The sequence below is a fragment of the Pristis pectinata genome, chromosome 9 (assembly GCF_009764475.1).
Source record: "Pristis pectinata isolate sPriPec2 chromosome 9, sPriPec2.1.pri, whole genome shotgun sequence".
NCBI classification, from domain to species: Eukaryota; Metazoa; Chordata; class Chondrichthyes; order Rhinopristiformes; family Pristidae; genus Pristis; species Pristis pectinata.
The window spans coordinates 50,078,618-50,150,706 of record NC_067413.1 but is presented as its reverse complement, the minus strand read 5'-3'; the positions used below and the strand labels follow the sequence as shown (position 1 = coordinate 50,150,706).

Genomic DNA, 72,089 nt, shown 5'->3' with positions numbered 1-72,089 from the left:
TTATCTCCTGAAGGCTTGGAAATATTCCTTTCCAAGAGACCTCAAAGAGCAATTGATTGGACTGTGATAGTCCTGAAACATTAAAATCTTAAAGGTATTAAAGTCTGAACTGATCAATGACAAAAATGTTGGCAAACATATGATCAAAGCAGTTTTAATGAACCAGAACATAATGGTCTTCAGCTGGAATCTCTGTAAAGAATTCCAAGCTAACTGAGGGTTATTGGTCAGCTTGTCTTTGACTTCCATGCCTGCACATTGAAGTTCAGATATCAGGGATGAGCTGTAGGCCTGAAGGCAGTACATCTGACCTCCACTTTACATCCAGTAGCCAAATTAAAACTGTGTACATGTAAATGATGTGTTTAATTTCCTTTGGAACATAAGAAATAGAAGCAGAAATAGGCCATTTGGCCACTTTTGCCTACCCTGCCATACAATAAAATTATAGTCTATCTTTTATCTCAGCACCACTTTCTTTTCCATCACTAACTCTATATCCCTTGATCCCTTTAATGTTCAAAAATATATTGATCTCTGTCTTGAGTGTCCTCAACCCTCCTGATGCTACTTTGGTGGATGGAATGCTAAACACTGACTGCACTGTCCTGGGTAGTATTGAACTTTGTGGAATGATCATTTGCCTTTATTTTCCCATAGCATTCCTTTCACTGAGATTTGTACATCTGAATAATTGCTTTCTTGAATATCTGCCTAGAGATCAATATCCAAAGGCCTTTTCAGTGACAACAAACAAAATTTCAACTCCTTTGAGTACTCATGTCCAAACAATGTAGAATATTCCATTAAACTGTTGTACAGGGTAGGCAGAGGAGCAAATCAGGAGGTGAGCCATTCATTGTAGAACACCTGCTATCTGACTGAAGCTAGTATGGTATTTATTTGGCTGATTCACTTAAGTTTCTGAGACTGATGAAGTATTCAGAGATACTGAAGCTACTGAGTTTGTTGTGGTGTCATATTAACTTTAGTGGAACATTGTAGCGACTCACTGCACCTGCATTCGAACTGGCTCCCGACATCGCGACGTCGTCAGAGGCCCCGACCCAAGACGGCGCGGGGCCCTCCTTCTTCCCCAGCGTTGGGCTGGGAAAGCCCGCGCGGGAAGGTCAGGTGACCCGCGCGTGACGTCAGCGGGAACTGTAGCGCGGGAAGTTTTCAGCTATTAAAGGCGCACTGCGCCCCGGGTCTGCATTCGACCTCTGATTTTGAAACCAGCGACTCTGTGTCTTCATTTCACAGTGTGTAGCTAGCAGCTACAATATAAAAAAACAGTAATGCTTACATTAAAATAATGCTTTTCACATCCCTTTCAGGATGTCCCAGTATTTTACAGCTGACAAGGTGATTTTGAAGTGTAGTCCATGTTGTAATGTCAGAAAATAGGCTACCAGTTTTATACAACAAGTCCCGCATGTGACAATATAATACTGACCAGATAACATAATGACTAGGAATAAATGTTCCACTCCCTAAAATGGTTTCTTCTACCTGAGAGAGCAAACAGGGCTTTTGAGTTGACATTTCTTCTAAAGTACAGCAACGCTGACAGTGTAGGTCTCCCTCTGTATTGCTGTGGGCTGTCAGGATAGATCGTTCTGCATCTCTGGATTGGGACTTGAAACAGGAACCTGAAATTGATTAGCTAGACTGTTGTTTGGTTTAATACTTGAATACTTCCTTGATTTTACCTCTGTGAACTTGTTGAATTGAAGCTGAAATACTATATTTGGTCTACTCTACAGTTGATACTTTGCACTGTATACGAGTTTCGCAAAAGAAAGGGCAGTATGATGGAGGAGCTACGACTTATATTTTGTATTGCAGATGTGTTCATTGTGTGTTCAATTATGTAGTAATGGCAGGAAATTGTAAGCAGGGGCTCTGCGCTATGTGAAAATAATGCCAAGTAAGCACATTGTAAAATCACATTCTCGGTTTCCTTGTTACTGAATTCATTTGGGAAATTTATCCAAGTGATACTTGTCAGGGGGAGGGAGTGAAAGACTTTTCCAGTTATTTGCGTCAATGCTTATGTAAGTAGTACTATGTAGACCCTACACTATTCCATTCTATAATTTCCTTATATGCCAGTTCGAAGGAATATTGATTCAATGTGACACCTATTTGCAACACCATTCATCTCAATAGTGAATGGGGCCATTTAACTTTTACAGCAATGAAAATGAAAACTGGGAGAGAAGTATTCAGAGACAACATGTGGCTTAATCAGTAGCACCCATTTTGCACTGTTTCTGTAGATAAAAATGAGCACTGATGTGTACACAATCATTGAAAATTTGAGAGTGAGAAATTTCCAAGCTGAGTTCAGTTAAGATGGTTGTAAATGCCAAATGTGGGACTTGTATCCAACTGCTTGGCTTTGATTTTATATGCAGTGTTGGTTATAAAGCAGTTCCAAATGGCTAAGATAGCAGAGTAGGTCGTTCTTCTGATGGAATTTGAAATTCCTGAACAACCATGATGTCTCAATCAAGCTGCGACTCCAGATCCAAGCTTCAGAAGAAAGTTTTTTATTTCTCTCTGTGTAATGTAGTTTTTGCTAATTGGGTCACTAATTCCAAATAGAGTTTCTAATAAAGGGCTTTGGATTTTAATTGAACTGCATTTAAACCAAGACAGCTGTTGTTGAATAGTTAAAAAGAATTATTGATAGGAGGAGGAATATACCCTCTTTTCATTTTGTTCAGTATTTGGGCTTTGCTGGCAAGACCAGAATTTATTGCCCATCCCTATTTGCTGAAAAAGGTGGTGGTGAGTGACCTTCTTGAACTGTTACCTTCCTCCTGGCGAAGGTGCTCCTGTAGTGCTGTTGGATAGAGTTCCAGAAGGATCAACAGTACATTTTCAAATCAGGATGCTATGGAACTTGGAAGGGTATATGCAAGTGTTGGTGTCCCCATGTGCCTGAAACCTTCATCCCTCTGGACTCTGCCCGTGAAACTGCAATTGAAAATGTGCACAAGATTTAATGCTTTCTTCAGCCATTGGCACTGTTACTTGAACAAAGCTTTGCCTTTCTGATGAATAATTAAATTTTCATCCTGAACAACCTACTCTGGTCTACCTCCAACAGCAGCATTCCCCTACAATAACTCAGGATCAAGTTCCCCTACTTTTAGATTCAATTGATTGTCCACAATATTTTTCTGCACATAATACTGGCAGAGGCAAGTTTTCAACATTCTGGTAACAATCTTGCATCAACAGGAAAAGTTTAAAATGCTCATCTTCTCTTTGGGAGTGATTTATATGCCTGTTGAAGTGTTTGGTTTTTAGTCCATAATACTGTATATTGTCTCCTAGATATTTTAAACCAGGAAACTGAAAGCTGTTCTTTAAAATATGGACTACTAATGCACCATACAAAAGGCACCCAACTGGACACCAAAATGGCTTATACATTTAATCAAAAACAGTGGAGAAGTTGTTCAAATATCAGCCTGAAGGCTGTTGATGAGATGAAGTGTATTTTAGTTTAATGATTTCATTGAACGCAGCTGCTATTGTGATAGATTCTTAAAGACTATTTTGAAGTTTGCTGCAGATGGTGACTGAGAATATTTATACTTTTACATGTCAAAACTAAGATATATTAAACCATTTTGATTGGAAACATTACATTAAGTTAGGATTACTCAACAATCTGGATTTTTCCAGATGAGGGATTTTGGAGAGGGGAACTACTGTGTGTTAACTTTTCTTTCCTTTTTTTTCTCATCCTACCATTCTTTCTTCTCCCCTCTTCTGAAATTTTTGAGATTCTATGCATCTAAAGAGTGGATGCCTTCATTCTATGGAGTTCCCCGGTTTAATGTCCAGCAGTAGCAGCAGACAAGTATATTGGATAAATTTCATCCTGTGCCTATTGATAACTTCAAAAGGGACAGCTAAGTAGCAGGAAAGGGCTTCCAGACATAAACATTAGATGGCAAGAGGTTACTCTGTGAAACAAATCCTGGTTGGTCAAGGAATGGGGAAGGCCCGATGTTTCCTACAAGGAACAGAGAGGCAAACTTGCATCATCTGTTCCACAAGGAACCTTATAAAAAAAACCCTTACCTCACGAGACCAATTTACGACCCGGCTCCTGATCCCGGCAGGTTTTGAGGTGGGAAGCCATCACTGACTGTCCATCACAGATTTCATGTTAAAATTGAAAATCTCAATGGCATCATCAATGTGATATGTAAAAAAGACCCAGTCACCTTGGACCTGGGGGTCCAATTCCACTGCCTCTCACAAAAAGCTATGGGAACTCAGTGGGTCAGGCAGCATCTATGGAGGGAAATGGACAGTCTTGACCCGAAACGTCAACCATCCATTTCCCTCTAAAGGTGCTGCCTGACCCACTGAATCCTATAGCTTTTGGTGTGTTGCTCCAGATTACTAGCATCTGCAGTCTTTTGTGTCTCCATTTCACAGCCACTCAACTGGTTTCTTACAAGTAGGGGAATTAAAACCACCCCCATTATCTTTCTGCATGCCTGTATAGGTTTGTTGGAAAAGCGCAATAACTACTTGATATTTTTGATCTTCCTTCATCACATTTAAAAAATTGGGTTTGTATTAATTTTAGTTATACTGCATTCAGTACAAAGCAAAATTAGTGTGAGAGTCTGCTTCAGGTGATCTGAAAAAACTAAAGAGTATGGGATTCATCTGCTGCTATTATGGTGACGTTTGTAACAACAGGAGGTGGGAAGGTTGGAATCTACGTTAAAGGTATATTTACAGGACTGTTTGCAGGCTAGAAGAAGCACAAGAGTTTCCTCCAGGGCCAACAAAGAAAGTTCTTTTCAAATCTTGAGATTACTGACTTTTTCCCAATCTGAACTCTGACTTCCCCCACCATCACAATCTCCTCACAACCTTTGTAATCTCCCACTGACCTTCTCCCTAAGATATACTTCATATTCCACACTCTCTCTCAAACTCCAATCTCTTCTCTTCCACATGATATCCCCCTGACCTTTGTGAAGTCCCATAAATTGATATGTTTCTTTCCAGCCTCAGCAATCCACCCATTACCTCAATAATCTCTCCCGACCTCGACAATTACTGGATAATCTCCAATTCTCCTCCAATTCTTCTAATCTTTACTATATCCCTTCATCCACTTAAGCTTCAAAAAGTCCCTCTCCCCCTGACCGAATCTCCTCAGCCCTACCAGTGATCTCTCATTAACCTCCAATATCCTATTAAGCACCATCATAGCCCTCCCTTCATGACCCTATGATCTCCCACCTTCATCTGACTCCTACAATCAGTCACAAAACTACACAATCTCCTACCAACTTGCATGATATTCCTTTAAACCTTTTGGTTTCCCTTCACCTTTCACCCAAAATCACCGCTCTGTAACATCCTTCCATCCATCTCCACTGGCAAAATCCCAATGGCATTAATCAGTACATGAAAATTGTGCGTTATCCAGATTTTCAAACTAGAGCACTGCAACCAGTTGGTGATCATTTTCACTATTTTGCCAAAATAATCCTATAATCTTGATACCTTGACCTTTCTTCTTGGTTCTGTTGATTCCCAGCTTTCAAGCCGACTCTGTGACTTCCTTCTACTGTTGCAGGATTTATCATTGGCATAGATCTCTAATATTACATGTAGCAACTTTGCTCTTTTCCATTCCTGCTGAAAACTGGTTCAGTAAATGAAGCTGAGACATAAATGCTGGATTAAATGAATTGTCTTAGAGAAAGCACTCAGCAGATAGATACCTGTTATCATAAAAGCAAAACAAATATTATCCATAAACATGACTCTCGATTCACTTACCTAGTTAATTTTAATCGTATTTGTTTCAGCACAAAGACAAAGATGTTTACAGCAATTCTGCAATTTTGACAATATAATCTCAGCTCAAGTGCAGCTCATGTTGAGCAAAAAAAAACAATTTGAAGTGAGTATATAGTGATGTGAATCTACTGGTGCACAACAGACAGTATAGCAAGCTTTACAAATGGATTAGTGATAAAGTGTTCCCTCCAGCACTGGAACTGCACACTTGCATACCCATTAATTAGTTCCTTCCATTCTTTCATCACTGTACTCAGATCTTCCTTTTAATAGCATGTCATTGAATCCTTTTAAATCTATCACAAAGTATTCTTGCTGCATTTTTAAACACTTTTGTTTATTAGAAGACTCCAAAAGGGCATTTTCACCCTTTCATTCTGTTATTCTTATCTCTTTGTATTTTTATTTCTTCTTCTTAGTTCTGAATTAATGTTAACAGCAAATCTAAATAATTCTTGTAATATTTCTCAGTTATTGTAAGTTTAAAATGAATACATTGTATCTCAACATGGCCCTGTTTAAATGTTTCTCAGTTTTTATGTTATTGACTCTGGTTTGTTTGCTCACGGGCAGGTGCACTGAGGCATAATTCACTAATTTATTTCACATCAGAGTGCAAGGTCATTTGGCCCATTAAGTTTGTGCTTGCTCTCACAGCGTTCCCATTGGGCCCATTCCTCATTTATTTCCCTGCAATTTATACTGTCTCACATTTCCATCAACACCCTGATTCTCCTTCCATTCACCTATACTAGGGGTAATTTACAGTATGCAATTAATCCACAAGCATGTTTCTTTGGCATATTCAAAGAAACCAGAGGAGCCAGGGGAAACACCTGCTGTCAAAGGGAGAATGTGCAGACTCCATACAGACAGCACCAAAGTTCAGGATTGAACTGAGTCTCTTGAGCTGTGATGCAGAAACTCTATTTGCCAAATAACTGTGCCACACTTAAGAGAAATAATGAATGATAATAAATAGTTCTCATTAGAAAATTTAAAGAGCACAATACAATCAATTATAGCGATGGTTTTACCTTTTTTTTGTCTTCTGCTTTTCCTGTAACAAGATATGTTAAAATAGACAAGGCAAATGCTGAGAGGACAGTTTCAGCTTTGGAAGTAGCCTCACCTAATCTAATCTCTCAGTTGGGTTTGCTATAGAGTTATGGACAGAAAACCTACGAATCTGGGTGTCCCTGTCATCCTGTCGTGTTTAAACAGGTTTTAGTATTTTTTTCTGTAAGTTTCCCAGCTGACAGCCAGCAATATAAAGTTGCAAAAGAGAGTGAAGATTTGTTTACTGGGAACGGCTGCTGGATAGATTTTGGGGGTTATCTGATTGCACTGAATGACACAGAAGTAAGCTTACTGGGCCTGAAGCCTCACTTGGCTGACATCAGCTCAGCAAAGGCACTTACATTTTGGAACCTACTCTGTTTCCTGAAAACACCTCGGACAACATTAATTTAAAACTGTTAAAGCAAAGGTATGTGGCGTCCTTAAAGGCTTCCAATGACTTCCTGTAACTTCCAAGTGGTATCTGAACCTTTCCGCTTTTCCTGGGGTTAAAATTGCCGCGAATGAGAGGGGTATACAGAGAGCTGTGTCGAGATATAGAAATGTTTTAAATTAATTGCAACTATGAAACACTATGAAAATTATTAAGATATTCCATTCATATCAAAGCAGAGTTAACAATCAATAAATAAAAGGTTCAATGGATCATGGAGTTAGAAGCTATAGGGATAAAAGAAAGAAATTGCAGGGGAAATGATTCACATTGGTAGGGCAGACTTGGTTTTCCTCTGTACCTATCAATATTAGATGCATGTTTTATATTCGCTGAATATGGTTTCATTTTCAGGAGAACATCCTTTTAACCAAGGGAGATGGTTGGATAGTTGTTTATTAGGTTCCAAAAGGTAATTGTATTGAGAAAGCCACATAGTGGCCATGAATGGTGTAATCTAGACAAGTTAGTGAAGCTGTCCTCAGTGATATTAGCACGTTTCTCAATAAAGTCTGATTTTATTGTGCGTGTGGTTCTGCTTCAATAAGAAACCACATACTTGATCAAAACTTATTTGGATCAGACTAGTGGGTGATATCAACTTCTGCACCAATATAACCAGAATACTGGTTTTATTTCAACTTAACATAGCACAGTTTAAACATTTGGTTTGGTATACTTCATTCAATAGTAGTGCTTTAATTTACTCCAAAATTACAGTATATTTATTGAAAACTGTATAGTGAAGATGTGGAATCTGCTTACTTTAAATCCTAAAGAAAATGATTCCCATGATTCAGATCAGTCTAGGACATTTTTGGCTTTTCTCTGTGCCTTGCATTATTGAGTGCATGTGTTACATTCATTGGATACAATTTCACCCTCAAGGAAGCATACTTTTAACCACTGAGATGGTTGGATAAATGTTTACTAAATCAAACTTCAAAGGGCAATTATTAATGAGAAAACCACCTAGTGCATTAAACAGAATCTGCTTTTTACTTTAATTTCATTTCGACAACATTGGAATGTGTTAAATGTCAAATCATACACTTTTTATTGCATAAGTTCAGTGCAGGTAGCAGGCTCATATGGAAGTATTCTATTGCAGTATAGTAAAACACAATGACTGATGCATAAGGGCAGTTCAAAACAAAGAAGACCCAGTGCAATTCCCAAATAACAATAACATCAAAGAAGGCCCTTTGTTCTGTAATGTGTAACCATCACTGTCTTACTGCTATGTATTTCACCATGTGGTTGGTACAACCCTTCAACTCATAGTTTTGACCATGTAGATCTTTCAAAGCTATAATAACGAAACAGTTTTGAACAAGTAAAGAACGAAGATTGTTGTCTTCTCCATTCTACTTCTCACCTTGACATGATAAAAACTGGTAACCAGAACTCACCACCAATGCTATTATAAAAAGAAAATGAAGTTCTAAGATGAAGCAGGCCAACATAAAAGCAAACAGGTGTATTTTACTTTGCTACTATGACATGGAACAGGAACATTTCAAAGTAAGAGCATAATAAACAAATCAGGCACAGTCCAATCTGCCCCTGGAGCCTTTTCCAACATTCAGTAAGATCATGGCTCCTCCAACGACTTTATCATCACTTTCCCATTCTCTCCCCATTCCCCTTGACTCCTTTATGGTTCCAATGTCTATCACTCTTCAGCTTGAAGTATATATGCAATGCCTTTACTGCCATAGCTCCCCGTAAAAATGTTAAAATTCAAGACCATCTGAGAGAAGAATTTCTCCTCATCTCCATCATAAATGGCTGACCCATTATTCTGAAACTGTTCCCCATAGGGGAAACATCTCAGCATCCACCCTGTCAATACCCCTTCAAATCTTACATGTTTCAATAAGATTGGCCCTCATTCTTCTAAACTACAGTGAACATAGGCCCAACTTAGTCAACCTTCCTTCAATTGTCAATCCTTCATTCCAGAATTCAACCTATTGAACTTTATTTGCACTACCTCAAATATAAATGCATCTGTAAATATGGAAACCAAAACTCTATACAAGATTCCAACTGTGAGCTCACCAGCACACGGTAAAGGTGCATCCAAACTTTCCTACTTTATACTTCATTTCCTCTGTAATGAAGTCAATCGTCCATTAGCCTTCTAATTACCAGCTGTACCTGCACACCAACCTTGTGAGTTTCATGCACCAGGGTTCACAAATGCTTTTTACCACATTTTATAGCCTCACTTCATTTAGATAATTTTTTTCATTGTTCCTTCCAAAGTGGATAACCTCAAATTTTCCCACATTATATTCCTTTTTGCCAAGTTGTTGCCCATTCACTTAACTTATCTGCATTCCTTTGCAGGCTTTTTGTATCCTCCTCACACCTTGCTACCTACAACAAATTTGGCTATAATAAAGTCAGTTCTCTCAATCTTTTCATTAACATAGGTTGTAAATAGCTGAGGCTGTAGAACTGATCCTTGTGGTAACCCACGATTTACAGATTGCCAATCTAAAAATAACCCATTTATCCTGACTCGCTGCTTTTAGTTAGTTAGCCAATCACTTGTACATATCAGTGCATTACCCCCCAACCCCATGTGTGCTTATCTTTTGCATGGCATCTTTTTTTAGGAAACCAGTAACTGGCTGATGCATTCTTACAAAATTTATCTATCATTTAACAAAGGAAAAGCTACATAAACAGGTTAAAACTACCAATAAAAGAATGGGGAGGAGCAAAGTTATGATTCTATTAAAGCATTTGTATTAATACTGATCAGCATGATTTTAATTGCACAGGCATATTAAACCATAAATTGTGATTTTTTGTGTGAAGTAAATTAGTGAAGTAATGGACTGATGCATCATTGATATAAATTGGTAACTATCAGAAAAGTGGTAAAGATACAACTCATCATTGATAATCTGCATACCTAGGAAACCTTCATCATCTGAAATTTAAGTTATAAAAGAAGAAAATAATAACTTAATTTAAATACTCTTGTCTAATATTTATGGTGCAAGTACAATCAGGTTTGGCACAAAACAAGCTCTAGTAAATAGTTATAATAAAGATAATTTTATATTTTGTTTTATTGTATAATCATTTTAACATTATCCATTGCTTTCCATTTACTAAACAGGTTCAGTGTTTCTAAGCTGTACCTGAATATATTCATTAGAAGCTGAGGCTTGTATTTATACATCTCATCAATTTCTGGTTTGGATACTACAAGGAAAAATAATCAATACAGAAAAGAAGATAACAGGCTTGAGTACAATTGTGTTTCAATTCTCCTTTTTTGCATTCAAATATAAAGGCACAATATTTACCTAGAACATTTTCACCAACTGAATAGCGTCCAGGATCCCTTAGGGAAAGCTGTGGAGAAAGCACAATGGGCTAGTTTTGCCTTTGACTTGAATGGAAAATGAGAAACAGGACAAATGTATGATGGACAATTGATCCAATGTATTCAATTTAATTGCTCAAAGATAAAGTTACCCATGATGTGTTTTTATTCTATAGCCTCAGTGGCTACTTGGCAATAGAGAAACTGCTATTTTACATTGGAACATTCACAACTCATGCTCAGAATCTGATCACATGAAAAGGAACTTCAGAATGATGCTTGTGAATGCTGCTGGGTGCTGTCATTAGCATAGGACCAGATGATTTTATCTGCCAGGCTTCATGCTCATATGATTGGCATGGCTAGTATATCCTATCAGCAATGGATCACCAATTTTTCACTACTGTCAATAGTCACCTAGGACAGCATATTTACATGCGAATTCACCTCTTGAATGAAGATTGTTTTTACTGAATTTAAACACTCTGTTATGCCCACTATGAAGTTGTTGGATATTTCTGATAGCTAGAAGGATGGGGAAAGATTAACCCACATTCCCCTTCATCACCCTGGTGCTGATGTTACCAGAGGTCAGAGTCAGGAAGGAGAAAATGCTCAATGGTTTTACAGGTAGTCTGGAGAGAGGTGGGAATTGAAAGGACTTGCAGGAACATCACCCATGGACTAGGTTACTGGGCAAGAAGAGGTTCAGTGTCTTCAGAGGATCAGCTAAGCCCCATCCTTCATAATGCATTTTCCATGCACTTGATCACAGTCCTCCTCCTTCCCCCTTCACCGTTCAGTGTTATTATATCCTCAGCACACTGTACCTCTTTGGATTCTCGCTTCTAAACAATAGGCATGTGCTGGGTGCTCATTACACTGCACCCGCTGTTGGGCCCATTCTCACCTGGTACAGAACAAAAATCCTGCAGTTCCTACATGATTCCTCCTCAATTCACAATCAGGTCAAATACTACCTATTCAACACCACCTTGTTCTTTCAGTGTCCTGCTCCTGCACCTTTTCCACAGCTGCAGAAAATGCAATGCACAGAATTGCTTTTCCAGTGGCCGGTCAAACACTCTCCTTATTCTACAGGATAATGTAAGAGCCAACACCATGGGAAGAGACTAAGGAGGATCACCCAAGATCAAGCTTCCTGACTCACATGGATTATAAGCATAGTGGGGCATCAAGAGCTAGTGTTTTGGAGATGGCAAAATTGGTAGATTTTCTGGGAAGATAATTGCTTTAAATTAATTTTCAACCTGTATAGTCAAGAAGATCACGGGGGACTATGCAGTTTGTCATTATCATCCTGCCTCTTGTCTCACCTCTATATAACACCAAGAATCTTCTTCAGAAACTGCCAAAGAAGACCCTTAGGGAGAGCATATTCTCCACAGGAAGCACTGTGAGGTGTTCCATCCCTTCTAAACACCAGTGAAGAGACTGACACCCAGGGATTAGATAACCTGTGAACCTCACAGCACATGTCACCAGGGCAAAACACTGATGCCAATGACACCCATTTACTGGAAGTGGATGTGCTATCCCAGCTCTGCTGAATGGGTCAGAGTTGAAGACCTACAGAGCCCATTACATAGTAAAATATAAAGCACTGTAAGACCGATGACTTGGAGCATGGTCTCTAAGCGAATGGAAAGTTTGCTTCTAGCTTTTCCGAGTTACTATTAAATCTACACTGCAGCTGGGGCCTCAACAAAAATTTGTGTCACCTACCTTTGCAAGTTTCATGGTGCTGGATATGAATATTGCTCAGATTCTGGGCACAATCAACATCTAAGTCGGGAGAGGCCAGTAGAAGTGATGAGTAGAGAGGAGAAGTGATGATGTGAAGCTTTCTCCCATGGCCTGGTCATTATTTATCATTGACTAAAATAAGTGAAACGGATGATCTGATCATTCTCATTAACGTTTGCCACAATTTAGAGATTAGATTTCAGAAATGTTTCACTGGATGCAAAGCTTTTGGTGGGATCATGAAAGCTGAGAGATCTTTTATGCTTTCTGGAAAATGTCCACAGCATGCTACCACTTTACTTGAGGGAAGCCACTGCAACAGAATCAGATGAAATAGTAAATCGTTTTTTTTCAAAGAGATGGGGGATTAACGTTTATTGTTTAATGATTTAAACGAAACTCAGTTGGCTGTTCATTAAAAACCTTACTACTTCTGCATGTTGATTTGCAGTATGTTGTGTAGAGCACTTTCTGAGTCAGTAAATCATTGTTGTACAAATCAGCTTAATGGTTTCAATACAGATTAAATAAGCGGTGAGCAAGGATTCGTACAGCAGGGGTTGGTTTCAGGAAGTGGAATTGAGAAGCTCACTTACAGCTATGGCCTATTAATTTATCCCCTCCCATCTCTAGTTACAAGCCTTGTGACTGTTTTGCTTTCCTCTTCACCCTTGCCTTTGAAGAATGACACATAAGTTCAGGCTGGGAAATATGGCAGTGGACACCCATTGACACTGCAATGGACCATTAGCTATAAGATGTAAGATGCCTGAGGTGCCCTCTAATAGTCTGCAAGGTAAAGAAATACATGCATAATATTCTGGTGCAGCAAGGAATAAGTCTTCTTTATGAAGCTGAAGAATAGCAGCACATTCTTTTGACGCCAGTCAGCTCTTGCTTATCACCCTGCTGCATTCCCTCAACACATGAACTGGTACACCTCTATGTTGAAGACCACTTGCATGGAAGGACAGACAGTAGCAATGCCACTGAGTGCACTCTAAGTGGGAAAGAAGCAGGGTTGAGGGGAAAATGGAAGTTCTGCGGGGACTTCCATTCCAAATAAGGTAAGTAACTTTACTTCTAGCTAAGCTGTTGTGGTCCAGTTTAACAAAGGCTTTAACCCAACAATGTGGAAAGTTGCCATAAAAACAGGACAAAATTCTAGATGGTTCTATTTCAAGAGGACCATAAAAATAACAAGAACTGTTGGTGCATATGCACAAATCTTTGAAGGTAACAGAATATAAAAAACATAAATATTTAGCATATATAATTAGATACATAAACCACAAAAGCTAGGAAGTTAAGCTAAACTTGAAGAAACTCCTAGTTTGATCCCAGTTAAATATTTTATCCAAATCCAGGCATCACCGTTCAGAAAAGTTATGAAGGGTATAAAGGATAAACAGCTCCATGTATGACGGATTATAGTTATGTGAATCGAAATTGGGTTGTTCTTCTTAAAGCATCAATAATTGCCATTATGATTGATATGGGTGTTTAAACTTATGAATGGATTGGACAGAGAAAATATCTGAAAGCCTTGATAAACCAGAGGTACAGGTTGAATGCTGGTGACTCCCACATCCCAAATATAGATTAAAAACAAATCCAAAGTTAAAAATTCCTTCAATTGCAAACAGTTCACCAGTGCACATTGTTTTCAGACCTAACTACTGAATCCTGCAGTATGTGAAATCATTCCCAATAGTTTTCAGCAAGTAGGTTAGGTGAAAGTTAGGTTTTTGGATTTCTGACTTCAGTTCTATGTTGGGTCTCAATGTCAACACAAGACTACTTTACATTCCATTCTCTAGGCTTCTGCCAGCCTCAGTGACAGAGTTGCCAGCACTGTATTCCAATAATGAGGGAGAGTTTGTGGATGAGGGTTGTTATGGATGGGGTTTATGGGCAGGGTGGAAATGTACTTCATGGCATAACACAAGATTCAATGGGCCAAATGGTCTTCTATAACTGTTAGCACTCTGTGACATATTATTAAGTGAAAGAGGAAAAAGAAAATATACTATACAGTAGGATCTACCATTACCTGTTCCTGAAATCTGACGATATATTGAAAACACTGCAGCCCTCAGAATTCCCCAAAGCAGGACATAATTGCTCCATGTTCTTTCTCAGTAGCTGTTGTGGAATCCCTTAAGTTCATGTACATGTGCCTGTTCCTAACAAGATGAAGTACAGAGCAAGAGAGAGGGGAAGGAATGGTAATTCAAAGGACCATACACCCACCATGCCTATATCAGCTCTTCAAAAGAGCTCTTTGGAATTGAAATTAGTGGCAGTGGGAAACCCGTCTCCACCAGTATTGTGGACATTTGTAGTGACAGACCTGTGTCCACTAGTGTGGTATCCCTGGATATGGTCCGGGATCTAGACCCAAGTCTAGAAGTTCGAATTCAGCCAGACATGGTCCCTGACTCTCTTGATCCCTGACCTTAGATCCTATCAGTTCTCTGGTGCTGGGCGCAGCCCATTCCCTGAGTCAGAGCATTGTTTTGCCTGTGACCCAGGTCCTGACTGCTCCATGGTGCCAGGTCCAGTCACTCCCTGTGACTGCACACTAGGACCTTCCAGCCCGACTTATCTGCATCAGATCAGCCACGGGGACCCAGGCTGGCATTAGGTCAGCCCCAAAGACACAGCCTGGATTGGGAGGGTGATAGGTGATAGGGAGGAGTTGAGTCTTACCCCAGGGCTGTATTCACAGCCCCCTCCACAGTGGTCCTTCCAGTCACCACGCACTTCTAACTGTGCAATGGCTTCATCAGGTTAGGGGTTAAGGCTAGACTGGGAATTCCCTGCCACAAACCCACATCCTCTTTACTGGTTCCACTGACATCCCATGTCAACGTCAGACAGAGAAGCCAATTATCCTTTCCAATATAGGAGTGCTGCTCCATCCAGGATTAGGGCACTTCAGGTGTCTCAGCTGCCTGCAATGTTCATGTTGTCAAACTGGTGATGGATGAAAAGAAATGGACAAAGATCAGCTAAGATGACAAAGGAATTATTTTTCAGCCTTCATATTCTCGCATGCTGGTTAAAACTGTCCCTGTTGTTCCAGTTGTAAACACCAAATTTGTACAATAGTCACGATAGTTAGATCTGATCACCTGTAAAGCGAACACAGTGGCTTGTTGTGGAGGTCCCTTGGATGCCAATGTAGATGAACAATGTGATGGAGGCTACTCTTTAACTATTTGGGTAGTCAGTTAGTTGCTTTTATTTCATTGTTCTCTCTGACCAGCCTTAAACAAATTGTACAGTTCAGAGAATGTGCCCTCCGTCGTCTTCTTATCCACAGTCCCATGGTTGGAAAGCTCAGCACACCTCTGTACTGCTTTATACAGCTGGGATTGCAATGGATGGTACACCCTGAGTTCACTCAGCTGTGGTGAGAATAAAGGACGGAATATTTTATCACAAATGACCTGCAAGAAACAAATAAATATATTAGGTGAGCATTTTGGGTCCAGTCACCATAATGTCATTAGTTTCAAATTAATTAGGGATAAGGACAGGTTTGGTCCTTGAGTTGAGGTTCTAAATTGGACAGAGGCCAATTTTGTGGAAATGAGAAAGGATCTAGGAAGAGTGGATTGGGATAAGTTGTTTTCTGGCAAGGATGTGCTCAGTAAGTGGAAGGCCTTCAAAGGCGAAATTTTGAGAGTGCAGTCTGCATGTTCCTGCCAGGATTAAAGGCAAAGTTAAAAAGCATAGGGGACCTTGGTTTTCAAGGGATATTGGCGATCTGCTTAAGAAAAAGAGAGAGGTATATAGCAGGTATAGGCAACTAGGAACAAATGAGGTACTTGAAGAGTATAGGAAATGTAAGAAAATACTGAAAAAGGAAACCAGGAATGCAAAAAGAAGACATGAGGCTGCTTTGGCTGATAATGTGAAGGTAAACCCAAAGGGTTTCTACAAGTATATAAAGAGTAAAAGGATAGTAAGGGACAAAATTGGTCCCCTAGAAGATCAGAGTGGTCATCTATGTGTGGACCCTCAGGAAATGGGGAAGACCTTAAGCAGTTTTTTTGCATCAGTATTTACTCAGGAAACTGCCATAGTGGATATGGAAGGAAGGAAGACAAGCAGTAGTGTCATGGAACATATAGAGATTAAAGAGGAGGAGGTGCTTGCTGCCTTACAGTGAATAAAGGTAGATAAATCCCCCGGGCCTGATAAGATATTTCCTTGGACATTGAGAGAAACTAGTTTAGAAATTGCAGGGGCCCTGGCAGATATACTTAAAATGTCCTTAGCCATGGGTGGGGTGCCGGAGGACTGGAGGGTAGCTCATGTTGTTCCCTTGTTTAAAAAAGGATCTAAAAGTAAACCAGGTAATTACAGGCCAGTGACCCTGACATCAGTAGTGGGTAAATTATTGGAAAGCTGTTCAAAGAGATCAAATATACAAGTATTTGGACAGCCAAGAGTTGATTAAGGAAAGTCAGAATGGTTTTGTACGTGGTAGATCGTCTTTAACGAATCTTGTAGAATTTTTCGAGTAGGTTACCAAGAAAGTAGATGAAGGAGAATATGTTGTTGTTGTCTACATGGACTTTAGTAAGGCCTTTGACAAAGTCCCACATGGGAGGTTAGTTCATAAGGTTCAGTCACTAGGTATCCATGGAAAGGCTGTAAACTGGATTCGAAATTGGCTGTGTGGGAGAAGAGACTGAGAGTGGTAGTGGATGATTGTTTCTCAGACTGGAGGCCTGTGACTGGTGGTGTGCCTCAGGGATCTGTGCTGGGGCCATTGTCGTTTGTTGTCTATATCAATGATCTAGATGATAATGTGGTAAATTGGATCAGCAAGTTTGCTGATGACACTAAGATTGGAGGCATAGTGGACAGCAAGAAAGGCTTTCAAAGCTTGCAGAGGGATCTGAACCAACTGGAAGAATGGGCCAGAAAATGGCAGATGGAATTTAATGCAAACAAGTGTGAGGTGTTGCATTTTGGAAGGACAAATCAAAGGAGGACATACACAGTAAATGGTAGGGCACTGAGGAGTGCAGAGGAACAAAGGGATCTGGGAGTGCAGATATCATTAAGCCTAGCCAGCTCCTTGTAGAACAATCTACTCAGTCCCATTCATCTATTCTTTTCCTGTAGCCCTGCAAATTATTTTCCCTTAGATCTGTAGCCAGTACCTGCTGAAAGCCTTGACTGAGTCCATTTCTATTATCCTTACAGGCAGTGAGTTTCAGTTGATAACCACTCTTTGCATTAAAAAAAAACTTTTTCTTCACTCTTTCTCTCTCTCTTACCCATCACTTTTACATCTGCTTCTCCTGGTTTATCAATGATATGTTGAATGGGAACAATTGTTTTCTTCTATCCTTCCTATCCAAACCTAATATGATCTTGTTCACTTCTCTTAAATCTCCCTCATCCTTTTTTGCTCCAGGGAGAAAAACTTCAACTTCTCCAGATGAAATCCCTCATCCTTGACACTGTTTTACTAAATTACTTTTACTTTCCCTAAGACATTCTCTCTGGGCAAGTGATTGATGTGTCATTGGGGGAACACTTTGGGACCAGTGACAATAATTTTATTACTTTCAAGAGTGTTATGGAAAAAGATAGGGACTGGTCCTCAAGTTAAAGTTGTAAATTGGGGTAAGGCTAATGTTGATGGCATTAGACAGGAACTTGCAAAGGTTGATTGGGAGAGGGTGATAGTAGGTAAGGAGATATCTGGCAAGTGGGAGGCTTTTAAAAGTGAGATGGGGAGAGTTCAGGGCCAATATCTTCCTGTTAGAGTGAAGAGCAAAGCTGGCAAGATTAGGGAACCCTGGTTGACAAGTGATATTGAGGCTCAGGTCAGGAAAAGAAGGATTTGTCAGGTATAGGAAGCTGGGATCAAGCAAGTCCTTGAGGAGTGAAAAGGGTGTAAGAGTACGCTTAAGAAGGAAACCAGGAGGGAAATAGGGGGACGTGAGTTATCCCTGGCAGATAAGGTAATGGAGAATCCTAAACAATTCTTTAAGTATATTAAGGACGAAAGGCTGAGGAGAGAGTAGGCCCCCCTAAGGAACAGTGTGATAACTTATGTGTGGAACCATAGGATATGGGCAAGGTCTTAAATGAATACTTCTCATCCGTATTTACAGTGGAAGCTAGTGAGTTCAAGGAAGAGAACAGTGATATTCTGATGCATGTGGACATTATGAAGGAGGAAGCTTTGGTGGTCTTGAAAACACTTAAAGGTGGACCTAGGGACGTTGTCAGAAGCAAGAGAGGAGATTGCTGGGGGCATGGCAGAGATTTTTGTATCTTCGTTAGCAATGGGTAAGGCACTGAAAGACTGGAAGCTGGGTAATGTTGTGCCTTTACTTAAGAAAGACAATAACGACAAGCCAGGGAACTGAAGGCTGGTGAGCCTAACCTCAGTAGTGGGAAAGTTACTGGAAGGGATTCTGAGAGACAGAGTTTATTTGCATTTGGAAAAGCAGGGCTGATTAGAGATAGTCAGCATGGTTTTGTGGGAGATCGTTGTCTCACAAATTTGATTGAATCATTTAAGGAGGTGACCAAGAGGACTGACAAGGGCAGGGCAATAGATGTTATCTACATGAACTTTAGCAAGGTCTTTGACAAGGTCCCACGTGGTAGACTGGTCCAGAAGGTTAGAAAACATGGGATCTAGGGTGAGATTGCAAACTACATACAAAATTGGCTTGGTGTGTAGGGGGCACAGAGTGGTAGTGGAGGTTTGCTTTTCAGATTGGAGACCTGTAACAGTGGTGTGTGCACGAACCAGTGCTGGGTCCCTTATTAATGATTTGGAAGAGAATGTAGGTGGCAGGAATAGCAAGTTTGCAGATGACACCAAAATTAGTGGTATAGTGGACAATGAAGTAGGTTGTCTAAGATCATAGGTCAATTGGGAAAGTGGGCGAGGGAATAGCAGATGAAATTTAACTCAGACAAGTGTGAAGTGATGCACTTTGGGAAGTTAAACCTGCACAATTAATAGTAGGGGGCACTTGGGAACATTATTTAAACCGCAAGACCTTGGGGTACAAGTATATAGTTCCCTGAAAGTGGTGACACAGGTAGACAGCGTGGTGAAGAAGTTTATAGTATACTTGCCCTTATCGGCTGAGGCATTGAGTATAGGAGTTAGGACGTTATGTTATGGTTGTACAAATCATTGTTTAGGCCATAGGGCAGTCTGGTCACCATACTGTATGAAGGAAGTGATTAAGCTAGAGAGGGTGCAGAGAAGATTCACAGGAAGGTTGCCTGGACTGGAGGGCTTGAGTTATAAAGAGAGATTGGATAGGCTGGGGCTGTTTTCCGTGGAGTGAAGGAGGCTGAGGGGTGACATCATAAAGGTTTACAAAATTATGAGGACATACAGCAGATAGGGTAGATAGGCACAGTCTTTTTTCCAGGGTAGGAGAGTCCAAAATTAGAGGACATAGGTTTAAGGTGTTACAGACTCGGTGGATGTCCCTTTAAGATAGAGCTAGTAAGTGTGTGTGTGTGTGTGTGTGTGTGTGTGTGTGTGTGTGTGTGTGTGTGTGTGTGTGGCGTGCTTACGTAAACAGAAGATAAAGGATGTAATGACATTGTTGAAGAAGGCAGTCGAAGTCAGTCAGAGAAGAGAGAGAGAGAAAAGGGAGAGAGACACCAGCCTGCTAGTTTTCTCTATCGATGAATGAGAAACAATAACTGTGTCTGTTACTACAATCCACGTATGGAAATTGGGAGTAATCCGGTGGAGTTCACTTTGTTGCTGACCTGTAGAGGGAAACAGGTATTTGTGTGGACGACCACGATTCGGATGCTTTTCAGGGTGAGGAAGTCACTACCGAGTAAAACACTGAGGTGTGGTTTGGGTTCCATTGTGGAACATTTGGATTTCATAATTACTCTCTCTATGGTCTCTACAGCTACGTCTTATCTTCAGACAACAGTGGTTGTTGAAGACGCCTTTGCTCATGTTTCACCTTACGGCTTGCTGAACTGAACTTTAAGAACCATTCCTGGACTTGGAGTTTGGGACTTTGCCACACACACACACGACGAGTTTAGTTTTGGGGTTAATGTTTAAGATCTAACATTTTTACTTCTAACATTCTAACATTTTTACTTTTATTTTTCTTATTATCATAAGTAGTTATTAATAAGTAGTTTTTTAACTGAATCATGACTCAGTGTGGTTTCTTTTGTTGCTGGTTCGTAACAAAGGTGAGAGGGAAAATATTTAAAGGGGATCTGAGGAGCAAGTTTCTCCCACAGAGGGTGGTGGATATATGGAATGAGCTACCAGAGGAAGTGGTAGACGTGATAACAATTACATCATTTAAAAGACATTTGGGCAGGTACATGGATAGGAAAGTTTTAGAGGGATATGGTCCAAATGCAGACAAATAGGATTAAATTCTATCCCACAGACATATATTCAAGTTATATATCTGAAAAGCAATGATCCCAGCACTGACCATCACCAACTGCCATACTCCAGTGTGATAAAGAATGCTTACTACGACTCTCTGTTCTCTGTCCGGACTATTTTCTTATCTATACTGACACAGACACTTTTATTTCATTTGCCTCAAATCTACTAACCTTCTGTTGACTTGTGACTTTGTCAAATGTCATCTGAATATCATGTATTTTCTTATAACATAGAAGGAGGCTATTCAATCCATCAAGTCCATGGCAGCTCTCAGAAAATTCCCATGTCCCATTCCCCCATTTATTTCACTGTGGCCTATTCCCTCTCGCATGCCCGTCAACTTCCCTTGATTCTCTTACCACTCACCAAGGGGCAATTTACAGCACCCAGTGGACCAATTAACCACCACATTTTTGGGATGTGGGAGGAAACCAAAGTACCAGGGAGAAATCCTGCAGTCACAAACTCCACACAGACAGCACCCTAGGTCAGGTTCGAGCCTGTATCCCAGAGATGTGCAGCAGTAGCACTCATTGGTTTCTCTCCTTTGGTACCAATGATATGTGTGTCTGCCACACAATGTAGAATTAGAACAAATGATGCTCAACTAAGGTGCCCAGCTCTTCAGATCAGTTAGCTTATCGATAATTAATGCTGAAGGTCGTACATAAGCAGCACCTACTGTATGAAGTACCCAATGAGCACTGCAACTTTTACCGCATTCCCCTTTATTAACCTTCTCTGTTGTCTCATCAAAAAATTCAACCGCAGTACAATAAGTCTGAATGAGAATTATAATTCAGAATCCACACCAGCTTCTGAAAGGCCAGCTTAATGAAAATAATTCATTGTCTTTCAAAGATGAGTGTGAAAATGTATTTATAGAACGTAGAACAGTACAGCACAGGAACAGGCCCTTTAGCCCATCATGTCTGTGCTGACCATGATGCCATCTGCCTGCAAATGGTCTACATCCTCTATGCTCTACCTGTTCATTGTGTCTGTCTAAATGTCTCTTAAATGCTGCTCTCCTATCTGTTTCTACCACCACCCTTGGCAATGTGTACCAGGCACCTACCACTCTCTGTGAAGAGACCTTTAATTGGATGTTCTTACAAGTTTCCGTAAACCTGTTAAATAACAACATTGCCAGAGGTCAGGAGAGATGAAATTGTTTACTCAAAGGAATAATAGATATTTCTGTGAGTTTTCTTCCCTTCATCAGCAGTACCCAGCGGGAACCTCATGCACCAGGTGCTCCTTGCGTATGAGCCTTGACATTAATTGTTGATCTGGAGGATTGGGCACTTCAGCTGAGCATCCCTTGTTCTCAGTGCCAGACCTTAATGGCCCATCCCCAAAGCAGGCATGGACAAGCTGCATAAAAGACTGCTAAAAATGTAAAGGGAAATGCAGGGGTGAGGAGATAGGGTGATATTCTATGTGTGTGGCCAGTTCCACAAAGAAATCCACTGTCCTGATAGGCTTCCATGCCACAAGCAGCTCCCAAATTCCACCAAGGGATGAGATGATCAGTGAGGTAGGGACCAAAGTAAAGTGCATAAAATCAAAAGTCTACAAACAATAGGGGAGCAAGGAAAATTGACTGCAAAAATATTTTGATCAGTGGGATACAAATCGGGCAGATGTTTTGGTCGATATATTGACATCAGATTGGAATACATTTAATCCATGTTTTATTGCCAATTTCAGTGTTCTTGTGACCAAAGAAGGTCATTTATTGTAGGTTTGGGCTCCACTTTATGCTGGTAAGGATGGAAATAGGAGTTGTGAAAACTGTGGTGTTGTTAGATATGTGCTTGATGCCGGGAAAACCTTAGGCAGACAGTGAATAACACACGTATGCACTTAATTGGTGGTTTTTGTATAATTAGGTGAATTAGTATGATTAATAGATATTTGAAATATTCTGATGCAAATGTTACTTGGTATGTAATGTATGATGCACACATCCATGCACTATAGGGAGATACTATTGCGCTATTGATCTATATACTGGGTCATTTTATTCATCAGTGAATTTCTATTATTCTTTCTATTTTGTCAGCACTAAATTCAACACTTTTATTTTTGTGAAGTCCAGATGCATACCAGGCACAGAGATCAAAGAATTCCATAATCAAAATGTAGAGAGTTATCCATTCATCTCCCAAGTCCCTCTTTGCCCAATATATAGTGTGCAGCCAGTCGCACCAAGCAATTCAATGCCCTGAGCGAAAAATCCCAGACACCAACATCAGAGCTATTGCTCCACCTTTTAATAATCAAAGTTGACTGATCAATCTCAAGGAGTGATTAACTTGTGCTGTAGACTTGTCTGGTTCATATATCAGACTACAAAGTCTGGCGCAGAAAATTGTCTTAGTTCCAAACTTCTTTCACTAAACTTACTAAATGCCCCAAGGGATCCTGGGTTCTTTCTCCTCTAAGGGAAGGTTTCTTTAGTAAACCACTGATCAGCACAGGTTTCAGCCCTTGCTAATTCTGGAAGTGAGTGCTAGGAAATCCTTGTGAAATACGGTCAAAACAAATGCAGGAAAAGAAAAAACAAGCAGGGAGAATGACTGGATTTGGAGAGAGAGAAAGAGAGAAGTAAAGAGATATATGAGACATACAGCAAAAGTAAGAAAAAAATAATGTAAATAAAAAAATAATTTAGCCAGAGGGTGGTGAATTTGTGGAATTCCTTGCCAGGTACAGCAGTGGAGGCTAGATCATTGGAGGCGTTTAAGGAAGAGATAGATAGATATCTAAATAGTCGGGGTATCAAGGGATATGGGGATAAGGCCGGAAATTGGGATTAGAATAGTTTTTAGAATAGTTGGGATTAGAATAGTTTTTTTTCCCCCAATTTTTCTTTTCTTTTTCTTTTTTCCCTTTTCCTTGGAGCAGACTCGATGGGCCAAATGGCCTACTTCTGCTCCCTTGTCTTGTGATCTTGTAAACGTCTAAGGCCCATTATCCACCCAAAGAAAAGAATTAACAATAAAGTCAACAGTTTAAAGTGTTCTTTTTTATAATCAGACAAGTTAATTCGCCTTTTATCAAGCGTGCACCTTCTTATTTGCCTGACTTAACTTTCTGTGGCAAGTTTAAAAGACAAGGCACAAGTCCAACAAGTTCTTCATGGTAATTGAGTGTAGGCAAATTGTGCAAAGCAAAATGAGTAGCAGAAATTTACCAGCAAATTTCTGAGAATATAATTCATGGCCTACTTCTTAAATATTGAAATTTGCACACCAATTTGTATATTAGTAACAGGGTGCATTATTAGCGCACCTATTTCTGCAGTTAGATCCTAGTTCAATGATTTTCTTGCTTGGCAGTAAACTCTGACAGAGATGGCAATAGTTTCTATGCTTGTAACATTAGCATCTGCTTCAATTTCAGTTTACAGTTCATTAATAATGCAACACTACAAAGTTTATGATGCTGATTACAAAGCACCCTAAGGAATTTCATAAGCATACATGCGAATTCTCCACTTAGACTGCCTGCAATCTATACTGTTTAATATCAATTTTACGGGTTATATAAAGTTCTCAAGATTTATTAGCTTTTAACTCCAGTTCTTTTGAACATTGTGATTATTCTATATTTATAATAATTTGTAAACCACTAACAGGTGTGAGCTGGAGCAGTAAGTTCATAGAAACAATGGAATGTGTAGCATTTATGATCAATTTATTTCCCATTTTTTTTCACCATTCCAATATATTACTTTGTACCACATGTGAAACGAATTTATTTTTAAAGGAAGAATCGTTCCCTTTTAAATTAAAGATGGGGTAATAAATAGAAAATTTCTTCTTGGGAAGAATGATTAATTCTTTTATGTCAAAAGTTTCATGAAATATTGAGTGAGAAAGTTTTAGACATACATACAAATGCATTTGTGAATCTGACCTGGCATTGTAGATGAATTGATCCAGGCCTTTGTGGTTTCAATCCCTGTGTGCATTAAAATCTAAGGATTAAAATTTCCCATTACTCACCACGGTTGCCCAGAGAGAAAAGTATTGCCTAAGAAGCCCATGTAACAAGTTTGCTGTGATCAAGATAGTCACATCAGTTTAGGGGTCATGGAAAATGTTTGCTATAAGTTGGCATCTATGATAGGCAGTAAGTGCAAGTGAACATGTGGGTGCAGAAGGGTGGGCTTAGGATTGTTGAGGCTATGGGACCAGTGCTGGGAAGGCTGGAATCTACACAGGCTGGCTGGATGCACCCCAACAGGCCCAAAACCAGTGACATCACAGGTAGTTTGCTGGTGGTCTTCGAGTGGGTTTACATTGAGTATGGCAGAGAGAAAGGAACCTACCAGCATTTTTAAAAGGGAGAGAGCAAATTGGATGTGGAAAGCAGGAGTTTGGTGAATGAGTCTATTAGATAGAGAAATTAGTTTGGAAAGCAGAGAGAAAAAGGCTGGGAAAAAGTTTTTTTACATATTTGTATATATATATTAACTGAAGGAGTCTCGGGAAGAAAGGTGATAAACTGAGGACACAGATAGAGGTGTGGGAGTATGACATGGTGATCTTTACTGAAACATGGCTTGATGATGGTCAGCAGAGGCAGCAATAAATTCCTGGAGACAGATTTTCAGGTGAGATGTATGAGACATAAATTAGCATCCATGTAGCAATACCGTTTTAGGAAATAATTTCAGTCTTGAGGGTGGGTGATATACTAATAAGATCCAGAAGTGAGTGCAATTGAGGAATGAAGAAGAGCCAGTCACATGAAAGTATAATTTAGGTCTCTTATCTAATTTGGCAAAAGTGGATGGCAACAGTTACTTGAAGATAAATCAGTCCCAGAGCAATGTGAGGCATTCAAGGTGGAGGCAATAAAGGTTCGGAAAGAATGTGTGCTGAATAAAAGAAAAATGGGGAGCTTCCAATTCTAGACCAGTTGATGTCGAGGAACATCCAGGGAAGAATAAGGCGGCAATAAGAGTAAGAGTAAGAATAAGAAAGAGGCGACACAAAAAATATTGGCAGGTAACATCAAGGAAAACCTTATGATTTTCTATGAATTTGTAAAGGGAAAGAGAATTAGAAAATGGCAACTTGAATGTGGAGATGGAAGATATGTGCAAAGTTCTAGATGGATATTTTGCATCTGTCTCATTGAAGAAGGGGATGAAATAGCCATTGACTGTAAGGAGGAAAAATATGCAGCATTCAAAGTTTAAGCACAGGGAAGAGAGGATGTATTCAGGGTTCTACATCTTCAAAGGGGGATGAATTTCCACACCCAGGTAAAATGCACCTCAGGCTCTTATGGGAGGTAGGGAAGAAAATTGCACAAGTTTTGAAATGTATTTTCCAATTCTCATTGACTAAGTGACAGAGGAATGGAAGGACTGATGTGCTATCATTGTTTAAAAGAGAAGAATGGAACAGAATGAATAACTAAAGGCTGGTCACGTCTGACATTAATGTGGGAAAGTTATTGGAAAAAAATCTGAAGGACGTCATTAATTAGCATTTAGGGAGACCACTGGTTAAACAAGAACAGTTAGCATGGATTGTTAAGGGAATAATATGTTCAGTTGATTTCATTAAACATTTGAGGAGTTAGTAAGGAGTGTTGATGAGGGTAGAGCATTTGATGTAATAGTGTTGATTTTTGCAAGGCTTTTGTGTCAGATTGATTAAGAAATTATGGGATCCCAAATAAAAGTAGCAGATTGCAAGAAAAATAGTCTCAGTGACAGAAAGCATAGGGTAATTTGAGGTAATGCTCAAAGATACAGGTAATGCATTTCATAGGTAATGCATTTGTGTCGCTACTACTGACTGGATCTACACAGTGAATGGCAGTGACCTTATGAATGTTGATGTACAGAGGGAGCTTGAGGTGCAAGTTCATAAAAATAGTGACACAGTTGAATAGGGTAGAGAAGAAGGTGTTCAGCTTGCTTGCCTTCATAGGCAGGAGCATTGAATATGAGAGCTGCGACATCATATTGCAACTGTACAAGAGATTAGATAGGCCACACTTGGAATACTGTGTGCAGTTTTGGTCACCGCACTATAGAAAGCATGTGATAGCACTAGAAAGAGTGCAGAAGAGATTCACCAGGGTGTTCTCTGGACTGGAGGACTTAGTTACAAGGAGAGATTGGATAGGCTGGGATTGTTCTCACTAGAGCACAGGAGGATGAGGGGTGACCTTATAGAGGTTTATACAATTAAGAGGGGCATAAATAGGGTAGATAGTCACAGTCTTTTTTCAAGGCTAGGAAAGTCTCAAACTAGAGGACATAGCAGGCACGGTAGTGCAGTGGTTAGCGTAACGTTTTGCAGCGCCAGCAACCCAGGTTCAAATCCGGCCACTGTCTGTAAGGAGTTTGTACATTCTCCCCCGTGTCTGCGTGGGTTTCCTCTGGGTGCTCCAGTTTCCTTCCACATTCCAAAGACAGACAGGTTAGGAAGTTGTGGGCATACCATGTTGGCGACAGAAGCGTGGTGGCACTTGTAAGCTGCCCCCAGAACACTACGCAAAAAGATGTATTTCACTGTGTGTCTCGATTTACATGTGACTAATAAAGATATCTTATCTTTAAGGTAAAAGGGGAAATACTTAAAGGAGGTCTGAGGGTCAAGTTTTTTCACACAGGGTGTGGTGGGTATATGGTGTAACACTATGTCTAATGAAGTTGTCCTACTTCTATGAGCCCTTTGACAATCATTACTTACTGAAAGCAAAAAATCTGCAAACAGTAAGACAAACAGCAATTTAAGGAGAGAAATATGTTGCTGTAGTTGGGGGAATTGATGGAGAAAATGGCTTGTTTATTTTATTTTAAAGTCTGGGCACATTTCTGTTAAAGAGGCCAAAATGTTGCTGTGAGGAGTGAATTAATATTGTAATATCAAAGTATCTGTATGCATGCAAAGGAGAGTCCACAAATAGAGGGCAAGGGTTAAGGTGAGAGGGAAGGATTTAAAGGGGATCTGAGGGGCAAGTTTTTCACACAGAAGGTGGTGGGTATATGGCACAAGCTGCCAGAGGAGGTGGTAGAGACAGGTACAATTACAATGTTTAAGAGACATTTGGACAGGTTCATGGATGGGAAAGGTTTGGAGTGATATGGGCCAAGTGTGGGCAAATGTGGTTGGCGTAGAAAGGTATCTTGGTCAGCACAAATGAGTTGGAGCAAAGGGCCTTTTTCCATGCAATAAAACTCTATGAATCTAAACCTTTCACATACTTCGTGAAGGAACACAAATTGGACACAATACTCCATTTGTTGCTGATCTAGTCTTTTAAGGAGATTCAACATATGTTCTTTTTACTCTGTTACCTCTATTTATGAATTCCAGGATCCAGTGCTGCCTCTACATCTCCTGCCATTTTTGAAGATGTATGCACATACTGTACATCCCTCCGTTTCTGCACAACCTTTGGAACTGTGCAATTTAATCCAATTTGTCTCTTCTTGTTCTTTCTGTCAAAATATATCACTTAACACTTTTGATTATTAAATTTGATTTGCCGTTCGTTTGCCAATTGTACCAGACTATCCTCTGGCAGTCTCTTCTCATCCACCTCGCTGCTTTAGCTCATTGGCAGAACTAAAAGGAAGTTGACAAAACAGCCCCACAGAAATCCTCACCATATTTAAAAAGTGAGCACTCGAAGAGCCTTGCAACGGGCCAACAGCTGCAAAGTGGAATTAAACAAAACTTTTTTTGGCAGCAAGGACATGATGGGCCAAATGGCCTCCTTCAGGGCTGCAAATCTCTATGATTCTATGAGGGTACTATGGCAGCCTCAGGATGTAGTCAGTAGGCAAATGTGATGTTGAATTCATACCAGTGAGGGGAATAAAAAGATTACAGGAAACATTAGTGGGGGACAGGGATTGAACTGAGGGTCAGCATATACATTATGGGTTGAATGGTTGAATAAGATGTTGAAATATGGAAGCAGAGCACCATAGCCAACGATAAAGAGGACAAATGGAAGGCGGGAAACAAATGTCAGGAGTCAGAGTTAGTGTTTGGATGGTAATGAGCCACAGAGTTACAGATGGAGTTAGGATTTAGGAACTGATGAGCTCATTTAGGTATTAATGGTGAGCACTAGTCACAGACCACAACCAATAATCCCCCATGCATCATTATATAAGAGGTATGGACATTAAATTTAAAGGATTGATGAAAATACATTCAGTTAACTCAGAGTAATGTTTGAACTAACCTGCAGGTTGTTATTTGAACGCTCTGCTCTGCATCTTTTAGTCTTTAAATTACACTGAGAGAAACAGTCAAAAAAGTTGCAGTCTTCGTCATTTGTACAATTTTGTTCAAGGATGTCACGCATTTTGGGTTCAAAAAATGCCATATCTACATCTATCGCAACAACCTAAAACAGAAAAATGGAGATCAGCTAATGTTTCCAAATTCATATCAATAGTACCTCACTAATGGTTCTCTTTGCAGTCACCTTAATAAAATGAATTTACTTAAACAAATCCCGAAAGGACTGACAATGCTATTAGCAATCATAAATGTAAAACTCTTCAGTGACACTCCCGTTCTCAACTTTAATGGGAACATTAACCCAACCTGTTAGTGGCAAGCCTCCCATGCTTGTCTCTGACTTACACAACAGCTCCAGGTTTACCTTTGGTGGATTCCCCCGATGTCATTCTCACCTGCTACACAATGGCAATGCCCTGTGGTCTAGCAGGGCCCAAGTATACCAAAGCCATCACCTGGACGAGGCATCAAAGGCCTCATCCATAAAACTAAAGAAACAAATTTTGGTAGTCAGCTAAGCTGCACCACCTGATACAGCTGTCAAACCTGTCACAATTTTTTCTGAATGCTAACGACTTTTGTTTAATTATCAAAATTGGAAAAAAAACATGAAGATAACACACAAGTATACTTACATATTTTCTTATGACATACGAGGCCATTCAAACCATCACATCAATGCTTAAAACGCATGTTAATATTATTAAAGAAAATTTAATAAAGCAAAATGATTATGTAAATTAACTCAAACATATCTTTGCATTTTGTAACCATCCATTCCTCTCCAATCAAATGAGTGGTTACACCATTTTTTTCTAATATTTCCTGATGACATAGAACAAGGTTATTTGGAACATTAACTCAATGCTGGGTCTCAAAGCAATCCCATTCCTTCTCTTATTTTCACTATCTTACAAGGTCATCAACTCCTCACCCACTACACAAGGGGCAATTTACAGTGGCCAATTAACTTGCCAGTCAACCTACCTACTTGATTAAGGTGTGGGAGAAAGCAAGAACACCCAAGAAAAATCCTCACAGTTGCAGGGAGAATGTGCAAACTCTACACAGACAGCACCTGAAGTCAGGATCGAACCCATGTCATTGGAGTTGTGAGGCAGCAGTACCGCTTGCTGTGCCTCTAAGTCACCCTACTCCTGCATCAGGTCTAACTTTGCACAAGTTTGGGGAGATTATCCAGCTTAAATGCTGGTGAATTATCATTCATTGACACTTCACCACTGGACTTCATGAGGACTGCAACACTGGAGCTCATTCTTGAAAAATGCCATCAACAGTTTACAGTAACTTTCTGTCATCAGTGTTCCTGCAGATAATCCACGATGGCTGTTGGTTACACAGGGAAATTGTTAGTGATCACAAGGGGGCTGCTGATATTTCCCTGCAAGACCCAGGCCTTTTATTTTGAAGTTTCCATAGTTTTACATGGGCAGAAAGTCAGGATAGAGGTTGTACTCAGAAATTAACCACTGTCGTCCTCAACACTGGACTATGTTGAGCCAGTGGTAAGCCAGTGATTGGAGTTAAAAGAAATTTATTTTTTTATATGCTTCAGTCATTCATCCTTGACTTATTCACATGTAGAATATTTGAACATGCAGATGAGCTGCTGACACAAAAATCCATTAACCTAATTTTTTTATATATCTTGCTTCAGTCTCTGAACATCAATCATAACTATGCACAAAACTGGTTTCACATATAAGCACATTCTCATTGTGCATCCGAATATATTTAAAACTGAAAATGCAAGATATAAGGGCAATCAGTGTTTTACGTATATAAAAAATACCTACTATTTAATAGTTACTATTATGCTATTTCCTCTTTTTTTTTGTTTGTATATGTTGTTTTTGGATAAAATGCCAGAACAGTATTTGAATTCAAATTCAATTCATGCTTTTTTATTTAAAACGATATAGAACACTAATTTATCCGCAGTTGAATTCTGGTGTCCAGTTCTGGGCACAACACTATCGGAATGATAAAGTGGCTTTGGAGAAGTCACAGAAAAGATTTGCTAAAGTAGTTTTGGGAATGAGAATTACAGTTCTTGGACAGAATGGAGAAGCTGGTTTGTTCTCCTCATAACAGTGAAGCTAAAGAGGAGATTTGTCAACAGTCATGCAAAGAAAACACTTAAACCCCTTAAACGTTGAAAACCTGCCTCCAATGGCTGTAAGGATGATAAGGGTAAAGATTTATCTAATTGACAAAAGAACCAAAAGCCACACGAAACATAGATATAGTTAGCATACTGTGTGCCATGCCTGATGGTGTAGTGGATATAGATTCGGTAGTTGTATTCAAAAGGCAGTCAATCAATCAGATACACAAATAAATGGATGGGTGAATGAATGAATAAATGAATAAAGTGAAAGATTGTGGAGATTTAGGGAAAGAGTAGGTGAATGGGGTTAAATGGATCACTCTTACTAGAGCAAGTGTAGGCCCAGTGAATTGTAGGGCCTCATTCTGAGCTAAAATACTTTTTCATTCAATGTTATTGAACAGTTAGCTTACTCCTTTGGATCCCTCATTTATCAGAGAGCCACAACTTTACCAGCAAAAATCCTAGTCTGGTGACCATCACCCACTGGTTACGCCTTGATGGATTCTTTTTCCCATTTGTCTTTAAATTTCTCAAGCACCCCTTGTCCTGGCTACATTGCACTCACCAAAGCCCAATTAAAATTTAGCAAGATCCGCAGTGGCGCTCACTAGAGAATACTTGCAAGTTTATGTGTGCACGTGCATGGTTTTGTAGTTTTGTGTTTATTTGCCTATAAATGTGTTGAATATTTTTGTGTGTTACAGTTTATGTGTCTGTGTGTGTGTATTGTTTAGGTTGCATGTACACATTGAGCCTGTGTACATGTTTGCATATATAAATGTATGTTGTTTAATATGCTTGTGCTGTTTATGTATGATTGTTGTTTTGAGTTTGTGCATGTCTGTGTTTTTATATCCCAGTCATTATATAATTTATGTTTTTTATATAACACTTTCAGGATCTGGGGATTGTGAGCAAGACCAGCATTTGCTGCCCATCCCTAAATGCCCTTGAGAAGGTGATGGCAAGTTGCCTTCTTTACCCTCTGCAGTGATTGTGAATAAGGTACTCCCACTGTACTGTAGGGAGGAGGTTCCAAGATTTAGATCCAGCTATGATGAAGAACTGGAAATTTTCTTCTAAGGCAGGATAGTGTGTAGCTTGGAGGGGAACTTGCGGGTAGTGATGTTCCCCTGTACCTGCTGCTCTTTGTCCTTCTTGGGATAGATGTCGCAGCTTTGTGAGGTGCTGTTGGTTTAGTCTGAGCAAGAAGATGGTAAACACTGCAGCCATTGTGTGCCACTAGCAGAGGAATGAATGTTTAGAATGATTAATGTGGTGTGAACGAAATGGGCTGCGTTGTTCTGAACAGCATTGAGCTTTTTGAGAAATGTTGGGACTGCAGTCATCCAGGCATGTGAACTATTTCATCACATTCCTGACTTTGCTTTATAGATGGAGGAAAGGCTTTGGGTGAGAAGTGGTGAGTCATTCACCACACCATACCCAGGGTCTGACCTGCTCTCCTTACCACAGTATTTATATGGCTAGTCAGTTCAGTTTCTAGTCAAAAGTGACCCCCAGTATATTGATGATTTTCCCTTTTTGGGGAAGATCATTACCTAGCATTTTTGTGTCACGAATGTTACCTGCCACCTATCAGTCCATGTCAAAGTGTTGGCTAGGACTTGCTGCTTGCAGACATGGGCTGCTTCATTTGCTGAAGAGTTACAGATAAGTTATTGATAAGTGCTATTTAATAGCACTGTCAACAATGGCTTCCATCACTTTGCTGATTATTGAGAGCTGAGTAATTGGGCAGTAATTAGCCATCTTGTACTTACCCTCTTATTTGTAAATGGGATACATCTGGGCATTTTCCCAGTTGTTGAGTAGATGCCAGTATTGTGACTGTATTGCAATAGCTGGGCTAGTGGTGCAGCTAGTTCTGGAGCTCAGCTCTTCAGTAGGGGAGCAGTGATGTTTTTTGGCCCTGTAACATTTGCTGTATCCATTGCTCTCAGCCATTTCTTAACATTGTGTGAAGTGAATCGAATTGGCTGGAAACTGGCTTCTGTGATGGTGGGGATATCATCTGGAAGATGGATCCAAGATGGATCTTCTGGCTGAATATGGTTGCAAATGTAGCTTTCTCCAAGTGGAGGCTAATCCTGGATTAAATGCTCAAATAATAGTGACTTTGCTGTTAATTTTTAATAAGCATTAAGGTAATATACTTTTCCTTATGTGAGACCTATCTCAAGGAGGTGTAAGGGACTGCTCCTGTTTCCATTTCTCCTGTTCAGTTCAGACACAGCAATGTGTTGAACAAATCAAAATATACGAGGAAAGAAAAAAAATTGTAAATCTTAAAAGAGAAAAAAAAATGATTGAACACAAGCATAATCTGAAGTTAATTAGAGTTAACTTCTGTTAAATGGAGTTTGAAAATAAATATTCATCTCCTTTATTCCTGGTCAATGTTTTACCCTTTCTTACAGTAACAGTTGTTAAAAAAAAGGGTAGAGCAACTCCTCAGCAAATGAAGCAGCAAGTCCTAGGCAACATTCAGGCATGGTCTGAAATCTCTATCTAATTTACTTTTGAAATTTAACTTTGAGTCTGTTCCCATTGATCTCTTAGGCAATGTATTAATCATAAGACTTTTTATGTCAATAGATATCTGACAGAAGATGGTGAATCTCTGGAATTCTCCACCTCAGAGGGCTGTGGAGGCTGGATCGTTGGGGATATCTCATGAGGAGGTAGATTTTTTTTGGAAGATCAGGGAATTGAAGGCTTTGAGGACTTAGCACAGAAAAGGAGATGAGACCTGGAGTAGATCAGCCATGGTTATATTGAATGACAGGGCAGGCTTGAGGAGGCACATGACCTATTCCTGCTCTTATTTTAGTGTGTGTACTTGCACGCGCATGCACATGCATTTGAAATCCAGTAACAAAGGAAAGAGTGGGTTATTCAACCCATTGAGTTGATTCTGCCATTCTATTGGATATTCACTGATCTGCAACTCCCATTTCCCTGCCTTAGTCCCATATCTCTTAATATTCTTACCCAGCAGAAATCTATCTCATCGCTTCATAAAAACTCATTGAACAATGTGGAGTTACTTTCAGAAATTTGATGAGGCTTATATTCTATTTATGCTGTTTTCCTCACTGGTGTGTGATGGGAACATATTGGAAGCACTCAGCTGGTATCTGAACATCTGAAAAGAGAAAAGATATTTCAGAGCTGATGCAATCAATGATTTTTTCTGAAGGCTCAGTGTCTGTAATTTTGCTTCCCTTTTCCCATTTTAGCTACTGAAGCTGGTGTAGACTTCGAATATATATTGAAATCCTTTGAATGTAATTGAAGGTTAATTTGAAGTGTCTTACACCACTTGAAAAAGAGAACCATGCACCTCAAATTTATAACATTTTTAAATGCATTTATAAACAGGGGAACCAAGAACCTGTCTTTTCAATGCTGCTATTTTCTCATCCCACGCGCACAATTTACCGTTAGATCAGCCCTGATGGCAAAGTTCTCTGGCTTGATGTCACAGAGATGAAGCTGGTGGGAAAAGTCATTCTCAAAGTGCCTAGCTAGATCAAGGAAGCTAAGTGCAATCCCATTAGCTGCCTGCCACAATTCCTTGCTGCTGCTGCCTCGCCAGGAGCGAGTGCCCAGCTCCTCCAGGGAAAAAAGGTTGTGATGCCAAGCGTGACCAGCTGTGAGGTACTCAACAGCATAGAAATGACCGCAGGAGCCCACCATTTTGAGAACATGTTTACTGAGATCCTGCAGTAACTGGAAAAATACATATTCCTCCTGCTGCAACAGGGACCACATACTGGCTAGCTCTGCTCTTGAGAAAGAGCCCCTTCTGTCTTTTAAGTGCTTGGTCCATAGTTGTGGTACCGTAACATTCTTCACTTCCAGACCCAAGGAGTGTTTGATTTCCAGTGCAGTAAAGACCAGGATGTCAATATCAGGAATGGATTTGCTTTCTTGTTCATCCAGAAGATAGAGGCTGTCATAGCTTAAGAAGTCTTCTAGTTTGGATTTCAGAATTATTGGCCGCCCATTCCAATCAGCCTGTATAACTTTTTTCCCTTTATCATAGTACAGGCATCGTTTATAAATCATTGTCTGTGTGACACACAAATCCTCGCACAGATCTCCTGTCAGCACTCCCTTCTGATAGTCATGACACTGCAACAAACATAGAAACTCAAAATCAGTTCCACTGTATTCTATTGCAACAAAGAACACCAAAATATGAAAGTTCAGTGTATTTAAAGTTAAATTAGACATAAAAATGTATGCATGATAACTTAACATTAAATTTGAAATGCTACAGAGCAAGTAATATTTCTCAGATATCTATGTATTGCACCTGAAATTATAGTTAAGACTCACAGTGTAATATTTATACCACAGCTCTACTATTATGTTGTGTGCTTTTGTAAAGAACTAAAACAAAAGATATGATATATTGTCGGAAATTTAATAAAATGAATATTCCTGTAAGTTGTCTTTAAATTAAACCATCTGGATTACAAAAATTGCCCTCCAATGGAGAAGGAACAAAATAAAACAAATTGGCTCGCTCTTATAGGATGAAAAATTTTGAAGTGTAGTACTTGTGTGGAAAAAATGCAGCAGTAGTTTTGTCTAATCTTGGAACAAGTAATGAAATGTATCTTTGAGAGAGAAAATGGCCAAACTTATTGCCCTTCTTTGAATGGTGCCACATTTTTAGTTGGTGAACAGGCCTATAAGAGTCCTTTAGGTTCTCTGAAGTATGGTATTTCAGACAATCCTGCAGTCCCTCAGCATCAGGAAGCCGGTATAGATCACACAGTTTAGAGCCTCTCCATTAAATGGCAAAAGCACATTAACATTGTATTGTTTTCTCTGGTTTGAGCTGTATGATTTTGTTTTAGCTGCATGATTATAATTTAGACAATGTGATTTAGTCTCATTTTCTGAAGAAATGTGTATAGGGAGGAGCATTCAATCAAACAGCCATCTGGATCACAGCCATACTGTGGAGGATAATAAATCTGCTGAGATATTTGATCAGCAAATTAGTATTGCTCCTGCCTTCAGTAATTAAAGGCACCTAATTGTTCTGAGGAAGCTTCTATTTAGTCAAAGAGGAGGTTATTATTTTGTAAAGCAGCCCTCTAGAGTAGGTCAGAGTGCTCATAGACCATACTTTTTCTGGCAGCATTGCACAATCTTTCCTCTTGAAACAAAATATTCTTGTGGTATGACCCACAAACAATGTGGTCTATGGTATTTCATTCTCTGATTGGTAAAGTGCACTGTTTCCAGTGACTTTGGTACTGCATAAATACAAGTTAATACTGCTGCAGATGATGCATCTGGAAAGAAATTGGATGGTGAGCGTCTGCCCTCAGGATGACTATCCCTGCTGTTACAGTGCATGTTGGAATGAAAAGGAAGAACCAATTAATAATAGTGAATAGTTACAGAGGCGGTAAAAGACAACACTATTTTTAAATTGTTCACTTCCCGACTACTGGCATTTTGTGTGCATTCCTCTTGAATATAGCTGCCCTCAGAAATCCACCTTCATCCTACATCTGCTACATGATGGTAAAGTGATCAGACACAGTGGTATAGACTGAAGGGTTAATTTACACATTCTTTTATAAAGAATGGTGCAAGGCCAAGGGTATTTCTACTCCCTGAAATAAGTCTATAAAGATACCAGAAGACCCCTTGTGCTTTTAGTACCATCACCTTGGTAACCAAGGCCTTAACTGAAAGAGTGTATTGTTTAACCATGAGACCACCAGACTCTGATCAAAAGGTAGGGGTCTATAAGGAGAGGATGATCATGCAGTAATGCTGATGTCAGATCATGTACCTTCTCACTGTGAAGAAGAGATAGCTGAAAAGTCCATATATTGGTGAAGATGTTTTAACTTATCTTTAAACATGTATAAAAATGTTGTGCTTTGTACAAGTGGAGAGAGAGTGGCTGAACTGTGCCAGTAGGTTAATTGACCTTTCTCTCTTTCCTTGAGGTGAAAAACTGATCAAATACATTTCTGTCTGACCTGAAAATGGATTGTGTGAGCGATTCTCTGGCTCCACAATAAAATCATTCAAGCCATGGCTTTAAGCAACAAGTCCACAACAGACCCAGTATAGACTGATGTCAAGCAAAAGCTGTGGCATCACTCCAACAGTTTTCTCAATCTCTCCCATTGCAATACTGCATCTCACTATTAAGAGATAAGATTTCTTTATTAGTCACATGTACATCAAATCACACAGTGAAATGCATCCTTGCATAGAGTGTTCTGGGGGCAGCCCGCAAGTGTTGCCACATTTCCAGTGCCAACATAGCATGTCCACAACTCCTAACCTGTACATCTTTGGAATGTGGAAGGAAACCAGAGCACCCGGAGGAAACCCACGCAGACAGGGGGAGGCTGTACAAAGGAAGGAATACTGTAATACTGAAATATTACAGTGGCTGAAATGCTGTACCGTACATTATTGCACAGTGACTAAGAACTTCTTATATTTTAAGAAATACTTTTTAAAAAATTTTGATCAGTTGCCATGATAATTAGTCAATATTCTGCAATCTCATACCACCATCTCTTTCAATTCCAAAACTAAATGCCAGAAATTCATAGTTTTTATTTGCTTCTATCAAAATAATCCACGCACCCCACTCTAGTGTTGAAATGACTCAGTGGAGGTATGGAAATTTAAAGCCACAGTGATGTTTAATCTGTCACCGAGAGCTCAGCCACAATCTTCCTTCAAGTCAACATCAGCAATTACATTCAAGCTTTAATAGAATCTGTGGCAAGGTTGGTTTTCTGTGAGATCCAAGTGATTCTTACTAGTATAATGTTCAAAAGATACAGGATGACTCTGTGGCTCTGTCTCACTAAACATCTGCAGTTTTCCAACTTCTTATTCGTTAGGTCTGTTAATTACACACTTTTACAGGCCCAGCGAATGAACAACTTGCTTATTAATTTTACAGCTTCACTTTTCTGTTAAATGATGCTATTGGCTCTGAATGTTACATCCATTTTAGGAGCATAAAACATATTTAGGGGTGGACAATAAATGTCATATGTCATTTGTCATAAACAACAAAATAAATATTTTGGAATGCTACAGAATTTTATGAAGGAGAATCATTAGAAGGCTACTGGACTAGTGCGACTTTCCAAACATTGGCAATCATTTTTGTGAGGAAGAAGCTTTAGATGGACTTCTAGACAAAGCATTAATGTGCAATAAAATATGAAGCATTTTTCTTATTTATTAATTCCCAAAAATGTGGATTTGTAGGCAATACTACCACACATCATCCATCCCAAATTGCTCTGAAATTGAAGAGGCGACAGAACTTTAAACCCATAATACCATGTAATTTTATTATATTGTTTTATCAATTTCCTCACACTTTTAAGTGTCGTCATTATGTACTCCCACTTACTGCAGACATGGAGGCTGCCAGTCACACAACTTTTCACTTATGAAGAAGTGATAAACTAGGCAGATGGTGGATAACTCCCTCAATAAATTTATATAGAAACTAACAATTACCTGTGGGCAATTTATAGGGAGAGCAATGAAATGAGAAATTTGGATGAATCATAAAATAAAGCAAGCCAAGTTAATATGTAATCTTCAATTGAAACCCTAGTCTGGGAATGATGGTTAATATCTTTAATAGAACTTCTTAGTGTTTTATGTAAAGCAATAGGGATGCTTCCGAAACAAACTGGTATGGCTTCAGTATTTCAAAGTCTTGGGGGAACGCAACAGTAATAAATCAAGATCTTATCATTTCTCAGCCTGTCACCATCTCCCAAAGCGTACAGAGGTGGAGCCTTTCTTGGCTCCAGACCTGCAATCTTTAAGTTAGTTTCCTCAGAAATGGTATTGTCATTTATGAATGTGAGCCTTACTGGTGAGGCCAAAGGTTATTGTATCTGCCTAATTGCCATTATTGAGTAGGCAGTGGTAAATTGCCATCTTGAACTGTTTCAGCCTATGCAGTGAAAATACTTCTATTTCTGTTAGATCTGGAATACCAAGATCCCATTATGATGAAGAATCAGCAAAGTATTTTCAAATCAGAAGGCTATGTGAATTGAAAAGGTGGTGTCCCTATGCACTTGCTCCCTTGTCCTTGAAGGTGCCACAAGCCACAGACTTAAGAAGCACTGGTGAATAAACCATAGCAAGTGCTTCTTTTGGATGGTGCACATTGCAGCCAGTGAGGGATGATGGAAGGAGGAGACATTTAAGGAAATGCTTAAGGAAAGCTATTCATATAAGTTGCTTTGTGATGAATATTAGTGAGCTTCTAGCATGTTGCTGAACCCATTCAGGGAAGTGGAGGGTATTCCACCATGTACCTAAACTGTGTTTTGTAGATGTTGGAAAGGCTTGAGGAGTCACAGTATGAGCCAGTCATTGCAGAATACTCATCATCTAATCAGGTTTTACGTCCACAGTATTTATGTGGCTGGGGCTATTCCCCCAATGGCCTCCTAGACAGTTGATAGTGAAAGATTCACTGACAACAGTGCTATTGTATGTCAAAGGAAGGTGAACAAACCTCCTCTTGGTGGTCATTGCCTGGAAATTGTGTGGTGTGAACATTACTTTTCCTTTACTAGTCCATGACAGAATTTTATCAGGTCTTGCGACATGTGGTCAATCATTAGTTTATTATCTGAGGTGCTTCAATTGTACTGAACACAACACAATCATGAAAGAACATCCTACCTCTGGCAGAAGTAGGTTGTTGATTAACAATGAAGCAATTGGATAAGGTTCAGCCTGGGGTATTCCCCTAAGCAACTCCTGTAGCAAGATCACAAGACTCCAGCTACCAAGCCCTTCTCGCTATCCTTTTTCATCACTGGAATCACCGACACCAAGGAGAGGCATGGTTATGGAAAACCTCTCCTGTTGAAGATCATGAAAGAGGCAATGTGTTCCCATTGCAAAGTGTAACATTGGTCACTTCAGTCCAAAGGAAGGCAATCTTAGCTGGAAATTCTGTTTGCAGAAGTTTACAGAGAATGACAGCACTGTAGCCTATAATGTGTACCCTGTTATTTGGTGGAGTTTATTAATTCAGCTGGGGGACCAATAACTGTTGAAAATTCAATCAATGCAGGTACTAAAGACTTAAAAGCCATGTATGTTTCCTAGAGAAAAAAACTAGAGAGTTTACAAACACAGAAAGGTCATTTAATTATTTCCACATTATATATTTGTAATATCCGTTTCTTATGTTGGAAATCACTTTGCTCTCCAGTCATCCCGCACACAAAGTGATGGTTAGAAATACTCTCAAAAAGTACGTTGAGCAACCTAATTGGTTTCTATTTTCTTCCTCATTGGCAGTTTTATTGGTAAGTGTTTGCTGACTGATGACGGTTGAATGGCAGTTTTCATATGTCCCCGATACTCCTTAATTCATTCTTGCTTTTCATGGTATCCCAATACCTGTTCCATTGAGATTTACTGCAACTTCATCTTAAATATAAAATCAACTGCAAGCGTGACCTGAACATTTGCCGGTTTTCTGAACCCGACCCTTACATGTATGATCAGCGGGACGAAAGCGTGCATTTCAAACATTTATATTCTTGTGACGTCCATTAATATAGATTGTGGTTTCATTGCTGGTCAATACGGGAAATAATGGAGCAATTCTAATTTAATATTTCATATCTTCGCGCATGTTAATTAATAATGTTAAAATTAAGAGCGAATAGAAAATTGAATTTATGGTTACGAAATTTCCGTGGTTAAAAAACGTCGTAAATGCCTATTATGTACTTTTGCAGATATTGTGCTAGCTTTCGCTAAATGATCAACCTAATCTGGAGTACAGTATTAAATGAAGGGCAAAATGTCCTTTAGTTTACAAGCGAGCTTTGAAGATCCTCTTTCAAAGTTGCAGACAACAAGAGGCTCTGTAATGTCATTCAATTTGAATAAGATTGTTGGGCGTTCTGCAATTAAACGATTTAAAATGTGTTTGTTCCGTCACTATATTTAGCAGTCTGGTGAACTGCGAACTGACGATATCATCGGTTGATGGTGCTAATCCTGTCCTCCGGCAATTAATCATCCACACTGGTGCAGCAGGTTAAAGCGTGGCCAGAGCAGGAAGGCTGTTTATAACAGCGCCGGGTGCGTGAAAAGTCACGTCTAAAGTCTGCTTTAGTCCGAACAATACTTTTAAATCATCCACACCAGGAGTTGTTATGGGCAAACCAGCACTCGATAAATGCAACAACTTCTTCCAGGTTTAGAATTGTCTTGAGCACATTTATTCACGCCAGTTAAACATACCAACCTCCCACTTTCAATCGGATTATAAAAATGACTCGAATAATTGGCAGCTTGATTCATTTGCTTCCTCTGAGAAATGGTGAGCATTCATTTTTACTCGAAATGATGTAACTCTTTTCCAGTTTAATAGCGCTCTATTAATCGATCAACATCTCGTTACAATGCTCGCTTCACAATCCCAAAAATATAGATTCAGGATCAAATACTAAACATTTTTAAATGGTTACCGAATTAGGCTTAAACTTCATTTTCGTGGGAGAAACAGCTTGCTATTTTTTAAACTATATACAAAACGACCTTGAAATAAAGCTTGTCTAAGGAGTAAGTCCTGTCAATATAAATCCCGATGGAAGTGCATTTTCTAATTCATCAGTCATTAGTTACTGAGCAGTCGTATTTTGCACACTTGCATCTGTATTATCTCGTAAAATTTCTTACCAGTCGACCGAGAATTCCTTTACTTTTCTGGTCGGTGCAATATTCGGCAAAGATATTCTTGCGGATGAAGACTGACATGTTTACAAGAAACCAGCAGGCGATCCATAGGAGGAGGCAGGCCAGAACAGACTTCCTGACGGTCTTCGGTCTCAAGTGCCGACAAGCAATACTTCCGAAGCCTGGCATCGCTTGGGTCACTTCTCAACCTCCAGTCTTCGGAACCGAATAAACGGGGGAATGGAAGCAGAGAGTCTGGCTGGCTCTGCTAATGGACCCGACATGTCCTTGGGAGCGGGTTCAGCCTCCACAGAGACTCGCTCCCGTGCCCAGGTCTCGCCTGTGATGCACCAAAATGAAGAGAGGAGAAATTCCCATGGTCTGCGAAACCACACACACACACACACAAACACACGTCTGACAGTTCGCCCAGCCAGTACTTCTGGCCGGAGATGCGCAGACACAAAATAAACCCAAAACAAGGACCAGGTTTATTGCGAAGTCTTTCTTTTGACCGAGGTTCCCGGTTTGCTTCAGTATTTAAGCCACGTACTTCCGCATTTCTCCTCTTGTGCAGGGCATCGCTCGCTGAGTGCCACAACTGTGGGGCGGGAACTTTGACTGAAGTGACCCTGGGCTGTCCCCTGTGGAATGCTGCTCGCCATCCCACGCTGGATTTTTCAGTTAAAAGACGAAGAAAGAGGGCATGTACTCAATTAATCACCATTGCAGCACAGCGCCAGGGTAACACGTTGCTTGGGAAATAATTGGGCGTGTGCAGAACTGAATACTATTTAGTGGTGAAACAGCAATACGCCTAAATCGGAGGAAATAAAGTTCAGCAGTATCGGAGAAAGGAAGGGATCTAGTGTGGCTCACCTGATTTCACTCTGCGAAAGATTCCGACGCATTCGACTTGGGGGCAACTGGTGCCACGTTGCATGCATTCGGGCGCAGTTTACCCACTGCTCGTTGTCCTCCCGCACTGTTCCAACAAGTTCGGCTCAAAAATCATAACAGTTTTTTTTCTGTTCCTTTCCTGACGCATTCCTCATTCCCCTGGTGCAAACTATCGCCGGCTTTACACCGTTCCTGTTCTCACCTCTTGCTGTTCTTTCCGCTCTGGTCGAGCTGCTGTACTCCCGCCCTTTCACAGCCTGCCTGAGATGAGCTTTGGAATTTGTTACTCCTTCCTCTCCTTTCGATGATGTGGCTAGTGAATGACCCTCTCTGCAACGCTGGTAGCTGTCGCTTGCCTTCATCTATCCCTCTTCTGGCAATATATATTGACTCAATATATAGAGGACATTACTCGGGAGGGTGCAACACTGGACCTCAGGGAACAAGGCAGGGCAGATAACTGAAGTGGCAGTCAGGGAGCACTTTGGCTCTAGTGACCATAATTCTATCAGCTTTTAAGATAAGATAGTGAAAGAAAATGACAGGTCCACACGTTAGGGTTCTAAACTGGAGCTGGGCTAATAATTAGGCAGGAGGTAGCAGAGGTCGATTGGGTGAGTCTGTTTGAGGGGAAAGGAATGAATGGCAAGTGGGAGGCTTTTAAGAGTGAGATATCAAGAGTGCAGGTGCAGCATGTTCCTGTTTGGGTGAAGGGTAAACCTGGAAAGTTTAGGGAACCTTGGCTGATGGGAGGTATTGAGGCTATAGTTCAAGAAAAAGGAGGAAGCACATTGGGTTTAGGAAGCCGGGGACGAGTGAATCCCTTGATGACTATAAAAAGATTAAGAATACTCTTAAGAGGAAAATCAGGAGGGCAAAGAGAGGGTATGAGAGGGACCTGGCAGGTAAGGTTAAGGGAAATCACAAGAAGTTCTATAGCCATATTAAGAGTAAAAGGGTGGCTAGGGAGAGAGTAGGTCCCCTTAGAGTTCAGCAGGGCTGCCTATGTCTTGAGCCGGAGGAGGTGGGTGGGATTTTTAACAGATATTTCTCCTCGGTGTTTACTAAGGAGAAAATCATGGTTGCTCAAGAAATAAGAGAAAATAGCGGAGATGTTTTGGAGGACATTTACATTACCAGGGAGGAGATATTTGAGCCTTACAGCGCATTAAGGTGGATAAATCCCCAGGGCCTGACCGAGTGCATCCTAGGACTTTGTGGAAGGCTGGAGGAGAAATTGCAGAGGCCCTTGTGGAGATATTTGCTTCATCGTTAGCCACTGGTGAAGTTCTTGAAGATTGGAAGGTGGCTAATGTTGTTCCGTTGTTTAAGAAGGGTAGCAAGGACAAGCCAGGGAACTACAGGCCCGTCAGCCTGATGTCAGTAGTGGGGAAATTACTGGAGGGAATTCTGAGGGATAGGATCTACCAGCATTTGTATAGATGGAGTCTGATTAGGAGGAGTCAGCAGGGCTTTGTGCGTGGAAAGTCATGTTTAATGAACCTTTTATTGAAGAGGTAACCAAAAAGGTGGATGAGGGGAGGGCAGTGGAGGTTGTCTATTTGGACTTTAGCAAGGCCTTGGACAAGGTCCTAAATGGCAGGCTGGTCTAGAAGGTTAGGTCCCATGGGATCCAGGGACAGCTCATTAGGTGGATTGAAAATTGGCTCAGAGGTAGGAAGCAGAGAGTGGTGGTTGAAGGTTGTTTCTCAGAATGGAGGCCGATGACTAGTGGTGTGCCGCAGGGGTCAGTGTTGGGGCCTTTGTTATTCGTTATTTATGTAAATGATTTGGAGGCAAACGCACAAGGCTTGATCGGTAAGTTTGCAGATGACCTGAAATTAGGAGGTTGTGTTAATAGTGAAGAAAGTTATTGTAATCAGTTAGGGATCTTAATCAGTTAGGGATGTGGGCCAAGGAGTGGCAAAAGGGATTTCAATGTAGGTAAGTGTGAGATGATGCATTCTGGAAAGTCAAATCAGTGTAGGATTTATACTATGAAATGGTAGGGCACAAGGGAGTGTAATGGAACAGAGGGATCTAGGAGTACAAGTGCATAGTTTATTGAAAGTGGTGTCACAGGTTGACAGTGTGGTGAAAAAGCACTTAACACACTGGCCTTCATCAGTCAGGGCACTGAGTACAGGAGCTGGGATATTATGTTGCAGTTGTATAAGTGTAGAAGACAACTGTGAAAGATGTGTTAACCTGTCTGGCTGCACACAGCAGCCTCGGCTTGACCAATGGTAGCGTGAGCTGGTCAAGTATACCCATATATGGGTATGCCTGTGGAGTAGGTGGACACCCACCGGAGGACAACATACCCCGTTCGAGTACTCCCTAATCCCTGAGCAGCTGTTCAGGGCCAACCAGATACTGTGTAGATTTATATGCCATGCGAACCCCAAGAGGTGTTACTAATAACCCATCATGCCCCAAGTAGAAACAAAGATCCAGTTGGATTCGTAAATTATATACGATCTATTCAGACCATGTACAGGACACAACCTTAAGATCTCTTTTCCCTCTGTCATGCTATATTGAATTCTGAAGAAAGTATTAAGTGGAAGGCAGCAATGCTGCCTCCTGGAGGAGGAGGAGGTCCTATTGATACATATGAAGATTTATATCACCAAAATAACGATCTGAATCGACAAGTTAATATTATGTTGACGGCCCTCTCGAAGAGTTTGAAAAGACCCATTGATATGAGTAAGGTTCTGGAATGTAAACCTGCTTCTAAAGAGACAGCCCAAGAATTTTGGGAGCGTTGTACTACAGTATATCAGACATATGCTGGAGATCAGGCTTACAAAAATGGACAGCTGTCTGCCCAATTTAATGCCATTCTGATGCAGTGTCTCCCAGAGAAAACAGTGTCATGAGTGAAGACCAACCTGGACTGTTGTGATAATACAACAGAACAATCCTGCAGGGCAGTACTGGTTTTTTGGCCCAACAATGTAGAGGAAGTTAGATCATCAACCAAGCCCTGTGTGAAGTATGAGTTTCCCTTATGTGCACCGATGGGAGATGATAATTGGGATGATCGGCCGTATCCCAGCAGTGGTGGTCCTCCGGGAGGACCAACACAGATTCTCCTCCAAAGATCCTATCAACAAGGGAGGAGAAGGCAGTGGGGGTGGGGTCAGAGACCTCAGGGTCGCCCGAATATTTTTAATGGACCGCCACCGCCACGCAGGGATGTCTGCTTTAAGTGTGGTCAAGAGGGACACTGGTGATGGGACTGTCCCACTAGTCGCCAGGAGAATACAGACAGCAGGTATGAGAGAAAGAGGGCACACTTCACCACCAACAATCCCTTCAGACAGTGACCTGAGGTCACAGGAAGGGCTCTGCCGCTTATAGCAAAAGGAGGAAGTGAAGAGCCCATTGTGATGATGAGCGTGCAGGGAGTCTCTCTTCCATTTTTGATTGATACAGGAGCAAACTTATCCACCCTGGATCAGGAACTTGTGGAAGAATGTGGATTCCCTGTAACTACTCGTACTGTTCGAATGTCTGGACCGGAAGGTAATCTCAGAGACTATCTGACCACAGCACCCTTTACAAGTGATTTATGATTATGCTACCCATATATTACCTTTCACTATTACATCAAATCTGGGTTGTAATTTGGCTGGAAGGGACTCGCTCAGAGGACTTGGAGTGGAAATATTGTGTACCAATAGGGGCCTCTATGTGAGTTCACCCTCTGTGCAGCCACGAGTTCTAGTGGCAGTCAGCCCTCCCCAGTGGTAGTCAGTAAACCTTCCCCTGGTGCTGCTCTTTTCTGACCTGCCTAACTCTCATGTCACCCTGTGCTATGATCCCACTGGTCACAATTGGGAGAAAGAGCACTTCTATGAGCCATATGAAGGTACACACTAACCGAAGCATCTTCGAGTGGGTCTAATACAGAGCTCGGGTTGCACTGTTTACTCTTTCTCTGTATCCCTCACTCCCGCAAGCGTTTAACTAATAAAGCATTAATCGTAAGTTCTTTGGTTCTGCCATTGTCTGATTTATTACAGAGCGCGGGTCAACTTTCACGTAAGACATTAGTGAGGTTGCACTTGGAGAACTGTGTAGAGTTTTGGTCACCCTGTTATAGGAAAGACGTGGTTAAAGTGGAAATAGTGCAGAAAAGATTTAAGAAGATGTTGCCAGGACTAGAGGGCCTGAATTACAGGGAGAGGTTGGCCAGGCTAGGTCTTTATTCCTTGGAGCAGAAGAATGAGGTGTGGTCTTACAGAGGTTTATAAAATCATGAGGGGCATAGTTAAGGTGGAGAGTAACAGTCTTTCCCCCAGTAGGGGAATCCAAAACAAGGGCGCATAGATTTAGGGTGAGAGAGGAAAGGGACCTGAGGGGCAACTTTTCCACACAGAGGGTGGTCAATATATGGAATGAGCTCAGAGGAAGTGATTGAGGAAGGTACAATAGTATCATTTAAGAAGCACTTGGATAGGTACATACAGAGGCGGGGCTTAGAGGGATATGAGCTAAATGCAGGAAAGTGGGACTAGATGGGTGGGCACCGTGGTCAGCATGGACTGGTTGGGCTGAAGGGCCTGTATCCATGCTGTATTGCTCTATGGCTCTATGACTTTCCATCACACCCTGCTCCTTCTCTCCACATCCATAACCCCCAGCTCCCGTTCCCTCCCAATGTCCTCTTGCTTAGGGCCTTTAAAGGCGTTGCGGTGCCTTTTGTCAGTTCTCCAAGGATCCCTGCACCAAACATTTGCCTGTCCTTCAAATTTTCAAATTTTAACTAACCCGCTGTCTGTCTGCAGCATTTTAGCACTTACTGCTAATTCCAAGTGGCATATTCCATGACTGTCACCTGAACTTCACTAGTGTGTCGAGTGCTAAGTCATACTCCAAACAATCATTGAAAACAAAAGTTACAGCACAGAAGGCCATTCGGCCCACCCTTCCTACCCACTCTTTGAAAGATTTGTCCAATAGTCCCAAGCTCAACTCCTTCTACACAAGCCTACGTTTTATTTCTAATTACATGGGCAATGGACCAAATTCTTCTGTACAGTTTCATTTCATGAAAGGCAATCAGAAATAATTTAGGATCCAATCAGTGTTTAAACCACTTAGTGTCTGAAGTCATATTCTGGGTCTCTATGGGTAAGAACCAGTTTGGGGTGTGGGAAGGTGACAAAGGGTATAAAGTTATGACCGGCCGATTTGTGTATGAAGTTATGAGGGCCTGCATTCAGTAAATGGGAAAGGCTTACCTCTATTAATCAGGGATCAAAAACTTGTGGACATGATTGGTAGAGGGATTAGTGGGAAGACAGTAATTGGTAATTGGTTTATTATTGTCACATGTAATGAGATACAATGAAAAGCTTTGTTTTGCACGCCATCCATACAGATCATTCCAAACATAAGTACATGGAGGTAGTACAAAGGAGAAACACCTTTAACACCTTTAAATGCAGAATATAGCATTACAGTTACAGAGAATGTGCAGTGCAGGTAGACAATAAAGTGCAAAGGCCATTATGAGGCAGATTGAGAGATCAAAACTTCATCTTTATTTTCCAAGAAGTCCATTCAAAAGTCTTATAACAGTGGGATAAAAGCCACACTTGAGCCTGGTGGTATGTGTTTTTAAGCTTCTGTATCTTCTGCCCGATGGAAGGGGGGAGATGGAGAAGAAAGAATGACCAGGGTGGGAGAGGTCTTTGATTATGTTGGCTACTTTCCCGAGGCAGCAGGAAATGTAGACTGAGTCAATGGAGAGGAGGCTGGTTTTTGTGATAGACTGGGATGTGTTCACAACTCTCTGCAATTTCTTCTGGTCTTGGGCAGAGCAGTTGCCATACCAAGCCATGATCAATCCAGATAGGATGCTCCCCATGGTGCATCTCTAAAAAATGGTGAGGATCATGGGGGACATACTGAATTTCCTTAGCCTTCTGAGGAAGGCTGGTGCACTTTCTTGGCCATAGCATCTATGTGGCTGGACCAGTACAAGCTATTGGTGATATGTATACCTAGGAACGTGAAGCTCTCAACCAACTTTACTTCAGCAGCATTGATACATACAGGGGCGTGTACTCCACCCCACTTCTTTTGTTTTGCTGACTTTGAGGGAGAGGTTGTTGTCCTGACACCATACCACTGGGCTCTCTATCTCCTTCCTGTGCTCCATCTTGTCATTGTTTGAGATACAGCCCACTACAGTGGTGTCCATCTGCAAACTTGTAGATGGAGTTAGAGCAGAATCTGGCTACACAGTCGTGAGTGTATAGGGAGTAGAGTAGGGGGCTGAGATTGCAGCCTTGTGGGGCACCAGTGTTGAGGATAATTGTGGCGGAGGCATTGCTGCCTATCATTAGATGAGGAAAAGTATTTTCACCCTGGGGTGGTAGAGGCTGCATCCTGGAAAAGGGAATCAGGATCAACATTTCAAATCAATGGGCTTTATTTTTATCAGAAATAATCACTGACTGTTTAAAGTACATTTAATATTTCTGGTCCCTTCATGTACCTTCCTTTATACAATGGTGTAAAGATCAGACTTCGCATGCTGAGCTCTGCTCTGAGAACGGGTCTACGCCTGAAAAGTTGACCTCCACACGTGCTGACTGACCTGCTGTGTATCACCAACAATTTGCATCTTTTGGTTTCATTTTATATTCTTCGCTCCAAGTACGGGGAAGCTCAGAAGCGTGGCCACTGATCATTAAGGAGTTACTGGGGCTAAATATCTGCAGCTGCGTAAGTCACACCAAGCTGCATTTTACAGCGAGGGGAACTTGGCACCTTCATCCGGAGCCACTGGTGAATGAACAGCAACACCGTTCGGAGATGTGCTGTGCACAGTTCGCACGGCTACTCAGTGCTTATCAGGGGCCCCGAAAAGAAACGAGGAATGGGAGTAAAGCCGGAAACCGCAGGATGAAAAAAAAGTGCAATGGATTCTAAAACAATTCTATATGTAGCCCAGACAGCAAACTTTGCAAAGTAAAGACATCCCATCACAGAAGAGGGGGGCTCGCGTCAAGAAATATATCTCTTTTGTTAAACTTGTTCATTAAACTTCACTCGGCACTAGGTGACAACTTTAGTTGGATTTTTTTTCGTTTTAAAAGGAGTAGTACTCTTTAAATTTTATTTTTCTTCAAACGAAACTATCTTTTAAGTTTTGTTTTAATTTCCAGTGGTTCTATTTAATCCAATCCCATTCTCTCTGCGGGGACTTTTTTTTCCAGCACCGCTCGGAGGTGGAAGAACTGAATCACGTAGCTGGTTAATAATAATGTTTTTTTTGCAGTACTTAAACAAATAAAAAATGAGGGCTGCCAAGACTGCAAAGAATGCAGGCCGTTAAAAGCAGGAAGAGTGTAGACGTGTGATGGTTCTGTACTCTGGTGCTTTATCTGCGTAAGTAGAAGCACACCTGCTTCAGTAAAAATACGTTTTCAGAAAAAAATCAGTAAAAAATCTTCTACAACACAGAATAAAAGACTTACAGTTGTATTTTCAAGCCTTAAAGTGGCCCATGCGAAGACCGGGAGAGAAGGAGGTCCCTAACGTGTGATTTCAAAAACAGCACGTACATTTTTTTGTGGTCTCACAGTGACGATTTCAGCGCTGGAACTAATGCTACAATCTTCATTCCCTGCCTCTATTGCATGAAGTCAACTCTTTCAGTAAAACATACCGGAGGATAGGCCTTACCCTGAACTTCTGCAAGACAAGGATCCTCTACCAAACTGCTCCAGCGGTACAATTAAAGTTCATGGCCAGACTCGAGAAAAGGTTGCCTACTCTGAATATCTTGGGAGTGACCTGTCAGCAGTGGTAGACATTGCTGATGAAATGTACCATCATCTTCAGTGCATCAGCACAGCTTTCGGTCAACTGAGGAAAAGGGTGTTTGAATATCAAGACCTCAACCCAACACTAAGTACACTGGCCAGGGCAAACATCCTCCCACATCCAGTCTGTCAAACCCTGTTTGTACCTTTCCCTCACATCCTTTTCAAATCTAGTGACTACACACTTATTCAACCCAATTTCTCCTCATCCAACAATACCACCATCCCAGGTATCAGCCTGGTGCACCTTTGCTGCATTCCCTCTGTGGCAAGTACATCCTTTTTTTGCACACAATACAACAGATTTGCTCGCACCAAGGCCCTGTATAGTTGTAATTGTAACATATCCCTGCTTCAGAACTTTTTGTGATGAAGGCTTTGCATCCACAGATGTTGCCTAACCTGCTGAGTTCCTCCAGCAGTTTGTTTTTTTTGCTCCAGATTCCAGCACATGCAGTCTCCTGTGTCTCTCTTAATCTGATTTTAACTGCCCTTTAACTGCCACATTATTCTGTCTCAATTTATAGGGGAAATCCCCTCTTTTCCACCCATCCCCCTCCCTCACCTTCCCTCTACCCTATACTAACTTGTTCCTCTCCTCCCAGTTCTGATGAAGAGTCATGAACTTGAAACAGTTACTCTGCTTCTCTTTCCACAGATGCTGCCTGACCCGCTGACTGTTTCCAACACATTCTGTTTTTATATCAGTAGCAATTTCTTTTGTAAATAATGATAGACATATTTTTCATGACAGTTTTACACAGTGAGGATTGATCCCTTTTCTGAGACTTGGAGTCTTTGATTGTTATGCACCAATAATGTTCAATTCAGAGGATCCTTGGAGGGCTGATGAAAACAAAGTGAAAACAAAACACTGGAAAAGCTTGGTTATCCATACTGAAAGACTGTGATCTTTGCTTACATCTCTGTAAAGATACACTCGTACCTGGCTGCCTATTATTTTCTGCTTTTTTTCATTTATCATTCATCATTCCTTCAATATAGTCCTGGGGCCACATGTTACTTGACTACTTCCACAATTATAGCAGTCTCCATTAACTGGTATGTCCAAGAACAGAAGCTGAGAGCAAATCCCTCTATCTGTTGACTGCATTTCTGTTAAACCTGCTGCAGAAGACTTTTTCTTCTATCAACCATACAGTTAGACTTGGCACTAACTGATCTCGCAGAGTTAATGAAAGAGCGCAGCCAGAACCACTGTGAATAAAGCAATTGCTGTGGATGTAATTTTGAGTTGAATTAAGTTCATTTGGACTATCCATTTTTCTGATAGGACTTGATAATCAACAAAACAAATATGCTGGTCTAAAACACGTTGCTCTTTGATTGGATTACATTTACTATTTATGTAGTACAATTCCATTCCCTTCTTGATTTTCTATCCTTTCTTCCTCGTTAACTAGTAAGAGTAACTTGTAAGAATGAAGTTCCTCAGTCAGTTAAAACTTTCCAAAGCATTGCCAAAGAGGATATTGTATATGTTCGAACTGAAGCTGGCAGTGTTGACACCTTATGAAGTGTGCGCATATCACACCAATGCATAAAATGCCATCCCCTAATATAATACACGCTGTTTCTAATTTTGATGCTAACTGGGATTGAGACCTCTTTTAATTCATTTGCAGGAGCTGAGGCCAATTCTGACACAATGTTCACTGAATGAAATCAGCTAACTCAGCAGGACTGTGTATGATTTAGGTCTGCATGGTTTAATGGTGCACGGGTTTGGTATTTTTATCCAATAACTAACTTTGGGAGCCATTGTTATGCACCTTAACAGCAACTTCACTAAGACCCTTACAGGCAAGATGATGAGTGACTGTACGGTGCTTTTTGCTCAGCCAATATATTATTTCAAAGTGAGAATAGAGGAGGAATTTTCATTCATTCTCATTGAAAAGATATTTGGAATAAAATTTCTGCAAGGTTCATTTACAGTTATAGAATTGCATAGAGTCCACTTCAGACGACAGGCCATCCATCATACCTGGTCTATAGCAAGCTATAAGCAAGCTCTTGTAACATAATTACATCTTTCCACTCTTTTCCTGTTTTCTGTTATTCATTTCTTCTTTATGTATGCGTCAAGCCCTCTCCTTGAACAAGGCTTGCATTTGTATAACACCTTTTATGACAGCCAAAGGCTTTTACGGGCAGTAGCGTACCTTTGAGATGTGGTCACTGTCTAGAATAGGAAATTTAGCAAACAGTTTTCACACATTAAGCTTTCATGAGCCGCAATGTGATAGTATCAAGATGATTTTTTTTGTGATATCAAGTGAAAGATAAATATTAATTAAGGCACTGGAATAACTCCTCTATAGCTTTTAAAACCATACTATGAGATCTTTTACATTCATGTGTCAGAACAAAGACAGTCTTGGTTTCTTCTGACAGTCTGGATCCCTCTTTCCTGTAGAGTGCTCCCAACTAAGCTAAAGTTGATACAATGCATAAATATTTTGCATTTAACCACCCTGTGTGACATCACGCACCACATACTCAACAATTTGCAAAGACATTTCCCCATAATTTCTTTATTTGATCGGGAACTTGGTCTCCTTTTAAGACTCGCTTGCTTAGATTTTCTCCCACAACTTCAGTGGAAGATCAAAGGAAACTATGAAAGAACAATTGATCTATGGGAATTCCAGTGGCATTACTTTGGGAAATTGGGAGATCTTCTGCAGATATAGTAACTCTTTGTTTCTCATACACTTCTATGCCTTGGTGATTTAATTTATCATCAAGGTACATCTTTAAATGTTGTGAGAGTACCTGCTGCCTCCACCACCTTCTCAGGCAGTGCATTTCAGTTTTCAACCTCCTTTTCTGGGGGGGGGGGCATTTTTTTCTCATATTCCCTCTGACCCTCTTCCTCCTCATCTTAAATCTATGCCCTCTGGTTTTAGACTTCTGTTATGGAGAAAGTTTTCTCACTATCCATCCTATCTATGCCTGTCACGATTTTGTAGACCTCTACCAGATTCACCCCTCAGCCTCATCCACTACAAGGAAAACAAACCCAGCCTATCCAGTCCCTTCTCATGATTAAAATGTTTCATCCCAGGCAATACCTTGGTAAATCTCCTCTGCACCCTCCCCAGGGCATTCACGTCCTTTCTATAATGTGGTGATCAAAAATACATATAATACTTCATCTGTGGCTTAATCAAACTTTACTAAAGTTGTACTGTGAGCTCCATGGTCATGTATTCTATGCACCCGGGTTATGAAGGCCAGCACTCTGTATGTCTTCTTCATTACCTTATCTACCTGTGCTGCCGTTTTTAGGCATCTATGGACTTGTACACCAAAATCCTTCTGTACTAGGGCTCGACTTTTCATGGTGTATGTCCCACCATTATTAGACCTACCAAAATGCATAATCTTGCACTTATCAGGATGAACTTACCAGCTGATCAATATCATTTGATAGCCTTACTATCTTCTCCCTTTCAACACCACCATTGATTTTTGTGTCTTCTGCAAATTTATGAACCATACCTCCTACATTCATATCCAAATCATTAATGTGTATGATAAACTGCAAGGGATCCAGAAATGATCCCTGTGGTACACAGGCTTCTAATTAAAAAGCAACCCTCCACTGTCACCCATTGTCTACCACTACCAAGCCTCATTAATGTGTATGATAAATTGCAAGGGATCCAGAAATGATCCCTGTGGTACACAGGTTTCTAATTGAAAAGCAACCCTCCACTGTCACCCATTGTCTACCACTACCAAGCCTCATTAATGTGTATGATAAATTGCAAGGGATCCAGAAATGATCCCTGTGGTACACAGGCTTCTAATTAAAAAGCAACCCTCCACTGTCACCCGTTGTCTACCACTACAAGTCAACTTGGATGCAATTCGCAAACTTGCATTGGATCCCATAGGCTTTAACCTTTTGGATCAGTCTTCCACTCAGTACATTGTCAAAGGCCTTACTGAAGTCCAAGGCAAAAACAGAAATGCTGGATAAACTCAGTCAGTCAAGCATCTGTGGAAACAGAAACTAGTTAATATTTCAGGTCGAAGATCCTTCATCAGAACTGAGGAGGAGAAAAAGCAAGTTAGTCTAAGTAGCAGAGAAGGTAGAGGGAACAATGGGTGGAGCAAAGGAAATGTCAGTTATAAGATGAAATCATGGACAGCCATTGGACGAACAGTTAAGCTCACTGTCGGTGTGATGTGTTGCTAATGCTGTGTAGTCTGGGTGGAGTCTGGCCAACTGGAACATGCTGAGCAAACCAGAATATCTAAGTGAAGAAAAAAATGAAGCGAGGAAGAGCAAGCACTAATTGCCAGTCCCGATACAAACAGAAGGAAAGAGCAGGTTATCTGAGGTTGGGGAATTCAATATTGAGTTCCGCAGGCTGCAACATGACCAGATGAAAAACAAGGTGTTGTTCCTCAAGCTTATGTTGGGGGTCATTGAAACGGCAGGATGCCACGGACAGAGAGGTCAGAGTGGGACTGGGATGATGCATTAAAATGCCAGTCAACTGGAAGCTCAGGGTCACTCCTACAGAGTGAGTGCAGGTCCCCGCAAAATGGTCACCCAGTCTGTATTTGGTTTCTCTAGTGTAGAGAAGGCTACATTGTGAACACCAAGTACAGTACACTAGTGTGGAAGAAGTGTAAGCGAATCACTGTTTCACCTGGAAAGACTGCATGGGTCCCTGGATGGTAGGAAAGGAAGAGGTGAATAGACAGGTGTTGCAGATTACATCAACTGCACTGCCCTCATCAATATATTTTGTTACTTCTCCAAAAAGCTTAATCAAATTAGTCAGGCAGAATCTCCCAATGCTCCCTAAAATGCTCACCCACAGATAGTTCAAATATTTACCCAGCTTCATGGTCTAAAGAACTCCAATCCATTAAAAATCTGTGAAGTGTAGTCTTACTTATTACTTAGGAAACATCGTGGCTGGTTGATCAAGTGTGATAAGTGACCTGATTATCTGTTTTTGGTCCCATTAGCAGAGGGATAAATATTGACTGTACTTCAAATTCTGCCAGGTAATCTTTTACATCCACCTGAAAAGGCATAGAGAACCAGAGGTAATATGTAAGTTGTGGTGCAGGGCTACCAGTCCGATGGACTGCTTTGTCCTGGATAACGCTGAGCTTCTTGAGTGCCGTTGGTGCTGCATTCATCCAGGCACATGGTGAGTATTCCTTCATGCTCCTGATTGTACTTTGTGGATGGTGAGAAGGCCTTGGGGATCAGAGGTGAATCACTTGCCACAGGACAGCCCAGTCTCTGAACTGTTCTTGTAGCCACTGTATTTGCATGGCTGGTCAGTTGTGATTTTGGTCAAAAGTAACCTCTAGGCTTTTGATAGTCATAATGAGTATGACTCTATGGGGATGGGTGACTTGGCAATGGTAATGTGCTTAACCATCAAGAGTAACCCTAACCCTAACCCTTTGTTTGAGATGATCATTGCCTGGTATTTATTTGAATGTTGTCTAGGTCTTGCTGCATACAGGCATGGACTATTTAATTTGCTGAGGAGAGGGAATGGAACTGAGCATCCCCACTTCTGATCTTATGATGGAAGGAAGGTTGTTCATGAAGCAGCTGGAGATGGCTGGGTCTAGGAAACTGCCCTGAGGATCTCCTGCAGTGATTCCCTTGGGTCTGGGATGATTGACTCCAACACCACAACCATGTAACAATTTTCCTTTGTGTAAATACGACTCCAACTACTGAAGTGTTTTCTCTTTGATACCCACTGACCTCAGGTTTACCAGGACTGTTTAATGCAACCATTAGTCGAAGACTGCCTTGATGCCTGTCACTCTCATTCACTTTTGTAATTCAGCTCTTTAGTTCATATGTGGACCAAGGCTGTGATGTGGTCTGGAGCTGAGCAGTTCCGGCAAAAGCCAAAATGTGTATCAGTGAGCAGATTATCGGTGAGTAAATGCAGTTTGATGGCACAGCCACAATACTTTGTAAACACTTGCTGACGTTTGAGAGCAGACTGTACTTTGTGAGTTGGCTGCAATTTATGTGGCTAGTCGAGTAGGACACACATGACCTACTTCTCTAAAAATTCAAAGATATTGATATTAGTAAATTTAATTAAAAAATTATGATGAATAAATAATCACACGTACAATTTAATTTGTGAGTCACAATGAGGCAGAACACTATTCCATTGGAACAACTTTCCCTATGGTCTTTAATTAATCATGTGTTTACATTAGTCATATGCTTAGAAATTTGAATATTGAATAAGATACTACTTCCCTCAAACAACAGATCTTTGTGTTTTAGTTAATGAACAGCCAGTGTTGCCTTGGCAAAGCTTATTCCTCTTTTTTACCTCATGCTAGTTTGAAACACTACTCCCTTGTTGAGAGAGCACGCTGGCCCTTTCTCCCAGGGTCTTTACTACAGTTATTGCTTTACAAGTATTTATAGTGAAGACATTTTTTTTTCCCTTTTCAATTTGCTTTAGTTGCCAAAAGTAATCCCCACCAAAAATTAAGAATTAGTTGTGTGAGCCAGGGAGGCACAAAGAGGCAGTGGTTCATTTCCTCTGGAATGGAAGCTCCTCCTTTTTCCCTTAATGGGTACATATTTGTTCAGAACCCCCACCATCCACTTCTTGAATGTCTCTTACTGCTCTGACAAACTTGTATAATTACCACTTTCTGCATGATAAATTGTCTCTTAAAGATAATATAATGCACAACCTTACTATTATCAAAAATTATGAGAATTTTGCATAGAACCGATATTAAATATGGACAATATTCCATGCCCCTAAGGAGTTCAATCTCTTCAGCTTTAACCCTACTTTTACCACAAGGCAGAAAACAGGCAATAGGACACTGGCTGAAAGGGTTTTGTACTTTGCTTAGTTTTTGTTTCCATTTAGGGTGTAAATCTAAATGAGGAGCCAAGCAGAGGTAAAAGTAAACATGTCTCTCTAACCCACACCTGCCAATGACCACAATTTTTACGTGAAAATATTTTCCTGAAGGACATTTCATTGTTTTTATGTGGATTGAATCAAGATTGCAAAATTATTAATTATCAACTCATCCTAGATTTGCATATAGGCATACTTGTTGGAGAGTACCTGGTGCTGCCTGAGCCTGGAATTCGCTACAAGATCACTAGAAATGGCATTCAAACACCCTATTAACAATAACCGGCATTTAATGCAGTAAAATGCATTAAATTTGACATTGCTACTGAAGGGAAATATTAGAACAGCAAACTACAAGTTGGCAGATTTTAATGAGCATTTTAAAGGAGGAGGGGCACATGGGGAGATGGAAAGGTTTGGTGACTAAGTCTCGGAGTTAGAATCGCAAAAAGCTTCAACACAGCAGGAAGCATATGGTTTTTCATGCAGGGCAAAAATGGACTTTAGTTTAATCCTCTTCAAAGTTCTTGATCCACAGCTCTTAACTTGATGGCTCTTCTTGCTTATTCACATACCTTTTGAATGGGAGTGAGGATTTCTGGCTATGAGTTTCAGACCCTCATCGCTTATTCAGTGAAACAATACACAAAATGTTGCTGGAGGATCTCAGCAGGTCAGGCAGCATCTATGGAGGGAAATAAACAGTCGATGTTCGGACCGAGACCCTTCATCAGGACTGGAAATGAAGAGGGCAGAAGCCCTCCCCCCACCTTCTTATTTTGGCTTCTGCCCTCTTCCTTTCCAGTCCCGATGAAGGGTCTCAGCCAGAAACGCCGACTGTTTATTTCCCTCCATAGACGCTGCCTGACCTGCTGAGTTCCTCCAGCATTTTTTGTGTATTGCTCCAGATTTTTTCCAGCATCTGCAGAATTTCTTGTGTCTCCTTATTTAGTGAAATATGTTTTCCTCAAATCTCTTCTATTCCTTCTACCAACAAAATTAATTCTATGCTCCATATTTACTGATTTCTCTGCTGGAGGAAATAGATCCTTTTTGCTTAACCTTATCACAATTTATACAATTCAGCAAAATCTCCCTTCATTCTCTTGCTCTGTAGAAAACAACCCCAGCACAGAGAGACAGTCTGCATTCTTGTCTGCACTCTTCCCAGTGGTATATCCTTCTTGCTGATTGTTGCCCAGAAGTGTCCAGAGTAATAGAATTTCTATATTTCCTTATGATATAGAAGGAGGACATTTTGGCCCATTGACTCTGTGCCAGCTCACAGAGCAGCATCATTCCCCACTAATTTTCCCTGTAACCGACATTCCCATTAACTACCCCCAGATTCAATCACTCACCTACACACCAGGGATAATTGATGGTGGCCAATTAACTTACCAACCCTCTTGTCTTTAGGATGAGGGAGGAAACTAGAGCACCCAGGAGAAACCCACACAGTTACAGGAAGTACGTGCAAACTCCATGCGGATAGCACCAGAAGTCAAGATTGAACCGCAGTTGCTAGAGCTGTAAGGTAGTAGCTCTACTAGTTATACCACTGTGTCACCCAGCATTGCCTCCCTGCTCTAGTATTCTATGTCTTGGACAATTAAAGCAAATATCCATGATGACTCTTTAATCACCTAACTACCTTTCATGCTAACCAGGGATTTGTAGACATAAACTCCAAAATCCCTTTATCCCTCAACACTTAGTAGCCAACCATTTATTCCTTTGCATTATTTGCCCAACCCCCCCCCCCCCAAACCCGTTACCTCACACTTCTACAGACTGAGGTCCATTCACCTTTCTTGTGCCCTTGAAACCTGTTCATTGGTATCTTCCTGTAGCCTAGAACCTCCCCAGCTGTTAACCACAGAGCCAATTTAGATGTCATTTGCAAAATTCTTAATTATGGCCCAGATATTTAAATCCAAATTGTTTATACCAGAAAAGACAAGGAGCCTTGTACTGATGCCTATGGAATCCCACTGAGCTACTTTTTAATTCAACAATCCCATGTTTTTTACACTCTTAGGCATTTTCCTCTGTGTCTTTGTCAAATGTCTTGTTAACCTCCATTTTTACTACACTAAATGCTGTACTCCCACTGACACTCCTTGTCACCTCCTCAAAAAAGTTAAATTGTTAGTCAGATATAACTTACCCTTAACAAATTTAGTTGACTATCCTTGACTAATTTTCACTTCTCTAAATATTCATTTATGATGTCCCTCAGAAATCCTTCCAACAATTTCCCTGCTATCAATGTCAGACTCACTGACCTATAGTTACTAGGTCTTTCCCTTCCACCTTTTAAAAAATGGTGCATATCAGTAACCTTATAGTCCTCTAACATTGTGCCTGTAGCCAAAGATAATTGGAGAATGATAATCAAATCTGGCACAATTTCTAACCTTGCTTCTTTTAAAAGCCTAGGATATTTTTGTCTGGGCTTGGTGACTTATCCACTGCTTCCTTAATACCCTTACACTCTATGTTTGTCATTGCCAAAATTTCATACACTTCCACCTTAATGTCAGACCTATTTCATCTCACTTTTTTGTGCAATTGATTTATTCAGAACTTTGCACATCTTCCCTCTCCATACTTATAATGTCATTTTAGCCTCTCATAGGACAAAGGCTTTTCTTTCTAGTCATCTTTCCCTTCAGATATTTATAGAACAAATTAGTGTTTCCCTTGAGTTTATATACCAATACTTTTTCATCCTATTTGCCTTCCTAATTTCCTTTTTAACTTCAGTCCAATGCCTTTAAATTCATTTGGAATTTCTGCAATATGGAGCTCTTGATATTTGTCTGACAGTAACTTATATTCATTTAGCTGTTTCCAGCCTATTTATGCCAAATCATTCCTCAGTCAAGCAAAAACGGTCATCTCTTTCCAAAACTATGCTAAATCTAACTGAATTATAGTCACTGCCTTCTCACTGCCTCCTCTGCCATTTGCCCAGGTTCATTCACTAAAACCATCTAGTACTCATCTTAACTTTCATGATATATCATCACTCCTCATAGCTGTAACTGCTTTCTTAACCATAGAGTCATAGACTAATACAGCATGGATACAGGCCCTTCAGCCCAACCAGTCCATGCCGACCATGGTGCCCACCCACCTAGTCCTGCATTCAGCCTATATTCCACTCAGCCCTGCCCCTCCATGTACCTATCCAAGTGCTTCTTAAATGTTACTATTGTACCTGCCAATGTTGCAATACCTCTTCACTTTTGTTACCCTACTCCTTTCCCAACCCTCCAAGTCCGTTTCATCTGAAAACCCCATAACTGAGAATGTTCCATCCATCCTTAAGCCTTGTCACTTTCCATTCAGAACCTTTTGTTCCTTAGACTTTTTGCATTAAACTATAGACAGTTCAGTGCTACCAAAACTTTATTTCTTCCTCTGCCTTTTTGGCTCTTTTATTAAATCCTACACCCCAATTTTATTTCTGTTCCTTCTGAAACTGCTTTCTATATGTAGCATGGAATGATTTTAATGTGGCCAGGTTTGACTCAAGGATGCATCCACACCTCACCACTTTAGCCAGTGTGTAGGATAGAAAAGACCAAGCTGACTCCAAAGTGGTGAAGTTACATAGTCACATATTTCATGCATCAGCATTTGCCAGTTTCAAGTCATGATTACCTGTAAACTGCAACACAGTGCAGAGATGAACAACTTCTCACCATCGATTGTTGTACTGTAATTGTGCGGCTAATGTGATTTGTAGTTGCTTGGAGAATGGAGAACTGCATTTGTATCCAAACATATGTGTCCATTTTGCACTGGATTTTGTATGAATACTTTAAGTGGGGCTATTTAAGTGGGAATTATGTTTCACATAATTCAAGTGCAACCAAAGATTTGCTTTTAATTAAAAGTAGCAAAACAACTAACGCCCTGGTTGGAGCCAGCTTTTTGCTAAATGCTACAGTGCTCAAAATTCTTATCATGACATTGAATAGAACCCAAAGCTGAGACATGCAGACCTAATTTAAAACAGCATGATTTCAGATTTCAACCATTCAGAGATATTCATTTAAAATGTGAAACTACAAATCTAACTTTTGGCAGTCAGTCAGTTCTGTTTGCTCAGTCTATAAACTGAGCGCTAAATCAAGTTTGAAGAAACTGTTGGACCTATGTCCTCTGGGTCCTTCAAGGAGTCTTGAAAATTCAGGAGTTGGGGGGAAGGGACCAAGCCGAGGATAGGGGCCCCAAGGAGCTCATATCCTCCTACCTGGACACGATCCTGTCCCCCCAGTCCAATTCCTTCCCACCTACATCCATGACATATCACACGCTCTCCAAATCTTCCATAGCTTTAAGTTCTCCGGCATGCACAACCTCATCTTCACAATGGACGTCCAGTCCCTGTATACCTCCATTCCCCATCATGACAGCCTCACCGCCCTCTGCTTCTTTCTTGACCAGAAACAGAATGAGTCCCCTTCTGCTAACACTCCCCTCCACCTGGCTGAACTTGTCCTCACCCTTAACAACTTTACTTTTGATTCCTCTCACTTTCTACAGACCAAGAGGTAGCCATGGGCACTCGCATGGGCCCCAGCTATGCCTGCCTCTTCGTTGGCTATGTTGAATAGTCTCTGTTCCAAGCTTACTCCAGCCCCATTCCTCAACTCTTTCTCCGCTATATTGACAACTGCATTGGTTCCACCTCTTGTACCTGTGCGGAACTCGACAGTTTCATAAATTTTGCCACTAATTTTCACCCAGCTCTCCAATTCATTTGGACTATCTCTGACACCTCTCTCTCTTTCTTCAATCTTTCCATCTCCATCTCAGGAGATTCCTCATCCACTGACATCTTCTACAAATCCACTGATGCCCACAGCTACCTCAATTACAGCTCCTCCCACCCTGTCTCTTGCAAGGATGCTATCTCTTTTTCTCAATTTCTCTGCCTCTGCCGCATCTGCTCCCATGATGAGGCTTTCCACTTCAGGACATCCAAGATGTCCAACTTTATTTCTAACCGGGGTTTCCCCCTGACTGTGGTCAAGAGAGCTCGCACCCGTATCTCTGCCATTTCCCGCACCTCCGCTCTCACCCCCACCCCTCCCAGACCCAACAGGGATAGGGTTCCCCTTGTCCACACATTTCATCCCACCAGCCTATGTATCCAACACATCATTCTCTGCCACTTCTGCCATCTCCAAAAGGACTCCACCACAAAGCATATCTTTCCCTCCCCTTTCTGCCTTATGCAGGGACCGCTCACTCCGCGACTCCCTAGTTCACTCCCCCCCCTACCCATCCCGCTCCCACCCCGGGAACTTTCCACTGCCCCCACCATATGTGCAACACCTGCCCCTACACCACCTCCATCACCTCCATCCAGGGACCCAAACAGTTCTTTCAGGTGAGACAGAGATTCACCTGCACCTCCCTTAATATCATCTACTGCATTTGGTGCTCCGAGTGTGGCCTCCTCTACATTGGTGAGACCAAACGCAGACTAGGTGACCGTTTCGCAGAACACCTGTGCTCTGTCCATAACCTCGACCTGCATCTTCCCGTTGCCAGTCACTTCAACTCCCACTCCCACACAATCACTGATATGACAGTCCTCAGCGTCCTCCATATGATGGTCCTCGGCCTCCTCCACTGCCATGAGAATTCCAAGCGCAAACTGGAGGAACAGCACTTCATTTTCTGTCTTGGAATCTTGCAGCCTAACGGTATGAATATTGAATTCTCCCACTTTAGGTAATTCCCCCCACTCCCCACAACCCCGCACCACCCCCCACCACCATGCTTCTTTACTTCTTCCCTTTCCTAGCCTTTTGTTCCACTCTCTTCTTACCTTTAACCCATCCCCTGGTGGATCTGCTCTCCCCTCCTCCCCCACACCTACTGTACCTATCACTATCTCTTACCTGCATCTCCCAATCACCATCTTGTGCCCTCTCCGCCTCCCCCCTTTTGTCCACCTATCACTGCTCTGCTTTTCCCTCCTATATATTGGGCTTCCCCTTTTCCTATCTTCAGTCCTGAAGAAGGGTCCTGACCCGAAACGTTGACCACCTGCTTTTCTCCACGGATGCTGCCTGGCCTGCTGAGTTCTTCCAGCACCATTGTGTTTTTCATCTAGATTTCAGCTTTTGCAGTCCTCAAGGCTAGGGGCCTGGGGTCAGATGCATGAGCAAGACAAGTGGCCTGGGATAGGGGTGGGGTAGGGAGCACTGTGAACAAATCAGAGCTGGGGATGGGACATAGCTCAGTGAGCAGTATTGGTCCTGGGTTGGGAGTGAATTACTGAGTAACATTGGAGTAGATATGTGGTTGGAGATCAGGTAAATGACTGTGACAGGTAGGGAGATCTACTGAGTGGCAATGGAAGTAAGCAGGAGCTGAATGCCTTGCGTCCATCACAGGCCTTGGTCATTCAGGAATATTGTGCGAGATTAGGAACTTGTGGGCTTCAGGAGTTTAGTGGGGTTGGGTTAGAAACCAGCAAGATCAGTAGGGCAGATGGGAAAATAGATGGTGGCTGTGGGGTGGGTGATGGGTAAGTAGAGGGGACCTGAAAGATCACGGTAAACATGTGACTTAAGATGAGATCCCAATCCAGATCCCAAACAACTACTAGTCCCAGGAGTGGCAACAATGGTCACTTCCTAAACCTAATTTCTCCTACAATCATCCAAGAGTATCACTACACTAGGAGTGATATCATCGTGTGACTGACACAGAAATCACATCAGGCAAGGAAGTTAAATTACAACAGGAAGTGCCTTTTCAGTGCTACAGTTTGATCCTGAAATGGGCACCACTGCTTTCCACTCTGGAAGCAGTCAATTTCAGACATGTAGCTGAAGACAAAAACAACACTACTCATCTGAATTCCTCAGCTGTAATATGCTTTCTATCTTAAATTTCCCCTGTTCATTATCCTTTATGGTTTGAATCATGATGACATTATGTTCCTTAAATAGTGCTTGGCAAACCACTTTTGCTGGTTGTCCAAACTGCAATGTGATTTCTTTCTACATGTGTAATGCTTGAAATGAGACACATTGTAGTATTTAAGATCCTGCAATATGCTGACAATAGTCATTGCAAAAGTATACATCAGGAGAAGGAAGCTATGGCAATACCTATGCTGCCAACTGTTTCTGCATACCTTCTGTTGACTGTGCAGTTAGTTCACTTAAACCACATGAACTAAATAAAGCAGATTATAGCTGTTGAAGATGGGATTTATGCACCATTCTCTCCGTAGAAAGGAAAAATGCCAAGCACCAGGGACTATCGCACAGTTTGTAAAATCTATTATTCGAGATTTATTAATGAAAAATGATCCAGCGTTGACCTAAATACCAAGTAGGATAATCCAAGGATTGTATTTGTCACTATGTGATAAAAATTAGGCACTATTCTCGTAGCGCCTTGCTCTCAATTCACATCTGTTGTTAATTTTGCAGTTTGGAAGGACTGGTGATGCCTCACAGGTTGCAAGCTCCAATTGTCCAATTGATCTGGCACTCACCAATGCTGAGAGGTTATAGAGCTAATTTTGAAATTTATACCAGATTATAATCTTCTTGACCATGGTATTCACACAGGGCTGTGAAGCAAGTGAAGTGGTTAGGAAACCAGGAAGTACGATTTTCTGAATGCCCTGCAAGATGTAACTGCAGAACATTTTAAACATTTATTTAGTAGTTTTTTTCCCCACAACTGGAAGGGTGGCTGGTCTGTCAGACAAGAACATAATCATGTAGTGGTTGCCAAGTAAGTGGAGTTGAACATCATAGAGGAATTTTCTTTATCCAGGTGAGTTTGTGGAGCATTGCAGTTGTGGGTCAGAGATCCTTGGGGATGGAGAGTTGTTTTTGTGATTGGAAGTCCATGACCAATGGTATACCACAGAGACTGGTACTGGGACACCTACTGTTTGCTATGTACATTAATAATTTGCATATGAATATAGGATTAATAGGTTTGCAGGTGACATGAAAATTAGTGCTGTTGTTGATAGTGAGGAGAATAGTCTTAGGCTGCAGAAGGATATTGGGCTGTTAGTAAGATGGCAGAGCAATAGTGATGGAATTTAATTCTGATAAGTGTGAGATGGTGCACTTTGGGGTGACAATAAATAGTAGGACATACACAGTGAATGGTAGGGCCATAAGGAGTATTGAGGAACAGAGTGACCTCCATGCCCAAGTCCAAGCAATTCGGAAGGTGGCAGCATAGGTAGATAAGGTCGTGAAGAAGGAATATGGGATACCAGCTTTCATTAACTGGGACAGAGAGTTTATGATACAACTCTGTAGAACATTGGTTAGACCACAGCTGAAGTATTGTGTACAGTCTATTCACCACACTCTAGGTAGGATATGATTTCACAGGAAAGCATGGAGAGGAGATTCACTGTGATGCTGCATATCAGCTGTGAGGAGAGACTGGATAGGCTGGGTTGCCTTTCCTTGGAGCACAGAAGGCTGAGGGGATACCTGATAGAGATATTCAAAATTACGAGAGGCATAGGTAGCATAGATAGAAGGAAACCTTTCTGCATAGCACATATGTTTATAACCTGAGGTTTAGGGTAAAGGTTAAGAGATTTGGAAGGGATCTGAGGAATAATTTTTTTTCATGCAGAGAGGGTTGGGATCTGGAAAGCACTGCCTGATTGGTGGGTGGAGGCAGGCTCCCTCATAACATTTAAGAGGTAACTGGATGAGCACTTGAATCGGCAAGACAGAGAAGACCAAGTGCTAGTAAACAAGATTAATATAGATGGTCACGACGGTTGGCACGGTGAACTGAGGGGCCTAGTTTTGTGTTGTATGACTATATATAATCACCGGGATTGGAGATAAGACCTGGTGATTATGGAATGCTACAGAGTTAGATTTGTTGGACTTGGAGAAAGTACTTATGTTCTTTGCTGACAAGAAGTGGTGGAATGGATTTAGCCCTTTTGGCTTCCATTAACCTGTCTGCATTCCTAAACTCTAGGAAACAACCATAGATTTAAATAGACTATGGAGGCAGGCAGCCATTTTAAATGATTTCACTGACCAAAGTATCATCTAAAAACAGATTGCTTGGCCATCCTATTTCTGCCTCTGATAAACTCGGAATGGACTGGTTTGAAAGTTAAAATTTTTTTCTCACCCAAAAGCATTCACTGTCTAGTAACAGATAAAACTAAATGAATAAAGTCTATGATGTATCTAAGCTGTTTTTTCCCCCATTTTTTTCATTTTGCAATCAAATTTAATGGACCATAAATCTCTGGTAAGTTTGTTAACAACTTTTATGTCATTGATCTTTAACACATTTGTGGCAATATTGTAATGATTTTCAGTTTCATTTGTGTGGATAAAATTTTGCTTAATGGAAATTGCCAGAATGCTTGCTTTTGTCCTGTAATTGATGACTTGCTAACAAAATTATTCTTAAAAATAGCACTTTTCAAGACTGTGAATTCTCAATGAAGGAGAAGGTTAAATCCACTATTAATCTTATCCCTTGCATATGCTTGTTAGCAATGTTAATCAATGAAATGGATTCCAGTCAGTGTTTTAGTTGATAAGAAGCAGGAACAAGTCTGTCTTTTTTAGCTCCAGCATGAAAAGGGATCAGCCAGAGGGCTGAAAAATGAGGGAGTGAATCAAGTTGTAGAGTGTTATTCTTGTTAAAACTGGTTATTTCATGTAATTTAGTGAGGCAATACTTTGAAAAGTGCAGCTTCTAACACAGTTAAAGTAAACGAAAGACATAAAAAAAAATAGCTTGAATGAGTATTCCAAAATTCAGAAATTTTTGCCAAGAAATTAATGCTGAGAAAAGTAGTTGCGGTCAAATCTTCAGATAAAATCTTTGGTGCACGGTACAGTTTGTGCCTTGAGTGCTTGTGTATTTATTGATTGTGATGATCATCATTATGCATTGTTTATAAACGCAAGGCCAGATTGGCAGAGGATCTTTGTCTTGCCGATGTTGAGTGTAGGACCCAATCCCTCATATACATCAGGGAAAGTGTCAGCAATGGCTTGGAGCTTGACCTCTGTGTGTGTGCAAATGCAGTCGTCTGCAGACTGCTATATGACTACTAAGACTACATAGAAGTGTGTTGGATGAGGCACGCAACATTGTGGCAAGAAAAATTGAGAAAGTGTTCTGGCAGCTTTGTTTGACCCCAGTCTTCACTGAGAATGGTTCTGTTGTAGATCCAATGACTATTATCACAGCTTTCATGCCAATACAGTGCAAGCAGAAGATGCAGCCAGATTTTCATAAGTAGCCAAATTTGAAGATGTAGAACACAGAACAGTAAAACACTGGAACAGGCCCTTTGGCCCATTATGTCAGCGCTGACCATGATGCCAGTCTAACTAATCCCATCTGCCCACACATGGTCTGCATCCCTTAATTCCCTGTCTGTTTAGGTCTAAATGCCTCTTAAATGTTGCTTTCATATCTGCATTCCCCAATTGCCCAGGCAGTGCGTTCCAGGCACCCACCACTCTGGAAAAACTTGCCTTGTACATCTCCTTTAAACTTTCCCCCTCTCACCTTAACCCATGCCCTCTAGTATTTGATATTTCTACCCTTGACCCAAAATGTCAACTGTTTATTTCCTTCCATGGATGCCGCCTGACCTGCTGAGTTCCTCCAGCACTTTTTGTGTATTCCTCCAGATTCCAGCATCTGCAGAATTTTTTGTGTCTACCATGTCTTTGCCTCCCATCATTTTATGTACTTCCCTCAGACCACAAACTCTTCCAGTTTGCAACACAGTGGTGTAGCTGCTCATGGCTCCAGTGACCCAGATTCGATCCTGACCTTCCGTGCTGTCTGTGTGGAGCTTGCACGTTCTCTCTGTGACTGTATGGGTTTCCTCTGGGTGCTCTGCTTTTCTTTCACGTTCCAAAAATGTGCTGGTTGATAGGTTAATTCACTACTATAAATCACCCTGGTAGGTAGCTGGGTCTTAGAAAAATCTGGGTGGTGTTTATGGTCATGTAAAAAAGATTTGGTTAAATAAATTGGGGAAGGGGATTGATGGGAACCGGCATACACTCATTGGGCTGAATGGCCTCCTTTTATTTCATAAGAAAATGTTAGTAATGTGTGAATTTCTAAAGTTTGGTAAGATTGAAATGGTTAAAAGATTGAGAAAGAACAAAACTTTTGACTCCATCTTAAGTCTAGTGGAATGGTCAGATCTTGAGTGCAACTAAAATAAGAGAATCCTCTCCAATAGCTTGCCCACCACTGACGCAAGACTCACTGGTCTATAATTCTCAGGATTATCCCTATTAACTTTCTTGAACGAGGGAACAACATTTGCCATCCTCCAATCCTCTGGTACTAGTCCTGTGGCCAGGGAGGATGCAAAGGTCATTGTCAATGCCCTCGCAATCTCTTCCCTCACTTCTTGTGGTAACCTGGGGTATATCATGTACGGCCCTGGGGACTTATCTATCCTAATGTTTTTAAGAGGTCCAACACTACCTCTTTCTTAACCTCAACATGCTTCATCATATTAGCCTGTTCTATGCTGACTTCACAGTCATCAAAGTCTCCCTTCCTAGTGAACACTGAAGTGAAGTATTCATTAAAGACCTCCCCTACCTCCTCTGCCTCTAGGCACATGTTTCCCCCTTTATCTCTGAGCAGTCCTACCCTCACTCTAGTCATCCTCCTGTTCTTCACGTACGTGTAGAATGCCTTGGGGATTTCCTTAATTCTACTCACCAAGGCCTTCTCATGTCCCCTTCTAGCCCTCCTAAGTCCATTCTTAAGCTCCTTCCAGGCTACCTTATAATTTTTACAAGCCCTGCCTGATTTTTGCTTCGTAAACCTTAAACATACCTTCTTCCTCTTGATGAAATGTTTCACCTCTCTTGTCAACCATGGTTCCTTTACCCTACCGTCCTTTCCCTGTCTCAGTGGACAAAACTATCCAGAATCCCATGCAAGTGTTCCCTAAACAGCCTCCACATTTCTGCTGTACAGTTCCTTGAGAACATGTTTCCAATTTATGCTCCCAAGTTCCTACCTAATACCATCATAATTAGCCTTCCCCCAATTAAAAACTTTCCCTAATCACCTGCTCCTATCCCTGTCCATGGCTACGCTAAAGGTCAGGAAGTTGTGGTCACTATCTCTGAAATGCTCACCCACCGAGAGGTCTGTCACCTGACAAGGTTCATTGCCTGGTACTAGATCCAGTATGGCCTCTCCTCTGTCTTCCTGTCCACACACTGTCAGGATTCCTTCCTAGACAAATTCTGTCCCATCTAAATCTTTTGCACTAAAGGGGTGCCAATCAATATTAGGGAAGTTGAAGTCTCTCATGACAAGAAACCTGTTATTTTTGCACCTTTCCGGAATCTACCCACTTATCTGTTCTTCAATGTCCTGGTAGCTGCTGGGGGACCTATAGAATATTCCCAATAAAGTGATTGCTCCCTTCCTGTTTCTGACTTCCACCCACACTGACTCAATAGACAATCCCTCCCCAACATCCTTCCTTTCTGCAGCTGTGATACGATCCCTGATTAGCAATGCCACTCCCCCCACCGCCCCATTTTTACCTCCCTCCCTATCCCTTTTGAAACATCTAAATTGCAAAACATTAGAACATAGAACAGTACAGCATAGAACAGGCCCTTCGGCCCACAATGTTGTGCTGACATAGCTAATCCCTCCTACCTTCAGAATGCCCATTAAGCAGCCAATCCTGCCCTGGCGACAGGCAAGTCTCTGTAATGGCTACAAAACTATTAGCATAACATTAACTGTGACTCACTTCTGTATGGGGCATTGGGGAGCTTCTTTCAATAATCTCTGAGTCCTTGTTATGAGAAAGGTTCTTTTGGACCTTAAAGATAGAGGTATCTGGAGACACAGTCTTTGTAATTTAAAAAGCAAGATTTTATTTACAAAGACCGACGTGGGAACAGAATGTGAAGGAATGGATGCACACTCACACAAGTGTGATCGCGAAATGTGGGGGAAGTCACAACAGGGGTGAAGTGCACACACGCACGCACAACGAACTAATACAAATGATCAGGGAACGATCAAGTATGTTGTCTGAACCCCCTGAATCTGGACAAACAACGGCTCTACGCTACTGGGAATCTACTTAGGACACTCCTAGACACCGGTGGAAATGCACCCTCTCACCTGTGGTCTCGACCCCAGCAGCAATCAGAAAAGAGAGAGAGCTGCCCACGTGTACTATCTTTTATAGGGCTGGAACTGGGTGGAGCCCGTTCAGGTAATTCAAGCAAGCCAATGATTCAGGGTCAAGAACAAAGGTGTGTTACCAAGCCAAACCTTAGGTGTGCTCTTAACGGGTGGGGCTGAGCCGAACCCTTGATTGACAGTGGTGTAACTTCCGACCCGATGGGCAATGCTATCATCTGACCATAGGGGTCAGTGGTGTTGTCACTGTCATCTGACCCCTGGCCTTTCGTACTGCAGTCCTCTAACTGCCGAGTGAGATAGTCATTATCTTTACTCAAGGTGTTCACTCAACACATGGCTTTCTTGAGATTCTGCATTACTGAGCCAGAATGAAACATGTTTATACACTGCTGGTGCATAATCACATTGGCTGGGGCCACTTGGTAATATACAAACATAATCTCAAGTTCACTTTTCACATAGAAGAGGGCATTTGGCCCATCAGGATTATGCCAGCTCTGAAGGCAATCCTATCAACTTCTTTCCTCATTTATTTCCCTGCAACCTCTTCTTTCTCACAGACCTATCAACTCCACCCTGACTCTTCTACCTCCCTCCCACCCGAAGGGTAATTTACAATTGCCAATTAACCTACCAACCAGCACATCTTTGGGATGAGGGAGGAAACCAGACCACCCGGGAAAAACCACACAGTCACATGGAGAACGTGCAAACTCCACACAGACAGCACCAGAGATCAGAATCAAACCCTAGTCACTGGAGACGTGAGTCCTGATGAAGGTCTCGACCTGAAACGTCGACAGTCCATTTCCCTCCATAGATGCTGCCTGACTTGCTGAGATCCTCCAGCTCCTTTGTGTGTTGCCCTAGTCACTGGAGCCATGAAGCAGCAACACTACCTGCTGTGCCATCCTGATCATCCTGAGCATGGGTAACCTCATAATCCCTTTTTGCACAACATATGGCAATCTTATTGCCCCATCAGGCTTGCCCTCCTAATGACTTTAGGCAAGTCTCTATTCCTCCTGCTGTGTTCTGTTTACTACCAGTTCTCTTCCTT

General features: G+C 41.1%; 1 protein-coding gene across 4 annotated transcripts; it reads right to left on the bottom strand.

Annotated features, from left to right (window-relative positions):
- Nucleotides 1-12,885: 12,885 nt before the first annotated feature.
- On the bottom strand, nucleotides 12,886-42,878 carry dipk1c (divergent protein kinase domain 1C). Of its 4 annotated transcripts, none has more exons than XR_007956950.1 (5): nucleotides 42,133-42,878; nucleotides 34,825-35,520; nucleotides 29,164-29,328; nucleotides 15,623-15,940; nucleotides 12,886-15,464 (listed from the first exon to the last, which is right to left on the bottom strand). XR_007956950.1 is itself a non-coding variant. In XM_052023917.1 (5 exons), exons 1-4 carry the CDS (start codon nucleotides 42,316-42,318, stop codon nucleotides 28,271-28,273), a joined length of 1,185 nt encoding a protein of 394 aa, XP_051879877.1. In that variant the 5' UTR covers nucleotides 42,319-42,878; the 3' UTR covers nucleotides 15,795-15,940; nucleotides 28,265-28,270. The 4 variants fall into 4 exon arrangements, 3 of the variants coding, with proteins under 3 accessions (XP_051879876.1, XP_051879878.1, XP_051879877.1); XM_052023917.1 differs by lacking the exon at nucleotides 12,886-15,464 and adding an exon at nucleotides 28,265-28,408 and having other exon boundaries at nucleotides 15,795-15,940; XM_052023916.1 differs by having other exon boundaries at nucleotides 12,886-15,940.
- Between the last annotated feature and the right edge of the window lie 29,211 nt (nucleotides 42,879-72,089).

What these genes read in the sequence shown, in the direction of transcription:
- dipk1c (XM_052023916.1), bottom strand. Translation starts at nt 42,318, where the DNA reads ATGCCAGGCTTCGGAAGTATTGCTTGTCGGCACTTGAGACCGAAGACC. An exon ending in AAGGAATTCTCGGTCGACTG is followed by an intron (nt 35,521 to 42,132) that starts GTAAGAAATTTT and finishes TGTTTGTTGCAG; the next exon opens with TGTCATGACTATCAGAAGGG. An exon ending in CCATCAGGGCTGATCTAACG is followed by an intron (nt 29,329 to 34,824) that starts GTAAATTGTGCG and finishes TTTCTGTTTTAG; the next exon opens with GTTGTTGCGATAGATGTAGA.